Source organism: Taudactylus pleione, unplaced genomic scaffold (genome assembly GCF_031769625.1).
Source record: "Taudactylus pleione unplaced genomic scaffold, aTauple2 ptg000393l, whole genome shotgun sequence".
In the NCBI taxonomy this organism is placed as follows: Eukaryota; Metazoa; Chordata; class Amphibia; order Anura; family Myobatrachidae; genus Taudactylus; species Taudactylus pleione.
Genome location: NW_028284794.1, coordinates 12,822,564 through 12,894,652, shown reverse-complemented (window position 1 = coordinate 12,894,652; position 72,089 = coordinate 12,822,564). Strand labels below are relative to the sequence as shown.

The window sequence follows — 72,089 nt, the reverse complement described above, 5'->3', positions numbered from 1 at the left end:
GGGTAAGGAAGGCAGCCTGTGTGCGTTCTCTGTGCTATGTGTGAGACAGGTAATTACTGTAGGGTAAAGGCAGCCTATGTGAGTGCTCTGTGCTCTGTGTGAGACATGTAATTACAGTAGGGTAAGGAAGGCAGCCTGTGTGCGTGCTCTGTGCTCTGTGTGAGACATGTAATTACAGTAGGGTAAGGAAGGCAGCCTGTGTGCGTGCTCTGTGCTCTGTGTGAGACATGTAATTACAGTAGGGTAAGGAAGGCAGCCTGTGTGCGTGCTCTGTGCTATGTGTGAGACAGGTAACTACTGTAGGGTAAGGAAGGCAGCCTGTGTACATGCTCTGTGCTATGTGTGAGACAGGTAATTACAGTAGGGTAAGGAAGGCAGACTGTGTGCGTGCTTTGTGCTATGTGTGAGACAGGTAATTACAGTAGGGTAAGGAAGGCAGCCTGTGTGCGTGCTCTGTGCTATGTGTGAGACAGGTAATTACAGTAGGGTAAGGAAGGCAGCCTGTGTGCGTGCTCTGTGCTATGTGTGAGACAGGTAACTACTGTAGGGTAAAGGCATCCTGTGTGCGTGCTCTGTGCTCTGTGTGAGTCATATAATTACAGTAGGGTAAGGAAGGCAGCCTGTGTGCGTGCTCTGTGCTATGTGTGAGACAGGTAACTACTGTAGGGTAAGGAAGGCAGCCTGTGTGCGTGCTCTGTGCTATGTGTGAGACAGTTAATTACAGTAGGGTTAGGAAGGCAGCCTGTGTGCGTGCTTTGTGCTATGTGTGAGACAGGTAATTACAGTAGGGTAAGGAAGGCAGCCTGTGTGCGTGCTCTGTGCTATGTGTGAGACAGGTAGTTACAGTAGGGTAAGGGAGGCAGCCTGTGTGCGTGCTTTGTGCTATGTGTGAGACAGGTAAATACAGTAGGGTAAGGAAGGCAGCCTGTGTGCGTGCTCTGTGCTATGTGTGAGACAGGTAATTACAGTAGGGTAAGGAAGGCAGCCTGTGTGCATGCTCTGTGCTATGTGTGAGACACGTAACTACTGTAGGGTAAGGAAGGCAGCCTGTGTGCGTGCTCTGTGCTCTATGTGAGAGACAGGTAATTACAGTAGGGTAAGGAAGGCAGCCTGTGTGCGTGCTCTGTGCTATGTGTGAGACAGGTCATTACAGTAGGGTAAGGAAGGCAGCCTGTGTGCGTGCTCTGTGCTATGAGTGAGACACGTAACTACTGTAGGGTAAGGAAGGCAGCCTGTGTGCGTGCTCTGTGCTATGTGTGAGACAGGTAATTACAGTAGGGTAAGGAAGGCAGCCTGTGTGCGTGCTTTGTGCTATGTGTGAGACAGGTAATTACAGTAGGGTAAGGAAGGCAGCCTGTGTGCGTGCTCTGTGCTATGTGTGAGACAGGTAACTACTGTAGGTTAAGGAAGGCAGCCTGTGTGCGTGCTCTGTGCTATATGTGAGACAGGAAATGACAGTAGGGTAAGGAAGGCAGCCTGTGTGCGTGCTCTGTGCTATGTGTGAGACAGGTAATGACAGGAGGGTAAGGAAGGCAGCCTGTGTACGTGCTCTGTGCTATGTGTGAGACAGGTAATTACAGTAGGGTAAGGAAGGCAGTCTGTGTGCGTGCTCTGTGCTATGTGTGAGACAGGTACTTACAGTAGGGTAAGGAAGGCAGCCTGTGTGCATGTTCTGTGCTATGTGTGAGAGAGGTAATTACAGTAGGGAAAGGAAGGCAGCCTGTGTGCGTGCTCTGTGCTATGTGTGAGACAGGTAATTACAGTAGGGTAAGGAAGGCAGCCTGTGTGCATGCTCTGTGCTATGTGTGAGACAGGTAATTACAGTAGGGTAAGGAAGGCAGCCTGTGTGCGTGCTCTGTGCTATGTGTGAGACAGGTAACTACTGTAGGGTAAAGGCAGCCTGTGTGCGTGCTCTGTTCTCTGTGTGAGACATGTAATTACAGTAGGGTAAGGAAGGCAGCCTGTGTGCGTGCTCTGTGCTATGTGTGAGACAGGTAACTACTGTAGGGTAAGGAAGGCAGCCTGTGTGCGTGCTCTGTGCTATGTGTGGGACAGGTAATTACATTAGGGTAAGGAAGGCAGCCTGTGTGCATGCTCTGTGCTATGTGTGATTCAGGTAATGAGAGTAGGGTAAGGAAGGCAGCCGGAGTGCATGCTCTGTGCTATGTGTGAGACAGGTAATGACAGTAGGGTAAGGAAGGCAGCCTGTGTGCGTGCTCTGTGCTATGTGTGAGACAGGTAATGACAGGAGGGTAAGGAAGGCAGCCTGTGTGCGTGCTCTGTGCTATGTGTGAGACAGGTAATTACAGTAGGGTAAGGAAGTCAGCCTTTGTGCGTGCTCTGTGCTATGTGTGAGACAGGTAATTACAGTAGGGTAAGGAAGGCAGCCTGTGTGCGTGCTCTGTGCTATGTGTGAGACAGGTAATTACAGTAGGGTAAGGCAGCCTGTGTGCGTGCTCTGTGCTATGTGTGAGACAGGTAATTACAGTATGTTAGGAAGGCAGCCTGTGTGCATGCTCTGTGCTATGTGTGAGACAGGTAATTACATTAGGGTAAGGAAGGCAGCCTGTGTGCATATTCTGTGCTATGTGTGAGACAGGTAATTACAGTAGGGAAAGGAAGGCAGCCTGTGTGCGTGCTCTGTGCTATGTGTGAGACAGGTAACCACTGTAGGGTAAGGAAGGCAGCCTGCGTGCGTGCTCTGTGCTATGTGTGAGACAGGTAATTACAGTAGGGTAAGGAAGGCAGCCTGTGTGTGTGCTCTGTGCTATGTGTGAGACAGGTAATTACAGTAGGGTAAGGAAGGCAGCCTGTGTGCGTGCTCTGTGCTATGTGTGAGACAGGTAATTACAGTAGGGTAAAGGCAGCCTGTGTGCATGCTCTGTGCTATGTGTGAGACAGGTAATTACAGTATGTTAGGAAGGCAGCCTGTGTGCATGCTCTGTGCTATGTGTGAGACAGGTAATTACATTAGAGTAAGGAAGGCAGCCTGTGTGCATATTCTGTGCTATGTGTGAGACAGGTAATTACAGTAGGGAAAGGAAGGCAGCCTGTGTGCGTGCTCTGTGCTATGTGTGAGACAGGTATTTACATTAGGGTAAGGAAGGCAGCCTGTGTGCGTGCTCTGTGCTATGTGTGAGACAGGTAATTACATTAGGGTAAGGATGGCAGCCTGTGTGCATGCTCTGTGCTATGTGTGATTCAGGTAATGAGAGTAGTGTAAGGAAGGCAGCCGGGGTGCATGCTCTGTGCTATGTGTGAGTCAGGTAATGACAGTAGGGTAAGGAAGGCAACCTGTGTGCGTGCTCTGTGCTATGTGTGTGACAGGTAATGACAGGAGGGTAAGGAAGGCAGCCTGTGTGCGTGCTCTGTGCTATGTGTGAGACAGGTAATTACAGAAGGGTAAGGAAGGCAGTCTGTGTGCGTGCTCTGTGCTATGTGTGAGACAGATACTTACAGTAGGGTAAGGAAGGCAGCCTGTGTGCATGCTCTGTGCTATGTGTGAGACAGGTAATTACAGTAGGGTAAGGAAGGCAGCCTGTGTGCATGCTGTGCTATGTGTGAGACAGGTAATTACAGTAGGGTAAGGAAGGCAGCCTGTGTGGGTGCTCTGTGCTATGTGTGAGACAGGTAACTACTGTAGGGTAAAGGCAGCCTGTGTGCGTGCTCTGTGTTCTGTGTGAGACATGTAATTACAGTAGGGTAAGGAAGGCAGCCTGTGTGCGTGCTCTGTGCTCTGTGTGAGACATGTAATTACAGTAGGGTAAGGAAGGCAGCCTGTGTGCGTGCTCTGTGCTATGTGTGAGACAGGTAACTACTGTAGGGTAAGGAAGGCAGCCTGTGTGCGTGCTCTGTGCTATGTGTGAGACAGGTAATTACAGTAGGGTAAGGAAGGCAGCCTGTGTGCGTGCTTTGTGCTATGTGTGAGACAGGCAATTACAGTAGGGTAAGGAAGGCAGCCTGTGTGCAAGCTCTGTGCTATGTGTGAGACAGGTAACTACATTAGGGTAAGGAAGGCAGCCTGTGTGCGTGCTCTGTGCTATGAGTGAGACAGGTAATTACAGTAGGGTAAGGAAGGCAGCCTGTGTGCGTGCTCTGTGCTATGTGTGAGACAGGTAATTACAGTAGGGTAAGGAAGGCAGCCTGTGTGCGTGCTCTGTGCTATGTGTGAGACAGGTAATTACAGTAGGGTAAAGGCAGCCTGTGTGCGTGCTCTGTGCTATGTGTGAGACAGGTAATTACAGTATGTTAGGAAGGCAGCCTGTGTGCATGCTCTGTGCTATGTGTGAGACAAGTAACTACATTAGGGTAAGGAAGGCAGCCTGTGTGCGTGCTCTGTGCTATGTGTGAGACAGGTAATTACATTAGGGTAAGGAAGGCAGCCTGTGTGCGTGCTCTGTGCTATGTGTGAGACAGGTAATTACATTAGGGTAAGGAAGGCAGCCTGTGTGCGTGCTCTGTGCTATGTGTGAGACAGGTAATTACAGTAGGGAAAGGAAGGCAGCCTGTGTGCGTGCTCTGTGCTATGTGTGGGACAGATAATTACATTAGGGTAAGGAAGGCAGCCTGTGTGCGTGCTCTGTGCAATGTGTGAGACAGGTAATTACATTAGGGTAAGGATGGCAGCCTGTGTGCATGCTCTGTGCTATGTGTGATTCAGGTAATGAGAGGAGGGTAAGGAAGGCAGCCGGTGTGCATGCTCTGTGCTATGTGTGAGACAGGTAATGACAGTAGGGTAAGGAAGGCAGCCTGTGTGCGTGCTCTGTTGTATGTGTGAGACAGGTAATGACAGTAGGGTAAGGAAGGCAGCCTGTGTGCATGCTCTGTGCTATGTGTGAGACAGTTAATGACAGGAGGCTAAGGAAGGCAGCCTGTGTACGTGCTCTGTGCTATGTGTGAGACAGGTAATTACAGTAGGGTAAGGAAGGCAGCCTGTGTGCGTGCTCTGTGCTATGTGTGAGACAGGTAATGACAGGAGGGTAAGGAAGGCAGCCTGTGTGCGTGCTCTGTGCTATGTGTGAGACAGGTAATTACAGTAGGGTAAGGAAGGCAGCCTTTGTGCGTGCTCTGTGCTATGTGTGAGACAGGTAATTACAGTAGAGTAAGGAAGGCAGCCTGTGTGCGTGCTCTGTGCTATGTGTGAGACAGGTAATTACAGTAGGGTAAAGGCAGCCTGTGTGCGTGCTCTGTGCTATGTGTGAGACAGGTAATTACAGTATGTTAGGAAGGCAGCCTGTGTGCATGCTCTGTGCTATGTGTGAGACAGGTAATTACATTAGGGTAAGGAAGGCAGCCTGTGTGCATATTCTGTGCTATGTGTGAGACAGGTAATTACAGTAGGGAAAGGAAGGCAGCCTGTGTGCGTGCTCTGTGCTATGTGTGAGACAGGTAACCACTGTAGGGTAAGGAAGGCAGCCTGCGTGCGTGCTCTGTGCTATGTGTGAGACAGGTAATTACAGTAGGGTAAGGAAGGCAGCCTGTGTGCGTGCTCTGTGCTATGTGTGAGACAGGTAATTACAGTAGGGTAAGGAAGGCAGCCTGTGTGCGTGCTCTGTGCTATGTGTGAGACAGGTAATTACAGTAGGGTAAAGGCAGCCTGTGTGCATGCTCTGTGCTATGTGTGAGACAGGTAATTACAGTATGTTAGGAAGGCAGCCTGTGTGCATGCTCTGTGCTATGTGTGAGACAGGTAATTACATTAGAGTAAGGAAGGCAGCCTGTGTGCATATTCTGTGCTATGTGTGAGACAGGTAATTACAGTAGGGAAAGGAAGGCAGCCTGTGTGCGTGCTCTGTGCTATGTGTGAGACAGGTATTTACATTAGGGTAAGGAAGGCAGCCTGTGTGCGTGCTCTGTGCTATGTGTGAGACAGGTAATTACATTAGGGTCAGGATGGCAGCCTGTGTGCATGCTCTGTGCTATGTGTGATTCAGGTAATGAGAGTAGGGTAAGGAAGGCAGCCGGGGTGCATGCTCTGTGCTATGTGTGAGTCAGGTAATGACAGTAGGGTAAGGAAGGCAGCCTGTGTGCGTGCTCTGTTGTATGTGTGAGACAGGTAATGACAGTAGGGTAAGGAAGGCAACCTGTGTGCGTGCTCTGTGCTATGTGTGTGACAGGTAATGACAGGAGGGTAAGGAAGGCAGCCTGTGTACGTGCTCTGTGCTATGTGTGAGACAGGTAATGACAGTTGGGTAAGGAAGGCAGCCTGTGTGCGTGCTCTGTGCTATGTGTGAGACAGGTAATTACAGAAGGGTAAGGAAGGCAGTCTGTGTGCGTGCTCTGTGCTATGTGTGAGACAGGTACTTACAGTAGGGTAAGGAAGGCAGCCTGTGTGCATGCTCTGTGCTATGTGTGAGACAGGTAATTACAGTAGGGTAAGGAAGGCAGCCTGTGTGCATGCTCTGTGCTATGTGTGAGACAGGTAATTACAGTAGGGTAAGGAAGACAGCCTGTGTGCGTGCTCTGTGCTATGTGTGAGACAGGTAACTACTGTAGGGTAAAGGCAGCCTGTGTGCGTGCTCTGTGCTCTGTGTGAGACATGTAATTACAGTAGGGTAAGGAAGGCAGCCTGTGTGCGTGCTTTGTGCTATGTGTGAGACAGGCAATTACAGTAGGGTAAGGAAGGCAGCCTGTGTGCAAGCTCTGTGCTATGTGTGAGACAGGTAACTACATTAGGGTAAGGAAGGCAGCCTGTGTGCGTGCTCTGTGCTATGAGTGAGACAGGTAATTACAGTAGGGTAAGGAAGGCAGCCTGTGTGCGTGCTCTGTGCTATGTGTGAGACAGGTAATTACAGTAGGGTAAGGAAGGCAGCCTGTGTGCGTGCTCTGTGCTATGTGTGAGACAGGTAATTACAGTAGGGTAAAGGCAGCCTGTGTGCGTGCTCTGTGCTATGTGTGAGACAGGTAATTACAGTATGTTAGGAAGGCAGCCTGTGTGCATGCTCTGTGCTATGTGTGAGGCAAGTAACAACATTAGGGTAAGGAAGGCAGCCTGTGTGCGTGCTCTGTGCTATGTGTGAGACAGGTAATTACATTAGGGTAAGGAAGGCAGCCTGTGTGCGTGCTCTGTGCTATGTGTGAGACAGGTAATTACATTAGGGTAAGGAAGGCAGCCTGTGTGCGTGCTCTGTGCTATGTGTGAGACAGGTAATTACAGTAGGGAAAGGAAGGCAGCCTGTGTGCATGCTCTGTGCTATGTGTGAGACAGATAATTACATTAGGGTAAGGAAGGCAGCCTGTGTGCGTGCTCTGTGCAATGTGTGAGACAGGTAATTACATTAGGGTAAGGATGGCAGCCTGTGTGCATGCTCTGTGCTATGTGTGATTCAGGTAATGAGAGGAGGGTAAGGAAGGCAGCCGGTGTGCATGCTCTGTGCTATGTATGAGACAGGTAATGACAGTAGGGTAAGGAAGGCAGCCTGTGTGCGTGCTCTGTTGTATGTGTGAGACAGGTAATGACAGTAGGGTAAGGAAGGCAGCCTGTGTGCGTGCTCTGTGCTATGTGTGAGACAGGTAATGACAGGAGGGTAAGGAAGGCAGCCTGTGTACGTGCTCTGTGCTATGTGTGAGACAGGTAATGACAGTAGGGTAAGGAAGGCAGCCTGTGTGCGTGCTCTGTGCTATGTGTGAGACAGGTAATTACAGTAGGGTAAGGAAGGCAGTCTGTGTGCGTGCTCTGTGCTATGTGTGAGACAGGTACTTACAGTAGGGTAAGGAAGGCAGCCTGTGTGCATGCTCTGTGCTATGTGTGAGACAGGTAATTACAGTAGGGTAAGGAAGGCAGCCTGTGTGCATGCTCTGTGCTATGTGTGAGACAGGTAATTACAGTAGGGTAAGGAAGGCAGCCTGTGTGCGTGCTCTGTGCTATGTGTGAGACAGGTAACTACTGTAGGGTAAAGGCAGCCTTTGTGCGTGCTCTGTGCTCTGTGTGAGACATGTAATTACAGTAGGGTAAGGAAGGCAGCCTGTGTGCGTGCTCTGTGCTATGTGTGAGACAGGTAACTACTGTAGGGTAAAGGCAGCATGTGTGCGTGCTCTGTGCTCTGTGTGAGACATGTAATTACAGTAGGGTAAGCAAGGCAGCCTGTGTGCGTGCTCTGTGCTCTGTGTGAGACAGGTAATTACAGTAGGGTAAGGAAGGCAGCCTGTGTGCGTGCTCTGTGCTATGTGTGAGACAGGTAACTACTGTAGGGTAAGGAAGGCAGCCTGTGTGCGTGCTCTGTGCTATGTGTGAGACAGGTAATTACAGTAGGGTAAGGAAGGCAGCCTGTGTGTGTGCTTTGTGCTATGTGTGAGACAGGCAATTACAGTAGGGTAAGGAAGGCAGCCTGTGTGCATGCTCTGTGCTATGAGTGAGACAGGTAACTACATTAGGGTAAGGAAGGCAGCCTGTGTGCGTGCTCTGTGCTATGTGTGAGACAGGTAATTACAGTAGGGTAAGGAAGGCAGCCTGTGTGCGTGCTCTGTGCTATGTGTGAGACAGGTAATTACAGTAGGGTAAGGAAGGCAGCCTGTGTGCGTGCTCTGTGCTATGTGTGAGACAGGTAATTACAGTAGGGTAAAGGCAGCCTGTGTGCGTGCTCTGTGCTATGTGTGAGACAGGTAATTACAGTATGTTAGGAAGGCAGCCTGTGTGCATGCTCTGTGCTATGTGTGAGACAAGTAACTACATTAGGGTAAGGAAGGCAGCCTGTGTGCGTGCTCTGTGCTATGTGTGAGACAGGTAATTACATTAGGGTAAGGAAGTCAGCCTGTGTGCGTGCTCTGTGCTATGTGTGAGACAGGTAATTACAGTAGGGTAAGGAAGGCAGCCTGTGTGCGTGCTCTGTGCTATGTGTGAGACAGGTAATTACAGTAGGGAAAGGAAGGCAGCCTGTGTGCGTGCTCTCTGCTATGTGTGAGACAGGTAATTACATTAGGGTAAGGAAGGCAGCCTGTGTGCGTGCTCTGTGCTATGTGTGAGACAGGTAATTACATTAGTGTAAGGATGGCAGCCTGTGTGCATGCTCTGTGCTATGTGTGATTCAGGTATTGAGAGGAGGGCAAGGAAGGCAGCCGGTGTGCATGCTCTGTGCTATGTGTGAGACAGGTAATGACAGTAGGGTAAGGAAGGCAGCCTGTGTGCGTGCTCTGTTGTATGTGTGAGACAGGTAATGACAGTAGGGTAAGGAAGGCAGCCTGTGTGCGTGCTCTGTGCTATGTGTGAGACAGGTAATGACAGGAGGGTAAGGAAGGCAGCCTGTGTACGTGCTCTGTGATATGTGTGAGACAGGTAATGACAGTAGGGTAAGGAAGGCAGCCTGTGTGCAAGCTCTGTGCTATGTGTGAGACAGGTAATTACAGTAGGGTAAGGAAGGCAGTCTGTGTGCGTGCTCTGTGCTATGTGTGAGACAGGTACTTACAGTAGGGTAAGGAAGGCAGCCTGTGTGCATGCTCTGTGCTATGTGTGAGACAGGTAATTACAGTAGGGTAAGGAAGGCAGCCTGTGTGCATGCTCTGTGCTATGTGTGAGACAGGTAATTACAGTAGGGTAAGGAAGGCAGCCTGTGTGCGTTCTCTGTGCTATGTGTGAGACAGGTAACTACTGTAGGGTAAAGGCAGCCTATGTGCGTGCTCTGTGCTCTGTGTGAGACATGTAATTACAGTAGGGTAAGGAAGGCAGCCTGTGTGCGTGCTCTGTGCTCTGTGTGAGACATGTAATTACAGTAGGGTAAGGAAGGCAGCCTGTGTGCGTGCTCTGTGTGAGACATGTAATTACAGTAGGGTAAGGAAGGCAGCCTGTGTGCGTGCTCTGTGCTATGTGTGAGACAGGTAACTACTGTAGGGTAAGGAAGGCAGCCTGTGTGCATGCTCTGTGCTATGTGTGAGACAGGTAATTACAGTAGGGTAAGGAAGGCAGCCTGTGTGCGTGCTTTGTGCTATGTGTGAGACAGGTAATTACAGTAGGGTAAGGAAGGCAGCCTGTGTGCGTGCTCTGTGCTATGTGTGAGACAGGTAATTACAGTAGGGTAAGGAAGGCAGCCTGTGTGCGTGCTCTGTGCTATGTGTGAGACAGGTAACTACTGTAGGGTAAAGGCAGCCTGTGTGCGTCCTCTGTGCTCTGTGTGAGTCATATAATTACAGTAGGGTAAGGAAGGCAGCCTGTGTGCGTGCTCTGTGCTATGTGTGAGACAGGTAACTACTGTAGGGTAAGGAAGGCAGCCTGTGTGCGTGCTCTGTGCTATGTGTGAGACAGTTAATTACAGTAGGGTTAGGAAGGCAGCCTGTGTGCGTGCTTTGTGCTATGTGTGAGACAGGTAATTACAGTAGGGTAAGGAAGGCAGCCTGTGTGCGTGCTCTGTGCTATGTGTGAGACAGGTAGTTACAGTAGGGTAAGGAAGGCAGCCTGTGTGCATGCACTGTGCTATGTGTGAGACAGGTAATTACAGTAGGGTAAGGAAGGCAGCCTGTGTGCGTGCTCTGTGCTATGTGTGAGACAGGTAATTACAGTAGGGTAAGGAAGGCAGCCTGTGTGCGTGCTTTGTGCTATGTGTGAGACAGGTAATTACAGTAGGGTAAGGAAGGCAGCCTGTGTGCGTGCTCTGTGCTATGTGTGAGACAGGTAACTACTGTAGGTTAAGGAAGGCAGCCTGTGTGCGTGCTCTGTGCTATATGTGAGACAGGAAATGACAGTAGGGAAAGGAAGGCAGCCTGTGTGCGTGCTCTGTGCTATGTGTGAGACAGGTAATGACAGGAGGGTAAGGAAGGCAGCCTGTGTACGTGCTCTGTGCTATGTGTGAGACAGGTAATTACAGTAGGGTAAGGAAGGCAGTCTGTGTGCGTGCTCTGTGCTATGTGTGAGACAGGTACTTACAGTAGGGTAAGGAAGGCAGCCTGTGTGCATGCTCTGTGCTATGTGTGAGACAGGTATTTACAGTAGGGTAAGGAAGGCAGCCTGTGTGCGTGCTCTGTGCTATGTGTTAGACAGGTAATTACAGTAGGGTAAGGAAGGCAGCCTGTGTGCATGCTTTGTGCTATGTGTGAGAGAGGTAATTACAGTAGGGTAAGGAAGGCAGCCTGTGTGCGTGCTCTGTGCTTTGTGTGAGACAGGTAACTACTGTAGGGTAAAGGCAGCCTGTGTACGTGCTCTGTGCTCTGTGTGAGACATGTAATTACAGTAGGGTAAGGAAGGCAGCCTGTGTGCATGCTCTGTGCTATGTGTGAGACAGGTAGTTACAGTAGGGTAAGGAAGGCAGCCTGTGTGCATGCACTGTGCTATGTGTGAGACAGGTAATTACAGTAGGGTAAGGAAGGCAGCCTGTGTGCGTGCTCTGTGCTATGTGTGAGACAGGTAATTACAGTAGGGTAAGGAAGGCAGCCTGTGTGCGTGCTTTGTGCTATGTGTGAGACAGGTAATTACAGTAGGGTAAGGAATGCAGCCTGTGTGCGTGCTCTGTGCTATGTGTGAGACAGGTAACTACTGTAGGTTAAGGAAGGCAGCCTGTGTGCGTGCTCTGTGCTATATGTGAGACAGGAAATGACAGTAGGGTAAGGAAGGCAGCCTGTGTGCGTGCTCTGTGCTATGTGTGAGACAGGTAATGACAGGAGGGTAAGGAAGGCAGCCTGTGTACGTGCTCTGTGCTATGTGTGAGACAGGTAATTACAGTAGGGTAAGGAAGGCAGTCTGTGTGCGTGCTCTGTGCTATGTGTGAGACAGGTACTTACAGTAGGGTAAGGAAGGCAGCCTGTGTGCATGCTCTGTGCTATGTGTGAGACAGGTATTTACAGTAGGGTAAGGAAGGCAGCCTGTGTGCGTGCTCTGTGCTATGTGTTAGACAGGTAATTACAGTAGGGTAAGGAAGGCAGCCTGTGTGCATGCTTTGTGCTATGTGTGAGAGAGGTAATTACAGTAGGGTAAGGAAGGCAGCCTGTGTGCGTGCTCTGTGCTATGTGTGAGACAGGTAACTACTGTAGGGTAAAGGCAGCCTGTGTACGTGCTCTGTGCTCTGTGTGAGACATGTACTTACAGTAGGGTAAGGAAGGCAGCCTGTGTGCGTGCTCTGTGCTATGTGTGAGACAGGTAACTACTGTAGGGTAAGGAAGGCAGCCTGTGTGCGTGCTCTGTGCTATGTGTGAGACAGGTAATTACAGTAGGGTAAGGAAGGCAGCCTGTGTGCATGCTCTGTGCTATGTGTGAGACAGGTATTTACTCTACGGTAAGGAAGGCAGCCTGTGTGCGTGCTCTGTGCTATGTGTGAGACAGGTAATTACAGTAGGGTAAGGAAGGCAGCCTGTGTGCATGCTCTGTGCTATGTGTGAGACAGGTAATTACTGTAGGGTAAGGAAGGCAGCCTGTGTGCATGTTCTGTGCTATGTGTGAGAGAGGTAATTACAGTAGGGTAAGGAAGGCAGCCTGTGTGCATGCTCTGTGCTATGTGTGAGAGAGGTAACTACTGTAGGGTAAGGAAGACAACCTGTGTGTGTGCTCTGTGCTATGTGTGAGACAGGTAACTACTGTAGGGTAAGCAAGGCAGCCTGTGTGCGTGCTCAGTGCTATGTGTGAGACAGGTAATTACAGTAGGGTAAGGAAGGCAGCCTGTGTGCGTGGTCTGTGCTATGTGTGAGACAGGTAATTACAGTAGGGTAAGGAAGGCAGCCTGTGTGCGTGGTCTGTGCTATGTGTGAGAGAGGTAATTACAGTAGGGAAAGGAAGGCAGCCTGTGTGCATGCTCTGTGCTATGTGTGAGACAGGTAATTACAGTAGGGTAAGGAAGGCAGCCTCTGTGCATGGTCTGTGCTATGTGTGAGACAGGTAATTACAGTAGGGTAAGGAAGGCAGCCTGTGTGCGTGCTCTGTGCTATGTGTGAGACAGGTAATTACAGTAGGGAAAGGAAGGCAGCCTGTGTGCCTGCTTTGTGCTATGTGTGAGACAGGTAATTACAGTAGGGTAAGGAAGGTAGCCTGTGTGCATGCACTGTGCTATGTGTGAGACAGGTAATTACAGTAGGGTAAGGAAGGCAGCCTGTGTGCATGCTCTGTGCTATGTGTGAGACAGGTAATTACAGTATGGTAAGGAAGGTAGGGAACAACAGCATAAGCAGACACCATTTCCGCAAGTACCGCTACTCTTCATTGTTTTCTGACACCTGTTCCTGCATGGACATTACCACCTGGTCCACAGGAACACAAACAGTAGTGACTGCCTACCACTGCTCGCCATTAGAGATTTATTACCTAAAACGGAGGAAAGTGTCTGGATTTGGACATCTCTACTTGGCCACGCCAACACAGTGAGCTGGGGATATCAAAAGGTGGAAATATATCTGCTCACTTGGACTGAGGTAACACTATATTTGTATTCAAGCATCAGGATTAGTGTGATTATAACTGGGACGCCAGTTAATCACTAATAGTTACGGAGTGCATTTCTTCAGGCTTGTTCTGTGAGAACTTTAAAATTGCAACTAATTGGTTACTTGTTTTCAACTATATGTTTTAAAGATTCACTTGTAGCAATAAGCACCTAATGAGCTGTGACTATTTCCACAGAGAATCTCTATGTAATGCTCTACATTCAATCCCAATTTTATATGGCAATTTCATTATATTAGGATTAACATTGTCTTCCTATGAAGCATGCTGCTATACTGATTGTGATTTTATTTATATATTTTTATATTGTCTAGATGTTTATGTGATTAAAACTATTTCTGTGTAATTATATACAAGCCTCTTGTGTTTAAATAGAAAGCAAACACTGAGATACTTTAAATATTGAATGTGATTATTTCATACCACTATGCGCAGTAAATATTTATAGTTTTTCTGTATCCCTTCAGGATCCTTACTAGACCCTTTACTTGTAGCTGGTGTTATCTAATTATACTAATTTATACATTATTAGCGCAGGGAAATGTAGTGTTTTTAATTACATTATTAGATACTATGGGAGATGTATTATCGTGCCGCAATATCGCTTCCTGCTTCGCCCCTTTACAGAGGTGAAGCCGGAAGCACTAATGGTGAGATGTATAAACATCTCATCTGCTGGAAGGAGGAAGTGAAAACTCTCCCCTCCGCCGATTCCTGTTATAGCCCACAGTGCATCAGCCTAGTGTTAATGCGCTGTGTCTCACTCCCGGCCAGCTCCACTGGGCATGTGCAGGATCTTGGAGCTGGCAGACGCCCCAGCAAGGGACAGTGCTTTCCCTGCTGTGGTGGTAGGGTAATGCCAGCTGCAGCTGTTGATATCTGCAAACTGACTGCTCATACAGTGCCCAGCTTATTGGCGCTACTATCGTGTAGCTGGTGCAGTTGCAACTCACGTGCAGATTGCCGATTATCGCTCAGCTGCATAAACATCGGAATAGCGCACATCTCTGAACCAGGCCTGGGGATCTATCTAGCACTATCTTTCGGAATGACAGATGCTGATTGTTCACTATGGGCAACTTCTCCACTTTATCTCTCTCCCAGGCTTGTTACGTATCCCCCTCTCTTTCTTTTTTTATTTCCATTGAAGTAGCGATCAGGATATGAATACATAAAATCTCAGAATCTTTATCTGTCATATACAGGGGCGCCGAGAGGGGGGGGGAGCAGGTACAAATTACCCGGGCCCAGGCTTGCTGGAGGGGCCCGGCGGGGGCCCTGGTCCGGATCCACCGCCCCCTCCCTCCTACTTCACAGCAGCCCAGCACATGCTGCTGTGTGCTGGGCTGCAGTGGAAGACTGCTCGCAGCAGCTGGAGCAGTCTCCTGTGCCTATGGGGGGAGCGATCATGCTGATCGTAACCCCCATTGACTGTGCGCCAGGCTGAGGGGTTCACAGTGCCCCCTCACAGTGAAGCGGCGCTGCTAAAATGTTTTTTTTATTCTGTGTGTTTTTCCTAAGGGGACGTGGCCACGCTTCCCCTGATTAGGCCACGCCCCCTGTCACCCGGGCCCGTCGCAGCTCTTGGCTGCCCTGGTCATATATAAATACAGTATGTATGCATATGTTACAGTACAGTATGTCCTTTTATTGATGAATTCTATGATGAGTCTGTCTCTCTCTTTATTTAGGGGTCATCTGTGAAAATGGCGGCTATTACGATGGAATAAAATGTGTTTGCAAAGCAAACTTCTACGGGATCAAGTGTGAATTTATTACATATGAATTTATAATACGTAGGTTTGGATTTTATATACATCTATCTATCTTTATATATACAGTATAGGTTTAATCCACGGCACTCAACCATCTGGGGTGCCCTTGGTATGTGACCACACCATCTACATAAAAAATATCATACAAACTCGGCACTCACATGCTTTTCAAATTATTGCAATATTTTGGAATCAACATTCCCTGTGATCAAAGGAGTTGCAGTTTGAAAAGCAAGTGAGTGCCGAGTTTGTATGATATATTTTATATATATATATATATATATATATATATATATATATATATACACACACAAAAACGCTATATGGACAAAAGTATTTAGCCACGCCTGTTAATTATAGAATTCAGGTGTTTTATTCAGACTCGTTACCACAGGAGTTTAAAACCAAGCACCTAGTCATGCAGTCACCATTTGCAGACATTTGTGATACAAAATAGGTCATTCTGAAAATCTCAGTGACTTCAAGCATGGCACTGTGATAGGATGCCACCCTTGCAATAAGGCGGTTCAAGAAATTTCATCCCTGCTGGATGTTCCAAGGTCAACTGTAAGTGATATTATTAGAAAGTGTAACTGTTTAGGAACACCAGCAACAGAGTGTCTGGGTTTGCTGGATGCCGGGAGAACGTTACCTGCCTGACTGCATTGTGCCAACTGTGAAGTTTGGTGGAGGAGGGATAATGGTATGGGGCTGTTTTTCAGATTTTGGGCTACGCCCCTTATCTTCAGTGAAGGGCAATCTTAATGCTTCAGCATACCAAGACATTTTGGACAATGCTATGCTTCCAACTTTGTGGCAACAGTTTGGGAGGCCCTTTTCAATTCCAACATCACTGTTCCCCAGTGCACAAAGCAAGAATTATAAAGATAAGGATTGATGAGTTCGTTGTGGAGGAACTTGATTGGCCTGCACAGAGCCCTATCCTCAACTCCATCGAGCACCTTTGGGTTGAACTGAAATGGAGATTGTGAACCAGGCCTCCTCATCCAACATCAGTGCCTGACTTCATAAATGCTGTACAGAATAAATGGGCACAAGATCCAACAGAAACCATCCAAAATCTTGTGGAAAGCCTTCCAAGAAGAGTGGAAGCTGTTATAGGGGAACCAGCTCCACTAGTCCCGGGGGAACTTAGGTTTAGGTACCCCATGGGAGGGTTAGGATTACAGTAGGGTAAGGGGGGGGTTTAGGGTTAGTCACCACTAGGGGGGGTTAGGGCTAGGATTAGAGGGTTCTAATCTGGACCCCCCCGAGAGGGTTAGGTTTAGTGTGCAGGAAGGAGGGGTTATGTTTAGGCACTAATGGGGGGAGGTTAGGGTTAGGCACTAGGGGAGAGGTTAGGGATAAGCTCCACTATGGGAGGGTTATGAATAGGGGGGGAGAGCAGAGGTTTAGGGTACTTACCTGATGCTGTTGGGATTTCGACCCACTGGGCTGCCGCTGTCGGTATTTGACCTGGCGGCTAAACAGCCACCGGCACTCCATACCAATTCTGTACTAAAGGGGAAAATGCATTAAAACCCCTGAAAATGCAGTTTTTGGGGGGTTTACCCCATTTTCCATATGTATCAAGGATCTCGGTGGGTAGCACCATCTTCAGATGGGCTTCTTTTCAGGATGCCGCCTCTAAAAGGGAGATCCCTTCCAGCACCCCTTGTGTTCTGTGTCCTTCTGCACATGCGCAGAAGGACACCAGAGGGACATCTTGGTGTTAAACCCAAAAGTCCCTCTCTCTGGGGGCATCGTAAAGGAGAGTTCTTATCAGGAGAGCTGTCCTTTGCGATATTCTAGGTACATACCATTGAAAACAACAGCATTATATACCCAATGAGAGCCAGAATGTACCGCCTAGCAGATGTGATGCTTAGTACATGCCACCCACATAATGTAAAATAAACTTTAATTGAAGAAAAGACACAAGAAACCACCTTTCACATACTTATTAAATAATTAAATATAATATTAAACCTAAACTTCTTTTGTTTGAAACCGCTTGCGTTTGGCTTATGGCAAAGGTTGTCCTGGTTAATACTGTCATTTAGTGACCGATATTCTTCTTAAACGGGTAATTGGTGTTTATGGGGAACTTTAAGGGATTCTTTTTTCTAATCCAGGCTATGAAGGATAGAATAAAAATTGCATTTCTGCCTATATTATATGGTGACGGCAAGGCTGTGTGAATCCAATAATCTGCCCATCTAGTGTGTACTGGAAAGCTCTTCTTGTAAATGAAACAAGGGAAGTCACATGCACGAGAGATACATTGTTTAAAGGTTATTGGATACTTAACGTTACTTTCCCAGAGGAAGCATTACAGGATGTCTGGTTCTCTAATATGCAATCAAATATAAAGCAAATGAAAGGAATACACAAGTTTTTATCTACACTTATAGATCACATATATATCATTGTTGTTACTGTACATTACACACTGTATCAATGGTGCATTTAGCAGAAATGTTTTATGTGCTGTACTTGTTACCGGCGTGCCTTAATTTGTCTGTCGCATTACAGATTTTGTTATCGTCAAGGTGGAAGTCACCGTCAAAATCGATGAAAATTTCAATGCAAATCTCGGTAATGAAAACTCAAAGGATTTCGAAAATTTTGTACAGAGATTCAGGACGTTGGTATGTCTGTCATACATTAAATCATAAACACAGCATTACAAAGTTCTAGAATACCATTGAGTTGCTGTAATAGAAAATTATAGATTATTTATCAGCAATTACCTAAAAAATTATGGCCCTCATTCAGAGCCACTCGTTAACAGCAGTACGCTCGTTGCGTTCCGATGTTGAATAACCGCGCATGCGTCGGTGTAACACTGCGCATGTGCGTACTGCAGATTGCGAGTTTTTTTGGACTCGTTCCTAAAATAGCGTACAGGAAGTGACATGTCAAATGTGATTGACAGAACAGGGCGTTTTAGGGTGTTGACGAGGGTGGAGATGGAAAAACGCAGGCGTGGCGAGGCATTTTTGGGGCGTACATACATTAGCAGATGCGAGCGTAAAATGTGTACGGACCGACTCCTACGTCACTTGATGATCCTCTTTCCCTTGCAAATGCTCGCACAGCTTAGGGTCTGGATTACTCGACCACATTGGCGATGGCCTTCTCCTCCGTCCCTGGACTCCACGATGTTATTGCGATTAATCGCGGGTGGGCAGAAAAGCAATTAGTGTTGGATTGAGAACCGGCTTGGTATGTGTTTTGAAATCAGTTTTTTGGGATAGCACAAAACGTACGCAGGTGGAACTCAGAGCTGCTAATGTCAGGATGACACAGTCAATTTGCGTACATTTGGGGGGGGGTTATTTGGGCAGCAATTTGGTGGTTAGGGCCTATTGTAACAATAATTTCATCATGTTTTCAGTTTCGCACCATTTTATTTGTGCCTCTTGAATTTGCCGAATTATATGAATTTTTAAACGTTCCTTAAAGAGCCCTTTTTTTTTTTTTTTTTGGCCGAGTTTTTGCCTTTTGGCCCAGGATTAAATGTAACCCATTTGTACAATAATTTCACAATCCAATGTCATTGTTTAATTTCCAATTTATTGCTCAAACAAAAAAACTTATTTTAAAAATTTTGGGGACATCTTTTTTGCCCAAAGATATGTTCCCAAATCAAACAAATTGGCCCAACATAACTGTTGACTTAAACATACATCAAAAAAATAAAAACATTTCACAAGAAAGGAGAGGGAAGTTTTGACCCGAAAGGAATATGAGCCAAGCACAGAAGGATTGTGGGAAAAGTCACCATTGCTGTCACCGTTTTTTCACCCGTTTGGATGGGGGAGGGAGGGCGCCAGACCGGGTCCGGGATGTCATCGGGCTGGCCTGTCCAGAGGCAGATGTTGTGGCCTCTGGACTAGGCACAGGGCTAGGCACATTTGGAGGATTGGCTGATGTTGTGCCAGAGGTGGAGGATCCTGATGTTCCGGCAGGAAGGGAGGTCGGCTCCACCATGTGCTGGCGAACGAGCTGCTCCAGGGCATTGGCGATGCGGATGTTGGCCCTGGTATTTTCCGCCAGGGCCTGACCAATGGTCTCGTTGGCCGCAGCATTTTGCTACAGGGCCTCAGCCACCCGTAGCAGACTGGCGTCCATCCTCTGCAGAATCTCCGTATGGGAATCCGATTTGAAATTGAGTTCTGTGAGGAGGGCCACTGCCTGCGAGGGGGATTGTCCTGGACTGGCTTCTGCAGGGTCCTCAGCCGGATGTACTGGTTCCTCCCCTGCAGAGCCAGCAGAAATTCGGCGGCCAAGGCTCCCCTCTGGAGCAGACTCATCCGCCTGTGTCTCTGTTAGGAAAAAAGAGAAAAGCCTCACATTACAATCTACATATTGGCACAATAACATTTCAGAGTTGATGACATCCAAAGATTTACCTGGGACAACATGAGGAGCCGCAAAGTCTGGCATGTCCGTATCCATGTTGGACACGCCAAACACCTCCACAGGCTGCACACACCCCTGTGCCAGCTCTTCTAAATCCGTCAACTCCAATGACACAGGGGTGGGACCCCCACCTGTCCCCCTTGCATGCCTAGCCCTGTCCGCGAGTTTTTGTTTTAAGCGATATTTGAAGTCGCCCCATCGGTGGGAAAAAATGGAAGCCATTATCCTTTGGTTTAAAATGGGGTTTGTTTTTAGGGGGGGCAAGGGTTTACTTACCGCCGTTTGACATCCCGGGCTAGACGGACATAATCACCCACCCTATTGACAGCAACGGCTACCTCTTCCCACATTCTCCACTTCTGGCTTAGACTCATATTCCTGTCTGCCTGTGGCAGGATGTCCACACACTTCTGGATCAAAACCTACATCTCCTTTCTTGTGAAATGTGGCTGCCTTTTTTTTTTGGCCGCTTTGGCCGGAATACTGGGCCCAGCAGCCTCTTCCATGTCATTCTCCTCACCTATTTGTGTAAATTTACAGAATTCACAAAATCACAACTTGCCTAATCTTATGTTTCAAATTAATCATTGATACAAAATGCATGAAAGACTTACCGCCTGACTCTTGGGCATTTTTTCCCTGGTCTGTCGCCATGTCTGAGGTCCGAACAAGAAATACACCAGAATTTGAATGTATTTTCGTGACGTATTTATACATGCGTCCTTATTTTGCGGCCGCATCATTGATTGTGAGGCCCTATGATCCCTCCTTAATTTGTGCTGGAAACGAAACACTATTTATGGCTTGGTGTGTCTCAAGTCGAGGTGGCGTTTTTGGATTGTTGGAGGTTATCTTGGCTGGAGTTTATTGATTGCGTAGAAAGGAGTTGGCGGTTGGAGATTCGTTTGTTGGTTAAATTTGCGTTTTTTTTTTCCGTTATCTTTGTTGGTTTATATTTTTGGGACCTCGTTTCTTGATTTGGTAAGTTTTGTGAAGTCTAACTTTTGTTCAATTGTTGTTTCATTGTGTTTCTTATTTTTTTTAAATTTTGGATCCATAATTTCTTCTATTTTAGATTTTGTTTATTTTCGACCCAAAAGACCTTTTGATTTTGACTCTTATATATTTGCTCTTGGTAAGTCCATTTTTTATCTTGTATTTGCAAACTAATTAGCGCATTTTTAGTAGTTACTCTTGTGACTTGTATTAGCGAACTAATTAGCGCATTTTTAGTAGTTACTCTTGTGACTTGTATTAGCGAACTAATTAGCGCATTTTTAGTAGTTACTCTTGTGACTTGTATTAGCGAACTAATTAGCGCATTTTTAACAGCTTAATAATCATTCTAACTTTTTGGTGGTTTCTCTTTCGCTTTTTGTGCCAACATTTCGACCCATTTTGATGTACTGTGTTAAATGTCGCTTTGCTGTTTTGCTAAATGGGTGTTTGGCATATTTTAACTTTGGTCTAGCACAAAATTTGTAAACAAAAATGCACAGAGTGAAATGTGTCAAGTAATTTTGGTGTTTATTTTCAGTTTGGACGTATCATGACAATACCCCGGCATGTAAGCAGCAATTGATGGTATCATCAAGCTAAGTTGTTTTAATATAGTTTTGGGGTGGGTCAAAAGCCTTACTTTAAAATCTTTGAATTTCAGGTTGATCTGGGGCGGATTGTTCTGGCCATGCTCCTGGAAGCCGACCAACCTCAATCTCGTCCCAGGCGTAGGCATCGTAGGCATGCAAGGCCCCAGATATTTCGAACACGTGTCACCCTTTTTGGAATGCCCGATGATGAGGTTTTAAGACACTACCGTCTACCTCCCAAAATCATCATAGACACTCTCTCATTAATAGAAAGTGATCTTGAGCGGCAAATTGACAGTCCAACAGCAATACCACCACTTACGCAATTTATGGCGGTGTTACATTTCTGTGCCTCAGGATCGTTTCAAACAACGGTGGGAATAGTGGCGGGCATCTCCCAATCCTCCTTTTCCCGGATCCTGAGGGCAGTGATGGAGGCACTTTTCAAGCACCTCCATCATTTTATTCAAATGCCTTTGGATATGGGTGCCCTTAGTGTGGCCAAGGCCAATTTTTACTAAATAGCTGCCTTCCCACACATCATAGGGGTTGTGGATGGTACTCACATACCACTTCAGCCTCCAGCCCGGCTGGAGGCCATATTTAGAAACAGGAAACACTATCACTCCCTGAATGTAATGGTGGTATGTGATGCCTCCCTCCAGATCCTGTCCCTGAATGCTAAATTACCCGGAAGTGCACATGACTCCTTCGTCATCCGGCAATCAGGGATATGGCACAAATTAACCAACCTACAAGCTGGTGATGCGTGGCTTCTGGGTAAGTGGAGACCTTTAGTACATAACAATGTTAAGCTTGATACACAGTGTTCCTGATGTTGTCAATTCTTTTCCATAGGAGACAGTGGATATCCTTGCATGTCCTGGCTGCTCACTCCTTATTTGGCTCCCACACCAGGCCCACAAAGTGCATTTAATTCCGCACTTAAAGCCACCAGGCAAGTGGTGGAGCGCTGTATCGGCCTTTTAAAAGGCCGATTCAGATGCCTCCACCGCTCTGGTGGCGAGCTCATGTATTTGCCGGATATGGTGTCGAAAATTGTGGTCCTGTGTGGGATATTTCACAACATCGCCATAAGGAGTGGTGTCCCAATGCAGCCAGAGGATGCCTTACCTGAGGATGGCCCCCCCGAGGTTGGTCGGAGGTCAGTATGTGGGGGGGCCATACGCGATGATGTGGTGGCCAGATTTTTTAGGTAAGTTTGAACAAAACAGTGTTTTAACCTAATGTGTTTGTGTTTGTTTGCGAACATCTAATTTTGTTTTCTTTTTTTCAACATCTTCGGTTTGTTCACATAATCTTTGGCACTACAACGCTCACTACTTCATGCTACCCTTACCAAACCTGGATCTGCTCATTTTGGGAATATATTCTGGAACCCATATCGCAACGCCATGTTTGTGGAATCATTTTGGCATGGTCCTTCCTCAACCAGTTCTTGATTTGTTTTTTTTGGGGTTTTTTTTATTGGGTATGTGTTGTATTTGAGATTCTCACTGTGTGTTTTTTTTGTGAGTGACCACTTTGATTTCTCAGTTATGTTGTGAATAAATGTTTGGAGAGTTAAATGTTCTTCCTTTTTTTGGACGTTACCAGCAAGTTTAACCAGGTTAACACACCTTACATTTGACTAAGGGGTAATCCAGTACTGACGCCAGTTGAGCAAAAATGAAATATGTTTTCAGGTTCCAAACCCACACCAAAAGGAAGCCTGTCCAATCATTTGGCTTTGTAAGATTCGCCTAAGCAGCTTGCCCACCAACTAGGAACCTGTAAAATGTAGAAATATCTAATTGCCACTACACACAAAAAGGGAAATGACATTGTTACTGTTATGTGTTTCTTGAGGGTGTTTTACATACAAATACAAAACCCAATCTAATTTTTAAAAAATGCAAAACCTTGCAGGAACAGTCTACTTATGTCAGGGTTAATTATCTTTGGTTTTGAAAAAACGAATGAGGCAGAACGTATATTAGAAATAAACAATTTATTTTGAAAAAGATAAAAACAAAAAAAAACTACTGCCGAAGGATGCCAGACAGCCGGTCAAGGGCCACAAGCACCCCAATTACATTTTGGCGCATGTGTGCCACACAATCTTCGACCTCTTGCCGACGCCTCTGTTCCTCTGTGGGTGAGAAAAGTGTGTGGATTAATCAAACAATAGGGAATCCACATTAAAAAAACCAAAACACAACGAAATCACTCCAAAACCAAAATTTTTAAAAAAAGGGGTGCTGCAAAAATTACAAGGCCTATGTAGAAATACCCACAGGTGTGATATGTGTATGTTGAAATCAGCAGGAAGAGGTAAAGGCAAACTGCTAAATCACCAAAAAAAACCCCAAAAATCACGAATAAAGGAACGACACATGATTACATACAAACAGTTTGTGGTTAAAAAAAACGCAAAAGAAAAACATACCGGTAGCCAAAACGGCAGATCCCGAAGTCCCTCCATCTTCATTCTCGGAGGAGCCTTCATTCCCCAAAGAACGGGGCGGGGTTATCACGGACTCCAGGGGAGGGGGTAATTGGAAGAGGGGTGGTTGGAGGAGAGGGGGAAGGGGGACGGAGGGGAAGGAGGCCCGAGAGTTACGGGAGAGGGTCTTGGAAGGCTTGGGAGGAGGGGGGAATAGGGGAATTATTTGGGGTGGAGTGTTGGCTGGGGGTGGGTGAGAGTGGGCGGGACCGCCGTCTGGCCGGACGGTGACGGCGTAGTCTTGCCTGTCCCCCTAAAAGATGTCAAACAAATTGTGGTTAGTTTCTGGCCAAATCCTGCCCAAATAACATTTTAAAATCACCCACCACCAACAAAAAACATGCAAATATGAGTAGAATGAATATATCAGAAATAGAGGGAAAACATGGTCATGCAGATATGAGGAGAATGAATAAATAGGACAGACATAAAAACATGCACACGCAGATATGATGAGAATGAAAAAATAGGACAGACATGAAAACATGCACACGCAGTTTGCCCCACAAAGACAAACATGAAAACCACAATACATAACACTTACTTTCCACTATCTGCATGCGAAAGCATGCCAGCAAGCGGGGCGTTCGCCGTTGCAGGTCAGACCACCTGCGCTCTAGCTGGCCGATGTTGCGGCGTGAGCCGAAGGAGCGCAGGCGGGCCCGTGCCTCTGCATACGCGGAACGCTTCTGCCGGTTGGTGATGGGTGGAGGCTGGCTGGTGAGACGCCGATCCATCACCTCCGTTAGCACCAGCAGCTCGCGCCTGGTGAATGCGGAGGCTCTCATGATGGCAATGGTGTTTTTCTTAAAATTAATTTTTGATAAAGTGTGCCAAAAATTTCTGATTGGCTAATGTAGCTTGGAAATTAACAGGAGCAATTTGATTGGTTAGTGTATGAGTCATGTGTTCGACAGGGCCAGAAATCTCTGGAGAGTTATGATAGGCTTGATGCAGTGACATGCGTAAGCAAATTTAAATAAAGAAATGAACCCCGGAAAATATGCGGGGATCCACAGCAATAGAACAATTGTCTCATTGTGGCTAACATGTTTTTTGAGCAATAAAAGCGAATGTTTAAGCCGTACGTATTCTGCGGGTAAACACAAACACGGACAAGAGTAAAGTTTCTTGCATTGTGTTGAAAAAAAAAAAACATTAAGCTAATTGATACATTGATTGGCATGATACGATTGATGGAGGTAGGCAGAATAAAGGAGCAGGTAATCGACATCTGACATGGCTACTTCCGGTTTATACTTGTGCGTGCATTCCCTTCAAGCCATTTTGGGGATGTACGCTCGCTATTTCGCACGCTCGTTAGTTAGAGGAGGGGTCGTCTGAGTTTGGGGAGGATTTTTAGATGCGATCAAAAATACGAGCGAGCCCTTGAATTTAAATATTTTTGTACGTACGCCTAACGTACGTGCGCCCGCTTGCGAGTGGGTCTGAATCAGGCCCTATATTTGCAATAACAGTCGTTTTCAAAACATTGGCCCCGCTTGCCGACTTTGTATAGATATCATGCATGGGATTATAGAGGGGCAGGGCCAGATAGCAGGGAGTGGGCCCATATATTGCAGCTTTGTGGCTAAACCCCATGCTGTGCAATTTTGGCATCAGGATTGTATTGACCACCAGCTATGAAACATTCTTCCTTTTAAAGGGATACTTGGGTAGATTCTTTAACCAGTGCAGACACACTCATTGTGTTTTACCCAGGGCTATTTTTCAGGCAGAACAGTCCGGAAAGCTGTTCCTGAAGCTCTTTGGAAAAATTACATCATCTAGAACGGCATTCAGGAACCTTCCTGTCATGGACCAACAATCCAGTGACAGTCATTTTAGAGACAGCCACAGCGGCCGAGGCATTTCAAATATGGTGCCAGCCAATCACAGCTCACTGCCTGGCAGTCAGTCAGGAGCTGCCCCTCTTGATTTTCCACGAGCTGTGATTGGCTCACGGCCGGTGTCATATTTGAAATGCCGCAATCGTCTCTTTGGAAGAGTATAAAACCCCTTCAGTAGCTATACCTGGAAGTGACATGAGTGAGGGCAGAAGTGGAGGTTTCTACCCACACTTTCCAGTAAAATAAGAAAGTTGGCCTCTTGCTGGCTCGCTTTGCTTGCCACGCTGTGGGCATGGTGGCTCGCTTCGCTCGCCACAGGAATATATACCTCCTCTATGCCCACTTGGATGGTAGGGAAGGACGTTGGACACTGGCTGATGATGTCATCATACAGAAATAGAAGAGGATCTATCTCATTCCCTGTCTTCTTCATCATGACAGCAGAGGTTTCTCCAAATTTTAGTCTGCAGCCGGAGGCCCTTGACTATGCCTGGAGCAGCAGCAGGAGCACTACAAGCAGTTCAGAGCCTCCACAGGGGCCGGATTAAGGCTTGGGGGGGCCCCAGGGCAACTTGGTTGTGGGGGCCCCATCAAGCCAGACAGGGCCTACCCATCAAGCCACACAGGGCCTACCTGCTCTCCCCACCCCCCCAAATAACACAGAGCCTACTTCCCCCTCCCTTTCCCCAAGCCACACGGAGCCCCTATTACCTCTATCCCCGCCCCTGATTAATAATACTCACCACGCTCGCGATTCCGGCAGAGCTGCTCCCTAGTCCCCTCTTCAGCCTCACGGACATGATCTTTCAAGTGACACCGGGCCCAATGAGGGGACTCAGGAGCCGCTCTGTGCTGTATGCAGCAGCACTAACTGTGCTCCTGCATACAGTACAACCACACAGCCGCAGCAGCAGTGCTCCCATCCGAGAACAGGTGCCACTGGACACCTGTTCTGGGCAGGGTCACACCGAACCAGTGTGGAGGCCCCTCTGTGTGTGGGGACCCCGGGGCCACTGCCCCTGTCACCCCCCTCTTTAGCCCGGTACTGGGTATGACATTGGAGCACTTTAATTGATTTGTGTGGGTGGAGGATACCATGACAGTACTTTCATTAATTTGTGTGGGTGGAGGATACCATGACAGTACTTTCATTAATTTGTGTGGGTGGGGGATACCATGACAGTGCCTAATTAGTGGCACAGCAGCAGCACTTCCAATCTGGCTGCCAGCCAGGCTACACCCACAAAACGCTCACACCTTCATGCCCTGAGGCTTGTTACATAATTGCTGGGCTATTGTATATAGTTTAATCTCGTAGGGGCAGATGTACTAAGCTCTGGAAAGTAATAAATTGGAGAGGGATAAATGACCAAAAAATCAGCTCCTAACTGTCAATTTCAAACACAGCCTGTAAGATGACAGTTAGGAGCTGAGTGGCTGGTAGTTTATCACTTTCCAGTTTATCACTTTCCAGAGCTTAGTACATCATTACTGGTGGATTTACAGATATGATTTGTTACATACATGTGGTTATCAATTTGATATACCAGTAGGCATATGCTCTAATAATTGAATATATTCATGTGGTTTTAAGAATTTATTAAATATTCTCTGTGATACTTACAGTATGAGATGTTAAAATTCTTTCATTTTTTTTCTGACGTACCTGTGTTTTCTCGTGGTCTATTTGGTTTGGTTTTTTATGGGAGTTGCAGGCTCCTACCACGTCTTCTGTAAAGCTTAGATACTCAGCGCCTCAGGGTATCTTTAATGTGACTTTCCCTATATATTTTGTAAATATTCTAGTTTTCTGTGGGTGTGTGTGAATTTACAGCAGTTTTCTTTCCTATATTTGTGTATTTGTAGTTGTCTATACGATATACTGTATATGATATATATGATATACAGTACTGACATGTCTATATGATATACTGACATGTTATAATAACACTCACACCCCAAACTTTGACAATTTTTGTTGTGTGACTTGAGCAAGGCCAGTGATACTACTAGGCAAACCTAGGCATTTCCATTTCTCTTATCAAACAGCAGGAGATAAACTGTGCATAAATGTATCTCAGAGCAAAGAAACAAGAACCTTTGCTACAAAACTTTTCCTGAATGCTGTTGCATATTTGTAACATTTCAATTATGGCTTGTCCTGAATAGGCATATTTTCTCTGTGATTAAGGGCCTCATTCAGAGGCGGTCGGTAGTTGCAAGCGGTCGCTCTGAATCAGGGCGGCCGCTTGCATCCTGAATGACTGCCTCCTTGTCGATCGCTAAGCTGTGGGTTAACACCCACAGCTCTAGCGACCGACATGGGTGATGGTCGCGATGGTCAAGACCATCGCGACCATCGGGGCTTACGACCAGAGCCTAAGGTTGGGTCTGGGCACTCGTAAGCCCCAGGGAGCTTCCTGCTCTGATCGAGCAGGAAGCTACCCACTGATATCAGCAATGATGTCAGTGGGGCCGCTCCCAAATGGCAAGCATTCCGGCGGGAACGCCTCTGTTTGGGCAGGCACGCCCCCTGCCCACCTCCCAAATGGGGCGAGCTGCCACTCACCATCGACAGCTCGCCCCGTCTGCTGCGAGACCCCTAGCGAGGGAGCGTCCGTCGCTAGCCGGGTCTCGCGCATGCGTACGACAGAGCCGGCTCCGTCGTGCGCATGCCCAGTGGGGCAACATTGAGTCGGTTGCGAGCGCTTAGCGCTTGCGACCGACTATGAATGATCCCTTAAGAGTCATCTATGAATACATTTATCTTTCGATTTAGTATTAAATTATTACTTAGATGCAATAGGTATATATATATATATATATATATACTGACTCCTTGAAAAAAATATATTTATTATAATTGTATGTGTGGTATATTTTATTTGATAGAGATGAATAATTAAATATTGGTTTGCATATTGCTGGCCGGCAACTGTTATATTAATTGTAATAATAATATCATTTCATGCTATTTTTTATTAATAAATATATATTTAGTATCGCTGTTTTCAGCGCTCTCATCCCTTCTTTTTTCTGTTTTACCTACAAGGCCAGGAGGGTTTGAGTAGATCTCCCATTTAGAGAGCTGCAGATTCAGCATTTACTAATTGATTGTTTTTTTAATCCAAGTTTTTAATCAGATTGGCGCCAGGTATATTTTGCTTTTTGTTATCGTCTGTACATGCTAAGTTACCGTTCTATTTTTTTTTGTTATTGCAGATGTTAAAGTTTTATAAAGAAAAAGCAGACGTTAATTGCAAGGATATCAAAATTAAATCTCTTAGGTAAGAACCAAACAAATGTGTAGGTATGTAGCGGCGGCTCCTACCTGTCATTCCCGGGGGAAGGGGGCCTCAGTCTGTTCTGCCAGCGTGGTATGTGGGGCTTGTGCACATGCGCAGGATAGCTAACCCGCACATGCGCACAAACTGACTTGCCGCCCAGGCTTCCAGGGACTGCATCGGCTGCAGCTTCCAGAAGTCAGACAGGGCTGACGTTATAGCAAGGGAGTGGCTTCCCATTAGAAGTACTCTCTCTACTATTTGCAGTCTGGACCGGATGTCCCAGGGTAAGAAAACACCCCCCATCCCGGGACTGCATGTCCGGCTGTGATTAGCAGGCAGCAGGCAGTGGGACAAGCCAAGGTTGCATCATTTTTCGTATATGAGTTTCGGTCAATAATACCTGCACATGAATGGATGCAGATGTTCCTGTCCTGAACACACACAGGGGCACATGTTGCACTTTGTGGTCCTGAGTAAATGATCCGGTTTGTGATTCATCTCTACTAACTTGTACCTTCCATCCCTAGGAGTGGCAGTATTGTTGTACAGCATGAAGTACTATTGGAGGCTGATTTTCAATATGCTGCAGAACAACAGCAAGATACAATGATTTCCATTAGAACGGCCTTACAGAATGCAACTTGCACGTCAGATGTCAGCAGTAAGTACAGTATGTCAGCTTCCTAAAATAATTGAGTAGACTGCCCTGTATGTATAAAAGCAGCTCCAAATATAGAATTGGTAGTAAATAAATAAAAGATCTATGAGCGCTATAGAAATGTGTATTGAAGAGAGAGTGATGTTTATAGCCCTTTTTAGGAATTTATTGAGAGTGAATGGAGAGCGATGGTAAGACAGTTTGCCAAAAGGGGAAACAAATAACAAAGTTCCAGGAGGCTGGGTTACCGATGAGGCTAGTCTTGCCCTATTCGTCCCTACCTCTAGGACCTCTGGTCCTCTTGCAGCTTGGAGGTTTAACCTTCAGTCGGGCTGCGTGCCGAATGATCGCGGCACACGAAAGTGACGTCAGACGCTCGGGCCGGGGTTCACAACAGCAAACGGCTTTGGTATAGTGCTTCTCCTTTTCTCTCCTTTGTATAGCCAACGCGTTTCATGCCACTGCCGGCACTTTTTCAAGGATGGATGGCTGTCTCTCATTAAAGGCCTTATATAGGGATAACTTTATTGGGATAATTCTAAAAACTGGAATTTCTGGCCGGATGTGACATTCAAAAAAGCGGCATGCACATGTCATTCAATGAATGATTGTAATTTCTTTAAAAAATAGTTAAAATATGTTAAAAATTCTCTCTCTTTAGTCAAAAAGTTAGTGAATACATATATAGGTAAGTGAGTCATTGAAACACTGTAAAAGAAATAAAAATAAATAAAAAATATAAAATATAACAAAAAATTAATAATGAAATGAAATAAACATAGAAATATGTAGTCTAATAATATGGAAATTAGGTATAGTAAGATGTGGCATAAAAGGCATGAATGAATTCATAAAAAGGCTTTTAACTCTATATCAATATTCAGTCCATGGGGTTCTAGGGTTTGTAATTGGTATATCCACTTGGTTTCATGTTGTTTTAGTTTTCTAACCAGGTCATCTCCTCTCCAATGTGGTTTTATTCGTTGGATGCCAATGAATTTTAAACCTTTTGGATCATTGTTATGGTGTTTCAAAAAATGTGCAGATAAGCTGTGGGTGTGTCACGGCTGCCGACACTTGAGACTCCTGGAGGGAGGCAGGCCTACTAGGCACGATAAACTGGGGTGGTATTAGGAATGACCTTTCCATGAAACTCAGTAGCACAGGATAAAAGTAAAATACAATTTATTCACATATGAATTATAAACAGCAAGGTCTCAAAGTCTCAAACATCACAGAGGTTCACATATGCAATAATATGTATAGGAGAAAATCCCCAAATATATATAAGCAGTCTTTAGCATATAGGAACTAATGTGGTAGGGAACCTCGAGTCCAGAATGAGGCCAACACCTCAGGATGACATTAAGGACCTTTGCCAGGGTAGAATCCTGTAGTAATGGAAATCCGGGGCACAGCAGGCCCTGCAGAATAATATAGTTCTGAGACAGGACCGAGCCCTGCGGTGCAGTGAGAGATGAAGCAAACTTGAGCCTTGTGGAGTAGTGAAGTCAGAGCAGGGTTAAGCCCTGTAAGACGATGAGATTCCAGGACAGAGTTGAGCCCTGTGGCGTGGCTAGAGTCGAGACCCAGGATACGGAGAATATTGTAGGGGGGTTTTGCCCTGTGATGTGGAGAATATTGTAGTGGGGTTGAGCCCCATGACGCGGAGAAGATTGTAGCAGGGTTGGGCCTGTAGTGTGGCTAGGGTTCGGAGCGGGTTTGAGCCCTGTGATGCAGAGATGACACTGTAACGGTGCAGTTGACAACTGTAACAAGGATGAGTTCAATATCCACAGGAATGGAAAGACAACAGGCAAAGTAAATAGTGCAGCAAAATGGTGAAAGTGCAGTGATGGAGCAATTAGCAATACTTAGGCAATAGGAATGCTGGGCCCTGTAGTGCAGCGGGTGACTGACATCAGAAGTTCATCTGGAATACAACAAAGTCCACAGCAATCCACAGGCACAGCGGGGATCTGGCAGGAGTCCAAGAAAAGACCTGAGAGCAACGTTGCACAGACCCTGAGACACAGTTAGTAACAGGCTTTATACTAGAGGTTTGTGATCCATAGGAAGTTTCAGAACATGTGACCCAAATGGAATCAGGTTTGAAATAATGAGCAATCTAGGAATCACACAACCTGACGACACCTGGGAAATAGATGATCACTTTAACTCTCTTTCCCCTGAATGAGAACAATGCCAGCAAGCAGGATATCTTCTCCAATGACCACAATGGAACTTTGGCAAAAGAAGTCTATCTTTATGTACTGAAATAGTCACAGTCCTGACAGTCCCCCCCCCCCCATTTTTGGGTGGTCTCCGAACACCCAGCAGGTTTTAAAGGGAATTTAGCATGAAAATGACGTATCAACTTAGGAGCATGGACATCAGAGTCTTTAATCAAGATCTCTCCTCCGGGCCATATTCCTTCCAGTCTACAAGATATTGCAATTGATTTTGATGCTTACGTGGAAACAGAATCTTATCGATCTCAAACTCCACACCTCAAGCAGTTGTTATAGGAGGTACTTTAGGCAAGCTGTCATGAAATCGATAAATAATCAATGGTCTAAGCAAGGAGACATGAAAAGAGTTAGGTACACGCATAGTTGGAGGTAACTGTAACTTACATGCCACTGGGTTGATAATTTTTATAATGCAAAAAGGACCAATATACCGGGGAGCAAACTTCATGGTAGGTACTTTAAGTCGAAGATTTCGAGTATACAACCAGACGCGATCCCCAACAGAATACTTAGGAACAGCCGAACGTTTTCTATCAGCAAAGGTTTTATAATTGTGAGAGGCTTTCCTAAGACATTTATGTACCTGGGTCCAAATTCCAGAAAAATATTGGTGGGTAGCTTTAGCTGCTGGGACGTCCACAGTAGGAATTGACTGAAGCTCAGGAACTTGAGGATGTTGACCAGTATTGGCAAAAAATAGGACTTACACATGTAGCAGACGAATAATGAAAGTTATGAGCAATCTCAGCCCAAGGCAAAAAATCCATCCAATCATCTTGGGAGGAAGAAATATACATTCTTAAGAAGGTCTCCAAGTCCTGGTTCACTCTTTCAGTTTGTCCATTTGACTGAGGATGATATGCAGAAGAAAACTGTAATTTAATTTGCAATGATAACATAAAGCCCTCCAAAACCGAGCAACAAACTGGACACCCTGATCAGACACTATCTCAGAAGGAAGTCCATGAAGACGAAAGATCTCTTTGATAAATATTTGTGCTAATTTGGGGGCTGATGGAATTCGAGCCAAAGGACAAAAATGATCCATCTTGGTAAAACAATCCACCACTACCCAAATAACTGTACACCCCCTAGACACTAAATAAAATCCATGGAAAGATGGGTCCATGGTTGGGTGGGAATGGTTAGTGGATGGAGAGGACCAACTGGAGACAGCCAGGAGGACTTATGTTGTACACACTTAGAACAAGAATGTATAAACACTTGGACATCTTTTCTCATGGAAGACCACCAATAGAAATGTTGCAAAAAAGAGTACATTTTACGAACCCCTGGATGTCCAGAGAAATGAGAATTATAAGCCCAGGAAAGAAGTTTACCTCTTAACTCAGGTTTATTCAAAGAACCTGGATGATACCTGAGGACAAAATCAAAACGAGAAAAAAAGAGTACCCAACGAGCTTGTCGTGGGTTCAGGCAATGGGCAGTCAACAAATTTTTATGGTCTGTAAAAATAGTAACAGGATGTTTTGCACCTTCTAATAAATATCTCCACTATTCCAAAGCTAACTTCATAGCTAACAGTTCCTGGTCCCCGATGGATTAATTGCTCTCAGCACTAGAAAACTTTCATGAAAAGAATCCACAAGACACTGTTCTCCCATCTGCAGCCACTTGAGACAAAACAGCCCCAGCTCCATAAGTGGATGCATTCACTTCTAGGATAAATGGTTTCTCAACATCAGGTTGAACTACAATGGAGGCCGCAGAAAATGCATCTTTAAGAATCTGAAAGGCATTCAATGCCTCTGGGGACCATACTTTGGGATTAGCCCCTTTTTTTTGTCATAGCAGTAATTGGGGCTACAATCATTCAAAATGCTTTGATAAACTTGCTGTAATAATAGGCAAACCCCAATCTTGAATAGCCTTTAACTTTTCAGGGTCCATCTGAAGCTTAGAACCGGAGATGATATACCCCAAAAAGGGTATAACTGGAACTTCAGAAACACACTTGGAGATCTTACCATAAAGCTTATTAGCTAGAAGACAACTTAATACCTCTTTAACATGGGTATGATGATCAGAAAGATTCCTGGAAAAAATCGAAATATCATCAAGATAAACAATAAAACTGGTAATGTATATCTCAGAAAATTTCATTCACAAACTCCTGGAACACCGCAGGAGCATTACATAAACCAAAAGGCATGATGAGGTTCTTATAATGGCCATCTCGCGTATTAAACGTGGTTTTCCACTCATCACCCTCTTTAACTCTGATCAAGTTATAAGCTCCTTTTAGATCAAGTTTAGTAAATAGTTGAGAACCCTTAACTCTATCAAACAGTTCCATAATGAAACGTAAAGGATATTTATTTTTTACCGTAATCTCATTTAGACCTCTAAAGTCGATACATGGACGAAGACCACCATCATTTTTCTTTACAAAAGAGAAGCCCGCTCCAGCGGGAGATGGAGAAGGCCTGATAAACCCCTTTCGTAGGTTATCTCGCACATACTCCGACATGGCTTGTGTCTCAGGAACAGAGAGAGGGTATACTCGACCTTTAGGTGGCATTTTACCCGGGATAAGTTCAATAGAACAATCCCAGGGACAATGCGGTGGGAGTTCGTCTGCCGCCTGCTCAGAAAAGACATCAGCAAATTCATGATAAGGCTGTGGGAGAGAGGGTGGAACATCTACTTTCACTTCAGCCAATCGTACCACAGGAATCAAACAATTTAATTTGCATTTGGGACTCCAAGAAAGAATTTGAGAACAAGTCCAATCAATATAAGGGTTATGAAGAGTTAACTATGGTAAACCAAGAACGATATCATACATAGAAATAGGTAATACCAAAAACTCTAAACTTTCTTCATGCAAAGCTCCTACCCTCAACTTCTCAGACTTTGTTTGATGTGTAACATATCCATTAGAAATTCTAGTCCCATTTACTGCAGAAAGGGAAAAAGAACGGGCTAATTTGACAACAGGAATTTTCAACTTTTGAACCAAAGACAATGAAATAAAATTGCCAGCTGCTCCAGAATCTAGCAATGCAGAAAACTTTTGACATGAAGAACCAAAGTCAGGAATGCTCACAGAAATTAAACAATCTTTTTTTGGGGGAAATTTAGAGAGTACCCCTAGTTTGACTTGCCCTCCATCAACTAGGGACGACCGTTTCTTGGCCTTATTGGACATTTAGCCAAAAAATGTTCTGAGGATGCACAATACGAACCACATACTGACCAACTGGAGCTGCTCCCTGCTTTACTCATAAAATGTCCACAGATGCAGCCACTGATCTTCCAGGTTCATCAAATATCCTTTAAAAAGTAGAAACAAAAGCTTGGTAATTAGACATTAAAGCATCATTTCTCTCCCATAAAGGAGAGGACCACTCAAGAGCAGTACCAGACAATAATGACATAATATAAGCCACTTTGACACAAGGGGTGGTAAAACTCTGAGGTAACAATTCAAAATGAATCTCACATTGGTTGAGAAATCCTCCACTTGTTTTTAGATTACCATCATAAGAGGTGGGAGTTGGTAGGCGTAAATGAGAAGCTGACACCCCAGATGTACTTATAACAGGAATTTTAAGACGTGTGGAAAGATCCTGTAGACACTGTAAAACTTGAACTTGAGTATTTTCCTGTACTTCCAAATGGGCGGTCAAACCCTGAAGCACCTGTACCCCAGTAGCCTGGTCCAGATCCGGATTCATTTTTTGGTTAGAGCAAGCTGTCACGGCTGCCGACACTTGAGACTTCTGGAGGGAGGCAGGCCTATTAGGCACAATAAACTGGGGTGGTATTAGGAATGACCTTTCCATGAAACTCAGTAGCATAGGATAAAAGTAAAATAGAATTTATTCACATATGAATTATAAACAACAAAGTCTCAAACAATGTCTCAAACAGCACAGAGGTTCACATATGCAATAATATGTATAGGAGAAAATCCCCAAATATATATAAGCAGTCTTTAGCATATAGGAACTAACGTGGTAGGGAACCCCGAGTCCAGAATGAGGCTAACACCTCAGGATAACATTAAGGACCTTTGCCAGGGTAGAACCCTGTAGTAATGGAAATCCGAAGCAGAGCAGGCCCTGCAGAATAATATAGTTCTGGGACAGGACCGAGCCCTGTGGTGCAGTGAGAGATGAAGCAAACTTGAGCCTTGTGGAGTAGTGAAGTCGAAGCAGGGTTAAGCCCTGTAAGACAATGAGATTCCAGGACAGGACAGGGTTGAGCCCTGTGCCGTGGCTAGAGTTTGAAGCGGGGTTGAGCCCCGTGATACAGAGAAGATTGTAGTGGGGTTGAGCCCTGTGATGCGGAGAAGATTGTAGCAGGGTTGAGCCCTGTAGTGTGGCTAGGGTTCGGAGCGGGGTTGAACCCCGTGACACGGAGGAGATTGTAGCAGGGTTGAGCCCTGTAGTGTGGCTAGGGTTTGGAGCGGGGTTGAGCCCCGTGATGCAGAGATGACACTGTAACGGTGCAGTTGACAACTGTAACAAGGATGAGTTCAATAGCCACAGGAACGGAATGACAACAGACAAAGTAAATAGTGCTGCAAAATGGTGAAACTGCAGTGATGGAGCAATCAGCAATACTTAGGCAATATGAATGCTGGGTCCTGTAGTGCAGCGGTTGACTGACATCAGAAGTTCATCTGGAATACAACAAAGTCCACAGCAAACCACAGGCACAGTGGGGAGCTGGCAGGAGTCTAAGAAAAGACCTGAAAGCAACATTGCACAGACACTGAGACACAGTTAGTAACAGGCTTTACACTAGAGGTCTGTGATCCATAGGAAGTTTCAGAACATGTGACCCAAATGGAATCAGGTTTGAAATAATGAGCAATCTAGGAATCCCACATCCTGACGACACCTGGGAAACAGATGATCACTTTAACACTCTATCCCCTGAATGAGAAGCATGCCAGCAAGCAGGATAGCTCCTCCAACGACCACAATGGAACTTTGGCAAAAGTAGTCTATCTTTATGTACTGAAATAGTTGCAGTCCTGACAGGGTGGTTAAACCTTTTTTGACGTTGTAAAGGTGTTCTGAGATCCTTATTCTTAACCTTCTTTTGGATTGGCCCACATACTGAATGCCAGAAGGGCATTCAATCAAACAAATGGCCCCTTCTGTCTTACATGAAAGATTTTCCTTTATTTTGAATTCTTTCTTTGTTTTTGTTGATGTAAAATTTAATGTTGGTTTCGTTGATGTTTTCTGATTTTTACAACCCATACATTTGAGCCAATGGAAAACACCTTTGTTTACAGTTTCTTCTTTTGTTTCTACTGGTATGTAGCTTTTAGTAAGTTCCGTTTTTAAATTTTTTGCTCTTTTAAATATAATTTTGGTTTTTCTGGCAAAATCTTCTTAGCATCTTCATCTAACTTTAATATGTGCCAGTTCTTTTGAAGGATCTTCCAGACTGAATATTGATATAGATATAAAAGCCTTTTTATAATTAAAAATCCTGACACCGTCATTCCACTCAACACACCTGCCGACTCACCCCATCGACGAAAGCCACCCTCCAGTCACCAACCAAAGATTACCTATCGAGATTGCACGGTTCTCCATGCAATTTCTATATGCGTCCGGGGAGGTAACTACCGGGACACATGCGCAGAGTGAAATCATTCTAAGTCTGTCCACCTCTGAGTCCCTGTATGAGCAAAACTCCTGTGGATACATCCAAGGGTGGATTGAAAAACATGCGTAATGGTTAGATTTTTGTTGGATAGAATCTGAAATCAATTGTTATAATTTTTTTTTAAATAATGATTTAAAAAAGCTGGTTTTCTAAAATATAAAGTTGCTGTTGTCCTTACCGACAGTGAAATCCCGACAAGGGACTTAAGATAGGGGTCAAAATACTGACGCCTATCTTAATCCCGACATCGGAACGCCGAAGGATGCCAGCCCAAACAAGGTAAGTCCAGGGTGCCCTTATCGTTAGCTGCGAGGGGGGATCAGGTTTTGGGGGGGAGGTCAGGGTTACGAAACCCTAGGGGGAAGGATTAGGGGTAGGCACCACTGGGGGGGGGTTAGGGTTAGGCACTAATTGGGGAGGGTTAGGTTTAGGCATGAGGGGGGGGTTAGGTTTAGGCACAATGAGGAGGGTTAGGCTACAAGAATGGAGGGTTAGGGGGAGAAGGGGGGAGGGTAAGTATACTTACCCGACCCCTGTGAGGATACCAACCATCAGGATGCCGCTGTTGGTATTGTGAGAAGAGGAATCCCGACCACCGGTATTACACACCCATTCCATCTTGCACTTTTGCTGAAATATAACACTGCAAGATTCCTCCATTAGTAAGGTTGCTGCTGTTTGGTTCACAAGTTGATGTGTGAGTCCCGAAACTGGACAATAAATCTTTCAAATCCCAAACTTTGCTGCATTGTTTTGCTGATCTGTAATGCATGACCCAGATAAACAAGATACTTGCATTCTGGTAGATACCCTAAATTCTATTCTACCAAATGGTGTCATGGAGGGCCTGTATGTATAACCTTCCACTATATCACTGCTCTGTTTTCTGTTTACAGATCAATTGTGTTTCATATCGAACTCATCCAGCGTTACTCCAATAGACATTAATTTACAAGGTAATAATTATATCTCCATGACCGAGAGGTGTGTTTCGAAAACATAATGGAATAAACGACCTTATCTGAGCAAAAACAAATCTTACAGAGTTTAATTAATAAATCACACAACTAAAATGCTGAACACTGAGCATAGAACAAATAATCCGATTTGGAATGCCGATGAGATTTACCCGCGTACAGCATGTCTGTCCGCTCTTGGATGCGACCAGCAGGATGCCTATTGTGTAAATACAGTGTAGGTATCTGGCAGGGGCATCACAAGGGGGGTGCGGGCCGCACCAGGGTGTCACCCTCCGAGGGGGGACACCAAAGTGCAGACTCCCCCTCAGTGACAGGAGCCGAGTGCTGCACTGTGGTATTAAGTGCAGCACTCAGCTCCTGACACTGTGAGGAAGCCGGCACACTGCACACAACACAGCCCGCACCTCCTTCCCCCCCCGTAATAAACACTGGACCACGGGGGTTCGGGCAGCGAGGCCATGCCCCCACCCGATTGACCACGCCCCTTGTCCACGCCCCCTTTCCGGAGGCGTTGGGCTCCGCAGGGCACACAGCATCCCTCCCCGCACCGGGTGACACAGCGGGGTGGGACGCACCTGGTATCCACACCTGGGGGTTTATTTACTAAAATTAAATTTTGGTACGTTTTTGGTCGATTTTGTGTTTCAGAGTCTAAATCACGCATTTACTAAATGATGTCAAAAATCTTCTCTAAGTATATGCGTAATTTAGACCCTGAAACAGAAAATTGACGCAACATTGACCAAACATCGGCCCAAATCGACTTTTGGTAAATATACCCCTAAATCGCACATTTACTAACAGATGATTTTTTAAATTGTTTAAAACAAATATGTCAAAAATCACCTGTTAGTATGATTTCAACCCTGAAATACAAAATCGACCTTTAGTAAATATATTCCCTCGTGTAACTTAAGAATACATACAAGTTTGTACAACCTAGTAAAAAAAAAAATGGTAGTTTGGTGCTGGATATATTGTGGATATACAAATATGATTAAATATTATAGATTAAATATTATAACCTGTTTTGGAAAAAAATATCCCGATATTTAATAAATATAGCAGGCTTTTAAAAAAAAATAATTGTTAGTAAAAAAACAAAGTTGCTATTTTTAAAAATAAAAATAAACATAAAAGCAAGAAAATAAAGAAAGAGAAATTTGTTTGCTCGCTCTGGTATTGCTGTAACGCATTTTGCTGATGACCTGCGATTCTTGAGGTAGTGTCAATGCAATGTCACTATAACATTGCCTGTGGAAGTGTGGGTCATCCACAAAGCGCATTGCAGCGATACTAGTGTAACATAATTTTTGTTTTGTTTTTATTGTTATGCTTAATTTTATTTTTCTTTTAAATATCTGTTTTTACTGATTTTTTTTTTGTTTAAAAAGTCGGCTATGCTTATTAGATAATGTGATACTTTTTAGTGTCGATCATTGTGGCATTACACTCTCTGAAACAAACAAAAAAAATTAATGTGTATAATTTGGGGCTTTGTACCCGTCTTTTTAATTAATTAAATTTTGATTAACTTTTTGTATATACATTCTGTGATTTTTAGCTCATTAATGAGTAATTGTAATTGTACCATCATTCCACACCTGTAATAATCAGGCGATCATATTTAATCATATTTGCTTATCGGCCTTACTTCCAGGCTTCATTAGTAAGCACTAGAGTACCAATTTTTTCTGTATTCTTATGTTGGGAAGAAAAAAAAACATCTCTTGATTTGGCGATATTTATAATACGTGCACATGTACTGGTGAGAAAAGGTGACCAGCGGGTTAAACCTGACAGTGCTGATCTCGCCGCATGGGTCTGCTTGAATGTCTCTTTAGATATTATCTTTATTCATATGTTTTGTTTCCCTAGAATTGTGCTATGATTCCATGGACTTGCCTCAAAATATCACTCAACATTATTATGCTGTAAATGAAACAAACGAACTCATGTGCTTGTCAAACTGCAGTTCAAAAAACAAATATAACATGTACTGCAATAATGGACAATGCTCTGTCACAAATATGGGACCCAATTGCTAGTAAGTGCCTTCCTTCTTGCCTCTTCACAACTTCCATATCATGCTATCTCAGGAACCAGTCTCACATAAGCAGCATCTTCTGTGACCATCACTTCATATATTTCCACCTTCGCATGTGTTCATATACCTAGGTTTATTGGGGTTGGGTATGCGAACCCTTCCCCTAACCCTACATCTAACCCACCTTTCCTGCAGCCTAACCTTAGTTGTCCCCCCCTTCAACCTAACCCTAACTGTCCCATCCCACATCCTAACCCTCCCCCCTAGTGCCTACCTCTAACCCTAATCCTAATGCTCAGCATTGGAATTGCAGCCATCGGGGTTGTGGAGCCAGGTTTTTGACTGCTGACGGGAACCCGGTGCCTGGATTCTGTCGGCCGGCATTGTCTACACCAGGATGGTGACTACATCCCGGTTTATCATGTTCTTAACTAAAGTATGCCAAATCACCTTTTCATAGCCTTATATGTGGCCTTAATTCAGTCTCACAAAATATATTGAGTGCATGCAACAAGGCTAAACCACTGCAAGAGGAGCGAGGTTCTAACATGGAGATCATTAAAAGGCCAGAACTAGTTGTACTCATGGGTCTTTCTGTCCAGTCTTAAACATCTGCTCTCCTTGACCTCCAGCATATTTTTATCTCATCCCCAGATGGGATACAGTCAAAATGCCGACGACTGGGAAGCTGTCTGACTAAATCCCGGTGTCTAAATACTGATGCCAGACTAATGACAGGCGTCAAAATCCCAATGCCAGAATCTAGATAAACGGCTTCCCGAGCGAAGGCCATCCAGGCAGTGTTAGCGCTTACCCGCAGTGGGGGAGGGTTATGGTTAGGAACCACCCCAGGAGGGTTAGGTTTAGGGTGCTTGGAGCCCCCCTCCTTAAGTTTAGGCTCCACCCTGGGATGGACAGGTTTAGGGGGCAGGGGGGTTAGGTTTAGGCACCCCCAGTTGGAGGTTAGGTTTAGGCACCACCGGGGGGAGGTTAGGGTTAGGCACCACTAAGGAAGGGTTGGGGTTGGGGTACTTACCAGCACCAGTCGGGATTCTCAGTGCTTGTGCTAGCGGCATCGGGATTTGGTCAGACTGCTTCCCGGCCATCGGCATTTCATACCCAACCCCCTTCTGCATCTTACAGTATCTTCACATTTTTCATATTGTCCTCATTTCATCATGCTCAACACTTCCCCAGCATCCTTCTCATCCCCCAGATGATGGTTTCCTATGATTCAAGATAATTTCTCCACAACATTCAATCTTTTCTGTACTCCGTATTCTATGTCTTGCCTTCACACCATCCCAGATCTTATCATCTAGACTTTTATCTTTATTATTACTATCTTTTATTTGTTAGATGACACAAGGTGTACGCAGTGCCGTACAAGAGGTATACTTAAAATCAAAGCACGTGTACCATACAATGCACAGCAGTGATTACAAAGCATAGATACAAACATTGCAGACAAGGGGGTATATTTACCAAAGTGCAAGTTTATTGAAGTGGAGTTGTTGCCCATAGCAACCAATCAGATTCTAGCTATTATCTTCTAGAAGGTGATGGATACATGATAGGTAGAATCTGGTTGGTTCCCACACTTTAATAAAAATACCCCCTGGAGTGACAAGTACAAGGGAAAAGGGGTAGGGCACGGAATAACAGCTCTCAATGGTCCTGTACCCATCGTAGGGGTGAGTAAACAGTGTTAGAGTTTCTGTGGCGGGGAAGGAGCTGAGAGACAAGGTTCACTGGTGGTAAAGCTTGAGCAAGGGAAGAACAAGAGGGAATAGGATTTACATTCTACAAGGTGGGGCGGGGTAAACAGTTGGAGAGACAATAAGGAAGGAGACAAGTTGCAATGATAGGAGGAAAGGAGAGAGGTGTTAAGAGGGTTGGTAGGCTTTAGTGAAAAGGATTTTCTTAAGGGAAAGTGAACGAGACTGGACAGGGTGAGAAAGTGCGCTCTAGAGCAGGGGGTCGCTGTGGGAGAAATCTTGGAGGCAGGAATGGAAAGAAGAGACAGAAAGATCGGGAGATGCACTGAGATGAGGTTGGAGATGTAGGTCTTCTTCATCCTTAACATGGACTTCAAAAATCTCATTGGACCATGGAGAATTTAAAAGCGGGTGGCAGTGGTCCCATGAAATGGCGTGGGGATAGACCTTATGCTCTAACAATACTCTGTTACGCTTCTTAAGTCGTTGACTCCTTCGCCTCACACGTTCCGTCTTCTTGTCTCCACAGTTGCACGGTTACAGACCAGTACTGGTACACAGGAAGTCGGTGCCAGACGGCTATAAGCAAACCCGGAGTCTATGCTGGAGTGACCGTTGGGCTGCTCGTTCTTCTCATCATTATTGTGGCTTTGGTTTGCTTCTCGCGCAGACGCCACACGCACTCAGACAAACTCTAGTAAGTGTCCCAGTTTCACAATAACAGACTCTCTCAGCAGTTGAAGGCTAAGGAGGGGGGGAGATGTATCAAACTTTCTGTAGGGGATGAGTGGAGAAGTTACCCATAGCAACCAGTCAGCTGCTAGCTGTCATTTACCATGTACAGCCTATAAAATGAAAACTAGAAGTTGATTGGTTGATATGAGCCGCGTGTCCTCTTTATAAGGTTTGATACGTCACCTCCCTAGGTGAGCTAAGGTTTCTTAGCTACGTATATTATTCAACACTAAATGATTGGAGCAGTCTGCAGCCAAATATGTAGCTTATTTATTTTATTTCATGACGATCTAACTTGACCCGATCAATGTGTTTGTCAGGAACATTACACATAACTTCAATAACGAGACAAGGTGCATGTATTCTTAATGTTATTATGCATATTATGCAAAGCTATCCAGAGAATATTAAATCGTACATATCCGTCCCTGCCCCAATGGCTTTTAAATTCAGAATTTCCTAAAATACACTTGCACACGCTTTGCGCCTATTATTGTCAGAAGCCAATAACTCTACCACTATAATACTGGACTGTGGGAGGAAACTGGAAGATAAAATACAAACTCCACACAGATAGGATCCTGGTTTGAATAGAAGCTAAGGAGCTAATTCAGACCCGCTCCCTAAGATGCATACTCTCGCTGCTGCCGATGGTATGTATGCTGCGCATAGACAGCCCAGCAGAGTGAGTGACAGGGGAAGCGTTTGTAGGTGGTAACAGGGGCTGGCCAGTAAAAACGGGGGAGTGGAGGTGCAAACACAGGCGTGCCTGAGCATCTCAACGGTGAGTTAGAGATGTGTATAATTATAAGACAGCATCATAGTACATGTCTCCTGGCTTGTCTTTACACTGAAGTGCTCGCAGTGCTTGCGGCAGGGTATGGTCAACCTCAAGCTCTGTGATCGCATCCGATGTACCGATGGTTGCATACACTTCCTGGACATGACAGGCACACGTGGTCCTCTTAAGACAGGCTGGTGGGTGTCAGCATACACTATGTGATCACTCTCTACGAAATACTGGGCGTGCTAATGCATTGCTGTGCCTACGCAATTTGCATACACATCGTGTGAGCGATCGCATCTAGTGAGCGGCTCTGAATCAGCTCCTAAGGCCCCAGCACTGTCATACAACAATGCTATCCACTGTGCTAATGTGATCCCCATTACAAACACATCCTGACCCCATTGGTAGACATATTGATAAGTGCCAGGCACAAGAAGGATAAACCACCATTACTAGGCACATTGTGCAGATAGGCAGTAACACCGTTAGGCATATGCAGTTCCTTTAAGAACATGTTGGTAAAGTCTGTATGATACCAAGGGTGAGATGTATCAAAGCTTGGAGAGAGATAAAGTACCGACCAATCAGCTTCTGTCATTTTTCAGAAACAGCCTGTAAAGTGCCAGGAGCTGATTGGTTGGTACTTTATCTATCTCCACTCTCTCTCTCTCCAAGCCTTGATAAATCTCCCCTTGAATGCTTGTGCATCATTAATACTTGTACTGTACAGTACTAATACTAACAATAGGAATTAACTTTTTATCCGCTGACAATACTGTTATCTATCAGCCTCTTCTAAAAGAACACACAATCTCTGATATTGGTTAAACCCCCCACAACTTAATTAAGTAAACATTTCAACATATTAATATAAATACAAAAATAAAAAAAAACTCTTAGCAAACTTTAAGGCTAATGTACAAATTGTGGTACAGAGATTTGAAATCAAGTTGATTGATGAGAGGACCTGCACAACCTTTGTGTAATCAGGCAAGTAGTTGCTAATTCCTAATCGTAACCCGGTATCCAGGTGGTCACCAGTCAGAGATGACCAATATTTTCATTTCATAATTTTCATATTCAGGGATGCTGTCTGAGGAGGATACATAGAGCCATTAAGCAATGCCAAGTGCATGGCACATTTTCTCCAGTAGCGACTTCTTGGCCAGTTATGGCAGGTGGTTTGTCAACTTGACGCCCTAACCAGAGGTGGCTAAGGATGGAGACTAGTTACAATGTTGCGTGTTGCTTATGAAGCATTTCCCCTGCCCCCCACCTGGAATCGGTATGAAATACAGATGGTTGAATAGCCATCGGTTCTCATACCGATGCTGGAAGCCCAGAGGTTCAAGATCCCAACAGGAGGTGGTAAGTAGGTTAACCCATCCACACTGCCCCCCCTACCCCTTAGCCCTCCCTTGGTAGTGTCTAACCCTAAAAATCCCATGTTGGTGCCTAACCCTAAGAACCCCCCTCCCCACACCATAAACCTAACCTGGAGGAGCCTAATCCTAACCCACCCTGGGGGTGCGTAACCCTAACCCCCCTTCCCCGTAGCCTAAACCTAACACTCCCTGGGGGCTGCCTTACCCTAAGTCCTCCCGGGGGTGGCTAAACCTAACCCCCCCACGGCTAACGCTACCCATTCCCCTCTTACATTCATTCAGGATGCCAACTGTCCGGATTTTGGCATGGGGCTAAAGATTGGCATCAGGATTTCGAAGCCTATCATTAGTCGCAGGTCGGGATTCCACTGTCGGGATTCCGGACATCGGTAATGTCACCGCATCCCCCCCACCCCCCTCTAATTTTCTCTCTATGGGCAAGTATTTTGGAACATCTCCTCTTTAGCATATGTGTCCTAAAATATTGTCAAAGTGCAAAGTTGGGACATGTTGGTCAGCTCTGTTGACTCGTCCGATTGACACAACAGAAAAATGCAGGCTTCTTGGCCTCTCTTTAGTTCGATTTCTCCAGACGAGACTTTGGAGCATCACATGACAATGTTTCCGGATAGCTGGATAGCCAGAAGCACTATGAATGGACACAATTCGAAATTTTGCAAATCATTAAACAATTTTTGGTTTGCTTTTGAAATGTGCGACTGTAGTGAACTATTTGTGCTCAGACGAGATTTCGATTAGTTCACTGTAATCCTTCATAATTTATTCTCAGCAGGTAAATGTCTGTCATATTCCCTATGTAAACCTTTTTTTTTTAAATAGCTCTCAAATGCCCTTTCTTTGAGGCGCAAACACTTCGAGGGCACAGTATCAAATAATATAGAAATAAATGTTATAATAATGATAATCATGACAATTCTAGCGATACGTTTTCTGCAAACGGAATGTCACATAAATCTGCTTTCTGCACATGTGCATGTTTTTAATGTCCATTCGTCTTTGAGCAGTTGCCCGTCTACAAATTTATGTAAGTGTCACTTCAAAATCCTCCAATGGTGTACATACAAATTGACACCCACTGTCAGCATCCTTAGACACTGAAATACGGATTGACACATCATCGGTTGCCAGTGGCATAACTAGGGTGTTTGGAGCCCAGAGCAAGTTAAAAAACTGATCCCCCCCAACACCAGATACACCACCGTTTCTCATCACTCTGGGAATTCCTTTCCACTCCATATGCACCTTAATGAGCCCAGTAGTAGTGCCCCTTATGCAATGCCTACTGTATTAGTGCCCCTTATGCAATGTCCCCAGTAGCAGTGCCTCTTATGCAATTCCCCCTGTAGTAATGCCCCTTATGTAGTGCCCCCAGTAGTAGTGTCCCTTATGCAATGCCCCGTTATAGTGCACATTATACAGTGCCCCCAGTAGTAGTGCCATTTATGCAATGCCCCTTGTTGTAGTGCCCCTTATGTAGTGCCCCCAGTTGTGCCACTTATACGGTGCCCCCAGTAGTGCCCCTTATAAAGTGCCCCCAGTAGTGCCCCTTATGCAGTGCCACCTAGTAGTGGTCCCTACTATACAGTGCCCCCAGTAGTGGTCCCTCCTATACAGTGGTCCTTAAAAGGTGACCCCCGTAGTGCCCTTATACTGTGCTTCCAGCTGTGGTGTCCCTTATACAGTGCCCCCAGCCAGTAGTGCCCCTTATACAGTGCCCCCGGCCAGTAATGCCCTTTATATTGTGCCCCATATACAGTGCCCTTAGCCAGTAGTGCCCCTTACATATATAACACACAGACATACACACACTTAACAAAACACTTACCTGAATCCCCGCTCCTGCCGCCACCTACTCCTCCTTCCTCCATGATGTCTCTCCCTTCACCCACTGCGGGAGTCGGAAGGTGGAGTTCATGAGTGAGCTCCAGCTTGGCTCCGGCCATGGGTGCAGCAGCCAATGAGAGTCTGTTTACTAATTGGCTGCTAAAACAAACAGACTACTGCTGCTGGTTAGTATGAGTGTACAACCCAGTGCTGGTGGTGGTGTGTTTATTTTACTGTGTAGTGCAGACTGCACTACACCTCCTTTCTGAGACTGTGGGACTCCAATGCAACCATCTCTAGGCCAGATTCAGAGATGTATGTTAATCCGATGATTAATGTACATCTCTGATGTTGAGGGGTCTGTGCAGGACCCATTCTGCGCATGTACACAATCTCCCTCGCAAACCCCCCCCAGTCGTAGCATGATTGACATGCTGCAGCATTTGAGGGGCGGAGCGTGTCGTGGCTGGTCACCGTTCCCAGAAACGGAGAACGGTGTTCCTCCTGTTTTCTGTGAGGGATGATGCCAAGGTCTGCATTGGTGGACACTTCAGTGACCAGCACCAGCTCAAGCTGCGGCAAGCTTCAGCTCCCATAACCTGACCAAAGGAGCAACCATTGAGGCCATCGGCTGAGATGGTTTCTATGATGATCCCAGATCTCAAATTCAGCAAAGAGGTGTCTGACAACTCCTTCTGCATTTGCATCTGAGATGGACGGAATTGCTTGTGTGCAGCTCTGCAAATCCTTCCTTCTCTGGATCAGGCCCTCTATGCGCACGCTATATGTATGCATGCGCCGTGCGACATAGAAAAAAATTGCTTCACTGGGTCTGACACCAGCAGTGTCTGCAACTCAGAATCTGGCCCTGTATGTTCACCCTGTACTCCTGTCTATGACTCGCATATGTGCGTGTTTCTGTGCCTGTGGTAGGGAAACTAGACTGTAAGCTCACCTGGGGCAGTAACTAGTATGAATAAACATTCTCTGTTAAGCACCGCATGATATGTGTAATTATGGTGTCTATGTACTAAGCCTTGGGGAAAGATCAATTGGACAGAGATAAAGGGCCTGATTCAGAGCCGGACGCTCTGACAGAGCGCTCGATCTAAATCAGGGCCAGCCTTCTGTTTTTTTAGAACGGCCTCCTGGCCGCTCGCATAGCTGTGGGTGACCACCCACAGCTATAGCGAGCGGCCAGGAAGATGGTTGTGATTGTCAAGACCATCGCGACCATCGAGCTTGCGATGAGACCCTTGTGGTAGGATCTCGTTGCCGCAAGCCCTTGTGATATCAGTGGGGCCGGCCCCAGACGGTAGGCGCTCCCATGGGAACGCCTCTGTTTGGGCAGCCAGTCCCTCGGCCCGCCCACCAAAGGGAGCGTGCTGTCACTCAACATCGACAGCACGCCCCCTTTGGTACAAGACCCGGAGCGATGGTTTGCCCGTCGCTATCCGGATCTTGCGCATGCGCACGACGGAGCTGGCTCCATTGTGCGCATGCGCACTGGGCCACCATCGACCCGCTTGCGAGTGCTCAGCGCTCGCGAGCGGGTCTGAATCAGGCCCAAAGTTCCAACCAATCAGCTCCTAACTGTCATTTTTCAAACACAGCCTGTGACATAGCAGTTACTGGTAGGAGCTGATTGGCTAGTGCTTTATCTATGTTCACTTTATCTTCATCCAAGGCTTAGTAAATGGAACCCTATACCGCACCTGATAACAGTGATAGGAACACCTACGGTACAGCACCTCTGCAACTCCTGGTGTATAAGCATGTGGTCATCTAGATCAGTGGTTCTCAAACTCGGTCCTCGGGACCCCACACAGTTCATGTGTACTCATTACTCAATAAGACATGTTAAAAGATCCACATGTGGAGCCGACTCTTTCACTTGTGATTCTGTGAGGAGAACTGGAAAACATGCACTGGTTGAGGTCCTGAGGACAGAGTTTGTGAACCTGTGCAGTAGTTTAATGCACAGGTTTTTATACTCTGTCCACAGGACCCCAAACAGTGTACATTTTCCAGGTTTCCTCACAAAATCACAGTAAAATAATTAGCTCCACCTGCAGATCTTTTAAAATGTGTCAGTGAGTAATGACTACACCTGTGCACCTGCTGGGTGACCTGGAAAACGTGACCTGTGTGGGGTCCTGAGCACCGAGCTTGAGAACCACTGATCTAGATTACCTAACATGAAATGACATTCATCTGTGACCACAAACCATGTGCTCTGCCGACAGTGTGTGCAAATTAATTTATCTGTAATTCTTCCACCTCTCGCCCCCCCACAGTTTGATGGAGCCTGAACTAAAATGGTATGAGGCCAGATCCGAGCGAAGCATCTATGAAAGAAACATCTGGAATCCGGATTTACCAAGTAGCCAACATGGTGCGAAATCTGGTGAACGTCTTTAAGAAGCTAAACATACAGACATTACTTACTATGCCTAATATAACAGCAACTCCCTCAGTCTTTCCCCACACCTCAACTAGTTGTGTATTAGCCGTACATGTCTACTTTCCCGGAATGTCTGGGGGACTCACAGGGTTCTCCCTGACTCCCTCCACAACCTTAGTGACATGGGTGCTGGGCTTGGTGACGTAATTTGCATTATTATGTAGTAAGAGGCTGGGTCTAGATGACACAAATGGAGTTGTCACACCATCTACACTTACCACTTGGACCTCTCCTCCAAGATAACCCAGAGGGGAGGTCATACGAGGCATCCAATATGGTATTAACCATTGCATAGAGTGATTTGGGGGGTAAAGTCTACTAAGGGAGAACATTTCATGAGACCACTGTTATAATTACATTGTGAATTCCTTTATATCTTTATTTTAATAGTTTTTTTTTGTGTGTTTAGATATGATCTTAGGGGTATATTTACTAAAGTGCGGGTTTTTAGAGGTGGAGACGTTGCCCATAGCAACCAATCAGATTTGACTTATCATTTATCTAGCACCTTCTAGAAGATAATATCTAGAATCTGATTGGTTGCTATGGGCAAATAGAAGAAGAAAAAAGAAAAAGTGGAGTTCTCAGGCGCACTCTGGGGATTATTACTGAGAAAACAACATTTAAACTTATTGATTTTTAAAAGTTAACCTTTATTAGTCTCAATATTAAAATGATTATGTACCCAACAATATGGATTGATGAAATATATAAAAACAGACAGAAGTGTATAAAGATCAGAAATAAAGTATATTTAATTTAAAAAAATGCTCACTGTCCTTGTGTCTTTCAATTTATTTCCTATAGTGCTATCATAGACAGTTTTGCTTAATATGGATTTTTTTAAATCTAATTTCTATATTGTCAGATGTTCTTTTCCCTTTTCAAAACAGTGCAGTGGTTTCCCAATGTATCTTTTTATTGTTACATTTTCTGTATGGTTATAAATATGTATATTGAGAATTACAGTTGTGATTATTCTAACAATCTTATCTCATAAGGTGCCCATCCACTAGCAGACATGAAAACAACTGCACGATCTGACATTGTAATCGTACAGTCGTTTGTCAGTCTGTGATGAGCCTGCACTGAACGAGCAGTTGTTCAGTGCAGGCTCTTCAATCATCTGCAAACATGCTCAACCTTCTGCATGACTATAAATGTATAGGGGGTCTATTCATCATCACTTAATTTTTACAAAGGCAGGTGAAAATGAAAATTTTCACTTGCAATTAAAAAAAATAAATTTTCAGGCCATTCATCAAGAAGGTAATACAGGAGATATTTCCTACTCACCTTCCAATGGTGGAATGTCCCGCTGTCCCCATACACTAGTATGGGGACAGAATTCATCAAGCTCCGAAAATACAATATTTTCGGAGTTTGAGTGTGAGAACATTTGCCATATTCAGATGGTGAATGCTCCCGATATCTGCTCCTTGGCTATGGGAAGGAGTCTCGGGTCACGAAGAGGGATCCTTTTGGATTCCCCCCGCCCCTGTCCGGCTCTTTCCGCCAGATGCCGGGGCTCTTGTGAGCATGCGTGACCTGTAGGTCACACATGCACACTAGCGTCACTGCTCCGAAAGGATCAGTGAAGCCACTTGCGGGACAGATGATTTTTGGATCAGCTGTCACCACGCCAGAGCAATACTGAATTCCTCCGGAATGCCACGGAATCCAGGATTGCAATCGCAGTGACCACGCAGAGTGATTGACAGGAAGTGCTGTTTGTGGATGGTGATGGGTAGTCGGCAAAACACATGTATGCAAATGCATTTGAACGCCATTGTGGGGGCATGCATAAATTATCCGCATTCGGTATGAATAGCCAGCTGCCGCATGACCGGCAGTTCGATTCCCGGCTGAGGCAGCCTGACAAAACAGCAGAGCCTGGCAGCGGAACCCCTACAGCACTGGAAATCCTGATCATCCCTAAGGTAAGTACTTACTAACCTCACCAACCTCCCTAACCCTCCTTAGGGGTACCTAACCCTAACCTTCCCCCAAGTGTCTAGCCCTAACCTTCCCCCTCTAAGTGCCTTAACCTAACCCTCCCGGGGGGGGTGCCTAACCCTAATTCCCCCCCGGGTGCCCTAAACCTAACCCTCCCCCCCGCGCGGCTGTCTGCTCGCGGCGCCCGGCATCCCTTCAATCGGGATGCCGGATGCCTGTGTCCTGGCACCGGGAAAATGACAGGCGTCTAGATTTTAGACGCCGGTCATTTATCCCTAGGCGGGATAGAGGATTCGGGAAGCCGGCAATCGGAATTGCGGCCGCCGGCTTCCTAAACGTATCCCAAATTATCCACTGCGATGCCCTACACAGCCTGAGGTCTCATAGCGTGCGATGAAGTTAGCAATTCCTGAGTAAGACCTTGTGCAAGTGTACTTGAGGCTGCGATGGTACTCCATGTTACCGATAGTTTTGCAGTCTTGCTAAACATTACTGATGTGTATAAGGTAAAGTGTAATGCTGAGACCGGATTGCAATTGCAATGGATTAGCATATTATCGCAGTTGAACTGCGTGCCTAAGCGCTATTGCATTCGCAGTCCCATCTATTAACTCAGCCGCACAACAAAGATTAAAGGAGTCAGTGGACTTAAATATTAAGATACAGCCATACGAATATAATACAAAATATACCTGGTGCCAATCTAGTAAAAACCTTAAATTAAGAAAAAGAGGGATTTATTAATAGATGCTGATTCTGCAGCTCTCTACTACACCTACCTGCTACACAGGTGAAGCTGCTGAATTATTTACAAACGGAGAACGTGTGCATTATTAGACAGCTTGGTATCAAATCAAACAGGAATTCAACTGTGTATCTTTCTTTCTCTGAAAGAAAAGCTACATTTACTGTTACACAAGTATCTTCATAATTGATTATCCAAACAAGTATTGCAGTTCTTTTTTCCTTTCTATTTTGTGGTCTGTCTTTAGAGGGTATATAATATCTTACTGAACACCCTTTAAATGCAATAGGTCATATTTACATTCTTATGGGAAATTATTTTTATATTTTTGTGTGTGTAATTATTTAAATTTTATAGACCAATAATTAATTATTGGATTGTGTTGTAGCTTGCCAGCAATTGCTGTATGTTGATCAATAATATAATTTTATGCTAATTATCTAATAAATATATTTATAATACTGCTGTTTTCAGCGCTCTCTCTACTATTTTTTCTGTTTCAGCCATACAAATAGTCTGACTCTGTGGCAAATGGATTAGAAAGAAAATGCACCCACTGTGCTCATTGTATGTGTATATAAAAGGGTACAAATACATACACCTCACAATACACTTGTGTTATAGAAGCAATACCATCTATTTGCAGATATATGGTAACCTAGAGACCCACGGGATAATAAAATAGATATGTATATAAATTACTGTAAGTAACCACAAATAAGTGTAAGGTAATTAATAATCCCTACAAGCACTTTTTTAAGGGATCAATTCTGTGGTTACATCAAAAATAAGCCCAGAGGCATAGACAGTACCTCATATATATTGAGGTAGAAAATATACAGACTTGTGGAGGATTAATGCATAAATTGAAGTATACAGCTTTCAATCATATAATAAAAATGGATTTATATACCACTATAAATTGCACATGAGAAATAGAGGTACCAAATAAACAGAAAGATATTAAAACAAATACATATAATATGCAGAATTATTACAGTAAATTGCCCATCCACTAGACTATTAAGTTGAACGATTGAACAGTAACGATCGTTCAATCGTTCATAAATCGTTTGCAAATCGTTTGCATAAATGTCTAATACGACCAGTGATGCACGTGCCCGCTGGTCGTTGAGATATTATCATCGTGCAAACATGCTGGTCAAGCTGATGATAACGTCAGGTTGAGCATGTTTGCAGATGATTGATGAGCCTGCACCGAACGACTGCTCGTTCAGTGCAGGCTCATCACAGACTGACAAACGACTGCACGATTACAATGTCGGAATCGTGCAGTCGTTTTCATGTCTGCTAGTGGATGGGCACCTTATGAGATAAGATTGTTAGAATAATCACAACTGTACTTCTCACTATACATATTTATAATCATGCAGAAAGTGTAACAAATAAAAAGATACATTGAGAAACCACTGCAGCAATAGTAACACATTCCAGATACATTTGTTACAATAGTGATTGAAACATCTTCACAGGCTGTTTTGAAAAGGGAAAAGAACATCTGAGAATAAAGCAATTAGATAGAGAAATCCATATTAAGCTAAACTGTCTATGACAGCTCTATAGGAAATAAATAGAAAGACACAAGGAGGTTGAGCATTTAAAAAAATATATATATACTTTTTTTCTGATCTTTATACACTTCTATTTGTTTTTATATATTTCACCAATCTTATTGTTGGATACCTAATCCTTTTACTACTGAAACTAATAAAGGTTAGCTTTTAAAAGAATAAGGAGGACATTAATTAACTGTTTTGAGAGACATACAAAAGAAGCCCTTCTGTACGTAAAAAAGACTCTCTATTTTTTCTATATTAAAGAAATTATTGGGGAAGGGGGTATTTAACTGAGATATGTGAATTATAATGGCTTATTAACATTTTTTATGAGCGGAGCAATTTAGATATGCGGTTGCTATGGGCAACAACTCCACTTCTAAAAACCTGCAGTTTAGTAAATAGACCCCTTAGTTGTGGAAGGAAATCTAGATACAATGCTACAAAAAATTGCCAAGGGGATTGTTTATCATTAATTCTTATTTTACTGTACGTTCTGTTCTAGAGTCCCAGAGACCCAGATACAACAACAATAATTTTAACCCATCCTTGGAAAGAGTGAATACAGAAACAAAAGTGAGTAACAGAACGATGCCTGATAACGGCTGAATAAACTGAACCATTGCAAAGCTCTGCTTGTATTCACTACACCCTTTCAAGTCCTGGAGTGCCTCCTGTGAAGTCGATGAGTGTATATATATATATATATATATATATATACAGTCAGGTCCATAAATATTGGGACATTGACAGAATTTTCAGATTTTGGCCTCTATTCACCACCACAATGGTTTTGAAATGAAACAAACAAGATGTGCTTTAACTGCAGACTTTCAGATTTAATTTGAGGGTAATTACATCCAAATCGGGTGAACGGTGTAGGAATTACAACAGTTTCAATATGTGCCTCCCACTTTTTAAGGGGCCAAAAGTAATGGGACTATCAACTCAAAAGCTATTTCATGGACAGGTGTGGGCTATTCCCTCGTTATTTCATTATCAATTAAGCAGGTAAAATGTCTGGAGTTGATTCTAGGTGTGACATTTGCATTTGGAATCAGTTGCTGTCAACTCTCAATATGAGATCCAAAGAGCTGTCACTATCAGTGAAGCAAGCCATCATTAGGCTGAAAAATCAAAACAAACCCATCAGAGAGATAGCAAAAACATTAGGTGTGGCCAAATCAACTGTTTGGAACATTCTTAAAAAGAAAGAATGCACCGGAGAGCTCAGCAACACCAAAAGACCCGGAAGACCACGGAAAACAACTGTGGTGGATGACAAAAGAATTATTTCCCTGGTGAAGAAAAACCCCTTCATAACAGTTGGCCAAATCAAGAACACTCTCCAGGAGGTAGATGTATATGTGTCAAAGTCAACAATCAAGAGAAAACTTCACAAGAGTGAATATAGAGGGTTCACCACAAGATGTAAACCATTGGTGAGCCACAAAAACAGGAAGACCAGATTAGAGTTTGCCAAACAACATCTAAAAAAGCCATTACAGTTCTGGAACAACATCCTATTGACAGATGAGACAAAGATCAACTTGTACCAGAGTGATGGGAAGAGAAGAGAAGGAAAGGTACTGCTCATGATCCAAAACATACCACCTCATCAGTGAAGCATGGTGGTGGTAGTCTCATGGCGTGGACATATATGGCTGCCAATGGAACTGGTTCCCTTGTATTTATTGATGATGTGACTGCTGACAAAAGCAGCAGAATGAATTCTGAAGTGTTTCGGGCAATATTATATGCTCATATTCAGTCAAATGCTTCAGAACTCATTGGACAGCGCTTCACAGTGCAGATGGACAATGACCCGAAGCATACTGCAAAAGCAACCAAAGAGTTTTTTAAGGCTAAAAAGTGGAATGCTATGCAATGGCCAAGTCAATCCCCTGACCTGAATCCGATTGAGCATGCATTTCACTTGATGAAGACAAAACTGAAGGGAAAATGCCCCAAGAACAAGCAGGAACTGAAGACATTTGCAGTAGAGGCTGGCAGAGCATCACCAGGGATGAAACCCAGCATCTGGTGATGTCTATACGTTCCAGACTTCTGGCTGTAATTGCCTGCAAATTATTTGCAACAATGTATTAAAAAGTGAAAATTAGATTTAGGATTGTTTAGTTTGTCCCATTACTTTTGACCTCTTAAAAAGTGGGAGGCACATATAGAAACCGTTGTAATTCCTACACCATTCACCTGATTTGGATGTAATTACCCTCAAATTAAATCTGAAAGTCTGCAGTTAAATCACATCTTGTTTGTTTCATTTCAAAGCCATTGTGGTGGTGAATAGAGTACAAAATATGATAATTCTGTCAATGTCCCAATATTTATGCACCTGACTGTATATATGAGAGTCAAAAATTATCAGCAGTCTGGCTGTAGAAAATTATTTTAATCAACTTTCAGAAAAAACAAATACATTGGGCCAAATGTAATAGGGTGAGAGTTTATGAAATGTGAGAGTTTAGCAGTAAACTCTCACATTGGTTGAGTTTTATCTTCAAAATGGGAAAACATCTGAATGAGATTTTGAATCGTGAGACTTTTCTAAGTCTAAAAAAACATGCAAGTTTGCTCTGTTACTTTGTTTTTGGACTTTATTACATTGGCAAAGTTTAAAAAGTGTCAGAAACTCTCACTTTTCTAAACTCTCACCCTATTACATTTGGCCCATTATCTCTCTGCTTTTCAATACACTTTGGCCCTCATTCAGAGCCGTTCGCTATTTGCGGTCGTTCATTCAAAAACAAGGGGTGGCTATTCAAATGATCCGTTCGCACATTGCAGTCTGTTCACACCTCTAAGTCTGAACGAGCGAGCAAAGCATACGCTCGTTTATTTGTTAAAAACGCCCCCTGGCCGCTCGCATCCTACGTCATGTCCGCTATTTATTAGATTAATCGAGTACATCGTACAGCGTATGAACTGCTCGCTATTCTTGTGGTTGGTTTTTTCAACTGCTATTTTGCGAGCAGTTCTGAGTTAAAAAAAAACAAGTGACGTGGTCAATGACGCTGCTATATTAATTATGCACTCCCTTAAAACGCCCGTTTTGACCTTTAAGCACGCCTGCGTTCTGATCTCCACTCCCCGTTTTCAAGCACCTTCCCCTGTTACCACCCACATACGCCTCATTCTGTCACTCAAAATAGCAGGCACTCGCTATATTGCGTACAAACGATTTTCGGCCGCACTGACTGGTTCGCACATGCGTACTAAAAACCGTACGCATGCGCAGATGTGCGAACATCGCTCGGAACGAGCGTACTGCCGCTAGCGAGTGGCTCTGAATGAGGGCCTTTGTCCATCTGTCAACAAGCTTCCGTATTCCCTCATTAAAAAATGTTTTAGGCTGAGCTGCGAGCCACGAATGAACCACTGTCTTCACCTCTTCGTCAGATGTGATATTGCCTTATGTAGAAATATAGAAGAGATTTATATATAAAGATCTTTTTTTTACAAGCATGAGTTGTCGAAGCAAAACAAAAAAACCCACATGTTTACTTTAATGAGAAGCTTCAATGATCAAAATGAAAAAATTTTATTTTGAATTTTAAAAACTGGTGACGCATGAAGGGTATGTTGATAAAAACATATTGCAAATAAAAATAGCTATATATTCAAATAAACTGCTCACACTTCAGCTAGTAGACCTGTAGGGGTCCTGGATGTGAAGGTATCAGTGGTTTCTCCAAGCATGACAGCCTAGAGAAGTTAGGAAGTGTACAGGCTGGACTAAATAGCTGATGCAATAGTTGATTATATGGGATGTGGTTAAAATATAGATGGAGGGGATTCCGGCAGTCAGAATGTCGACGCCGGAATCCCGACACCTGTCAGAATGATGGGAACGGCATCCTGTCCTCTGGAATCACAAAGGTAAGTAGCGGGGTTGAGGGGATGGTTAGTGGTTAAGGTTAGGCACTAGGGGGAGGGTTAGGCACTAGGGGGAGGGTTAGGCACTAGTGGGAGGGTTAAGCACTAACGGGGGTTAGATTTAGGGTGCGGAGAGGGGAAGGTTAGGTTTAGGCACTAGGGGAGGAGGTTAAGGTCAGGCACCAGGGAGGGAGGGAGGGTTTGGGTTAGGTTATGGTGAGGGTGAGCATACCGACTGACAAAGCGCCGTATTCAATTAGAAGCAAAATGCCAAGATCCACGAAAAAGTATCGCCAAATGCGTCTTTTTGCATGTCGGAAACTTATCTCCATATTCAATTACACCTGCTTTTCGCGTACATGGAAAGCCAATACAATGTAATAGGAGAAAAAGATTCACCTCTGAATAGCAGGAGAAAAGAAGTGCAAATTTTTTATTTTGGGGTGCAAAGGTGAGGAACCCACTCAGAAACCTTTGGACAGCCCCCCCAAAGGATAACGGTAACAAAAAATTCCAGAAAAAAAATAAGAACACCCCAAAAAAGTGCTTTTATTTTGGGGGCGAAAAAGCACAAAGCGGGGGGACAGCTTAAAAAAATTGCAAAATAAGGTTCTGGGGGTGCTCTAAGAAGGAGGAATTTCACTTTTATTAAGACTTCACTTTAGAGACACTAAAATATGCTAGGACCCATTTTCAGGTATCCAAATTTGCCAGGACTACTTATTTTCTCCAAAAATTCTTAACTACCCTAAACAGAATAATTAGGACAAATTGGACACTAGTACATTGATCCCCAATGTTTCTGCATCTTTTTGGGGGGTTCAGACTGATTTCCCCAATTCTGACACCACTTTCCGCCTGTTCTGACTTTGCTTGTCGCCGTTTTCTTTGTGCCTTTTGGAATTGAATATGGAGAATAGCGGGGACATGCACGATAAGTTTCCGTGGCCCAAAGATGCAATGTAGGTGAAAAGTCCAGCAGGCGGAACTTTATTGCGGGTGTGAAACTAATTTCATACCGCAAAGTTGGAATGCTGGCGTCGGGATTCTGACCAGTGGGATACCGAACTCTGGCATCCCGTACCCATCTTGGGTATCTTACTAGCTGAATCAGCAGCATGCACTGCAAGTACTGTAGATCAGTGGTTCCCAAACTGTGCGCCGCGGCACCCTGGGGTGCCTCGGGACACTTCCAGGGGTGCCTCAGGTTGGTGGTCCAGCACCAAATCAAATTCTTTATGGTAAATGTAATGTAAATATGTGCACAAAAAGAAGCACAAACCTGTCCACCACTATATAACCAAACCCAAGGATGACAGGTAAGCACAATTTACTTCACTGTACTACTTCACTAAATTTTTTTCTACATTTCTCAATAACATATTTTTGGCTTTGGGGTGCCGTGAAAACAATACTGATGCACCAGGGCACCGTGATTCAAAAAAGTTTGGGAACCACTGCTGTAGATCCTGAATTGCATGGTTCCCATGTGATGTACTGGACCATGGATGTTCTACAAGTTGGGCGGAAAGTAGCCTGTTTACAAACAATAATTTGCAATTTTTCTCTTGTGCAATTTTTTTAAACTTTGACTTTACATTTTGGTTACTCCATTTAGTTTACTACTATAGAAGACCATTGTCTTTATTTTGACCCACAGATGAGCATGAGCAGGCCAAAGTACATGAACTAAATCGTCTGGAGATGCCACCACTCAGCACTTTGCATCTATTGGGAAAATGAAAGTTGTGAGGCAGAGAAGACAATGATGGGTCTATATGCCGTTTCCATTCCCTTCCAACTTTAGTTCTCATCAATTAAATTATGTATGTAAATGTTAACAAAATATATTAAGAGCTTTTCCAGACCTGAGCAGTGTTTCTAGGAAAACGTTACCTGAGCTAATACATCTGTATTGTATTAAATAATTGTCTATTGGTGATATAAATTTCCCAAGTATGGTATCTGGTAACCACTACAGAACATATCGTAATTCCAGGACGATCGGGGAAAGATGAGTGTATCAAGGTGTTGGGTAGAATCCAAGAGGGGATGAAAGGTAGTAGATTAAACAATGCAATGAAAGTTTGTTTTCTACATTTTTCGAAGGAAACCACAGTACCTCCATTCCCATCAAGTTTATAAATGTATTATTTATAGTTTTTACTACAACGTAATGTGGACTAATTTATATTTAAAGGCATATTGTCACTTTCATGTCAGAAACTTTTGATTTAAAATAAAACAAATAAAATAATATCTGTGTTAAAATTGTTCCTATTTGTCCATGCAATGGTATGATTTACAAAGATGTGCATGCATTTATTCCACTTCTAACAAACACGATTTGAATGTTAGAAACATCTTTAAGGCACCAAAAAGAAGAAAGAAAGAAGGGCTCGTTGTTGGGGAGCTCTTTGACAAAGATTTACATAAATCCATAAAATATAACTTTTATTGTGTATAATTAAAAATTGGGGGTTGCCCACACTACACTCAAATGTTAGACAGACATCAATATAATAAAAATAAATGAAACTCAATGGGGGCGATTCAAAGCAAATTGAATAGCGTCGGGAGTGAGCTCACGGAGCTATTCAATTCAGTGCGCTGTGTGGTCGGAGAATGCCGGTAATCACGCTTTAACAAGGGTGTTAAGGTGCGTTAACCAGCATTCTCTGACCAAAGTGCCGGGAGCAAGAAAAAATCCTTAGTCCGTCCAAACAGTGCACTGAATTGAATAGCGCCTTCACACCTTTGTTAAGGTGCGATAACCGTCATTCTTCGACCACACAGCGCACTGAACTGAATAGCTTGCATTGAATTGAATCACTCCCGAAGCTATTCGGCCAGTGGTTCAAATCCCGACAGTGGCAGCCCGGCAAGGGTGAAAATCCTGATCGTGAATTAAGGTAAGTATCGCTACCCTTTCTAACCATAACCCTCCCTTAGGGGTGCCTAACCCTAATTTCCCTCCCAAGTGCCTAATTCTAGCCCCCCTCTAAGTGCCTAAACTTAACTCCCCTTCCCTGCAGCCTAACCCTAAGTCTCCCAGGGGGGTGCCTAACCCTAACCTCCCCCCAGGGGTGCCTAACCCTAACCCCCCTTTCCCTAGCCTAACCCTCCCGGGAATTTGCCTAACCCTAATTCCCCCCCTGGAGCCCTTAACCTAACCCTCCCCCCACAGCTGTCCACGCCCGGTGCCCGGCTTACCTTCGATCAGGATACCGGGTGCCAGATTCCCGGCGTAGGTAAAATGACAAGCGTCGTGATTTTGATGCCTGTCATTAGACCCTTGCTGGGATTAGACAGTCAGGAAGCCGATGGTCAGCATTCAGACCATCGGCATCCTGACTGCATACCCACGACGCCTATTTCCCAGTTAGCTACTATAAATGGATTGTTATATCCTCATTATTTCCTTATACTGTTCTTTGATTTATTCTAAAGCAACTCACTCTTTACTTTACAAATCTTTCCCTCCTTAGTCCTTTCATCACATGAAATAACATAAAACACCCTCATAGTTCTCTGTATATTTACTATATCAAAATAGGATTACACAGTACATACATAAACCTGTTACAAGTAACCACACAGCTATATATTCAATTACACATATAAAGTTCAGTTTACATATACAGTATATGTATATCCAAACTGTTCAATAGAAGCAATGCAATATAATAGTAAAATATACTTATGCCCTTGGAGCTTACAGGCCTGTTCAGCGAACAGCCTAAAGAAGTGTGTGTGTGATATTGGGTGTATATTAACTCACAGGAAGTGGGTACAAAAGATACTCCTGATCAAGTGTGTGTGTGACAAGGGGTGGGATGCAGCAAAGGCAGAAATGCGGTCAAACCCTGAAAATGTGGGTGTAACCGCATTTCTCATATGAACCAACCCCTGGAATGTGATCCACCTTGGGGCTTGGTTGTGGTGGTTAATGCCATCTCCTGATTGGTGTTACCCTATAGGAGCCTATGGGCTTCTATCAGGAGAGTGCTGTAAGAGGCATCCAATCGGATCCCTCCCAGGACCCCCCACGGTGCATGCACAGAAGGACAACAGAGGGGTTTCTGGGTCATAGACCCGGAAGTCCCTCCACCACAAAGGGGCGCTTTTACTGAGAGAAAGAAAGAGAGGTCCTTTGTGGTGTTCATCATGCATAATGGCATTGCTAACATCGGCATGCATGCAAAGGGTGTCAGGATTCATTGCATCCCGAAAGTGATGCATCATTCATCCCGCCTCAGGTCTTTTCATGTGTTAAATGAAAACAAGCACCAAATGAAATGAAAACTGGTTTCTACTCACAAAATGTTAAGAATAGATATTTGTAAATTACCTGTATCTGTGAGAACCATATACAAAATTCTTTTGATGCAAAGAGCAAAAAAAGAGAAAGACAAATATGTCTTTGTGGGGGCACTCTTATTCAAAAATTAATTAAGAATCGTGATGTATACAGTATTGGAGTGAAAATAAAACATAACATTTATTGATCTGCTTATAAAAAGGAGAATTCCCATCTGGGGGTGAAAATGTATATCAATAAATTGATATCAGTAATTAAAAGGTCAACACATATTCATAAATCAATATATATCTCTCAAATTATTGTAAATATACAAAGTATTCTGCTGTATATTAGGGTGACCTCATAGTAGATCTTAAAGTGATTTCAGATGTACATAAGTGGCAAAATATATAAATAACAAGCCCTGAAGGAGACAGAAACACAATTCATATCGAAAACATTATAAATCCTTCAGGGATTAATACCCACTCCAGAAAAATTGTTTGTATGAAATCATATAGCCTCCAATCATACGCACATATAAATAATAACAGTATTAGCTCTTAGGAAAGAAAACTCTTGATATAAGAGGTTAAAAGGTAGGTAAGTGTAATCAAAGGACTTATAAGAGATAGTACATGAGGTACTCCCCAATATAGATGGGTTATTGGTTCCACACAACCTGTAATAGGAAAGGAAATCTCCAAATGTATAAGGAGGAATAGTTGAAAATTGTATGTGGAATACAAAACCTGAAATGTGCATATAAATCTCAATAACCCATCTATATTTATCTGTGTTGACCTTTTTATTACTGATATCAATTTATTGATATACATTTTCACCCCCAGATGGGAATTCTCCTTTTTATAAGCAGATCAATAAATGTTACGTTTCATTTTCACTCCAATACTGTATACATCACGATTCTTAATTAATTTTTGAATAAGAGTGCCCCCACAAAGACATATTTGTCTTTCTCTTTTTTGGCTCTTTGCATCAAAAGAATTTTGTATATGTGTTCAGCACAAATCTTTGGGAGGCACCACCAACTTAGAACTAATTGAAATTAATTTTGTTCGCATTATCCAAATGTTGGTATTCTAATTGTGTTATAGTGACTCTTATAAGAGTCGCCGGAATTTAATTACTGGTGCGGACTCATCCTCTTGTTTCTGTGAGAACCATACAAAATCTCCCCCTGATGGCGGTTACCTGTTCTTAACCAATAAACTGACCTATGTATATTATGTATTTGTCACCATTTTAGTGTGTGTATGTACATCGGATCAAGGAAGATGATTATTTAGAGAATTATGACAATATACTTTTTACAGGTCAGAGTAAGAAGTAATGAAAGTGTGGAGAACTAATAGTTCTCCCCTGTGTCACCATATATGGATGGAATTTATGCAAGGATAATCATATATGAGGCAAACCTTTCCTAATAAACCTCTACATTGGAAACTAAGGGCCTATAGTTGCTTCTTTGATGTCATCTTCCTCGCCAAATGAGGTAGGGGGCACTGCTGGGGTGTAGTCATCTTTGTCCCGGTCCTTCTGATCTATGCTCCATCTGATCATCTTAGGATCTATTCAGTCATCTGCCAGAACAATGACTGTCTACAGCTGGGCCTCATCAGCATCTAAGCAGGAAATAAGGAGAGATCAGTACTTTTGAATGTCTTTTCTCCCCAATCTGAGGCCATCTGATCCACTTTTAGCCTTTAGATATCTACCCGCCTTTTTTTTCCTTTCCAGTGATCTAGGTATGCATCAACTGGTGAGGAGAATAGGATTAGTCTTGCACTTTGATCATGCACCCTGCTCTGTAGGAGAGAGAAAAAATTAAAGATACAGTATACATAACACAATTCTGTTAATTCATGTAATTTTCATTTTTTCTTTCAAAATGTATTTTCAAATTGTTATATACAGAGAATTAACAAAATCACAAAAAAGGTTTCCTTTATTTTTCAATAACATGTGTGAACTCTACTGAGTGGAAACAGCACATGTGGTTTTTACCTGATCAATATGGACACAAAATACCTTGCACCTCCCTTGAGATTCTTTTTTAGTTGTCACTGGTCTTTGTAATTTTAGCATGATATCACCCATGACTTCAAGAACTTGATATAGTGATATAGACCTTCCCAGTTTGCATCCCAAGGACCTGTTTTATGGAATGTTTTGACCATAACAAAGTTACCCACAGAAAACATGGGTGTCTCTCCCTATAGATAGGGTTTGTGCAGTCGTAATGCTGTATATGGTAGTAATTCCTTCAGGTTATCTTGTACTAGTCTTAGGAACACATAGACTGGCAATGGCACATTTAATGGGGTTTGACAGTTGGGGCTCATTAGGGAAGCAAAGTGGTATTTTGTGACCCATCAATAGTTCAAATGGAGTGATCCCTGTAGTAGATGTTTTGGTTGCCCAAACACCCATGACCATTGCTGGCAGAGCAGTGACCCATGGATAACCCTTTTTACAACAATGCTTTGGCTAATCGAGCCATAATGGTTTGGTTCATACGTTCCACTATCCCAGCTGATTGGGGATGATAAGGCACATAGAAACTTTGTTTTATGTCCAATTGCTCACAAACTGCTTTCATGACCTTGTAGGTAAAGTGCATTCCCTGGTCCAATTCAATTAACCTGGGGATACCCCAGTGTGACAAAATGTGTTCCCATAGGACGTGTGCTGTTGTGGTAGCAGAGGAATTCACCATTGGGATGACTTCTACCCATTTTGAAAAAACATCCACAACCACCAATACATACCGACTATTGCAGCTGTTGGCTGGTAGTGGTCCTATGAAATCAATTTGTAAAGAAGCCCATGGCCATTCTGACATTAGGAGGCACATGCTATAATACCGATTTGAGGGCTGGTTTACTTATTTGAGCACACACAAAAGATTGTTTTGTCACATTTTCTACAGTTTTTGACATTTCTGGCCAGTATAACGTATCTTTTAAAAGTGATAGGAGTTTATCCCAACAAATCCCTGGCGCTCAATTGAAAAAGCCACTACATGGTGAAAAACACGCATCTTGCTGTTGCTGGGAGCCTCCTGTTCGCACGAGGAGACTCCAGCCAGGACATAGTTGCCGCCTGCATTCCATCTCTGTTCAGGTATTTTCAGGGACACACGGCCTGCGCCACCTCACTAATGTTCCCACTGCGCTGTGTTCACATATCAGTGGGGTGATTGTTATCCGCAGACCAGCTTATTCCCAGTTTTTCTTCTCTAGGGGGTTATGAGTTCTGGAGGTTGCCTATCTATGATTCACTGAGATTTCACTCACATGCTAGGCAAGGCATCAATGGATACCCTATCCCTACCTCTCTACTCTCAGTGCACTATTCTGCAACTCTCATTCTTTCTCTGACTCACTAGTGAGCCTGCACTAATACATCAGGCTCACAGTGGGTCAACGGGTGGAAGACAGCAGATGCCATTTACTTTTTTCATACCGTCATAGTTATGTGGAGAGTCTGCTCATATCCCTTTCACTACTATACATACATGGGATACAGTAGCCACCTATCCTCTTACTGCTAGTGAGCGGTATCTATTTATATACCTTCCTCTGTCTCTCATAACTGACATAAATATTGTATTTTCAGTATTGAGCAAACCTCAATCAATTTCTGCAATCCCTGTTATTGTGCACCAATTGTTATGTTAGGGGTATGATGGATTTAATGAGAACAGGTAGTGATTGATATATATGTGTTTTGTGATCAACAAGGATTGTTATTTATCACTAAATCATTCCTTTGCCACACTATCCAATCACCACACACTGAGGGCTTTCAGCCTGTAATTCATGTTCAACATTGGTGACTGAAATTTCTGCTTTCTGTGTCGAGCATGAATTTAATTTGTTTTGGATTTTTTTTAGCATCAATATATTTTTATTAGAGTATTGTTCCAATTATTATTATTATCATTTATTTATATGGCACCACAAGTGTTCTGCAGTGACTTACAAAGTACATGAACAAATAAGTAACCAGTGACTTACAATTACAATACAATACAAAGCAGGACATGGACATGGATAATAAACATTGCTATATTAGCGACCTTTACGCCCACATAAGCAGCCAAGTGTTAGTTGCCCTAGTGGGGAGTAAGAGATAAATTAAATTAGAGTAGGGAGAAGCACAAGAGTGTAGAGGGCCCTGCTCGAAAGAGTTTACATTCTTTAAGGGAGGGGCAGATGAACAGGATTGACACAGATGGGGTATGCGGGGAGGAAGGAAGATGTAGCAGCAAGTTAGGATGAGAGCTGGAAGGCTTTAATGAAGGAGTGGGTCTTAAGAGCTCATTTGAAAGATTGTAGAGAGGTGCAGAGTCTGATGGGGAGAGGGAGGGAGTTCCAAAGGTGGGGAGCAACATGGGCAAAATCTTGGAGGCGGGAGTGGGAGGAAGTAATCAATTGGCATGAAAGGTGGCATGTATTAGCTGAATGAAGAGGGCGGACAGAAGAGTGAATGGAGAGGAGATCAGAGATGTAAATTGGAGAGGATTGGGTGAGAGCTTTGTAAGTGAGTGTGAGAACCTTGAATTGGGTTCTGAAAGGGAAGGGGAACCAGTGGAGGGCTTGTAAGAGAGGGGAGGCAGATGTAGAGCATTTGGAGAGGAAGATGAGCCGAGAAGCAGCATTGAGCACAGACTGGAGAGGAGAGAGATGGGAACATGAAAGGGGAGAGATACAGAAAAAAGAAACACAGGGAAAAGGTGGGGAAGGAATCAGATTTCACACTATACATATTCAACAACAACAACAAAAGAAGATACATGCCATGTTCAGAATAGTAAATAAAATAAAAAAATCACAATAGAATACAAGTTTTGACCATAAGAAACCCCCGCAAAAATGTCATGGTGATTCAAGGAGTATCGTTGCACCCACCCCTTCTGTAACAATTTGTGCCATTTAAACCACTTTACCAAAGGGGAGGAAGCAGCAGAAAAGTATGGGATGCCCAGAGTCTCCATTTGAAAAGCATACTGAATTTTCTAAAGACAGGGAAGATGGACAATTTTGAGAAATGGCGGCAATCAAGACATAACCTAAAAGGTATCGATCAGTGTTAGACAAGTCTGGGTGGTATATATGAAAAAGAGCATTGAGGCCGACTCATGAAAATGAACATTAAGAACTTTAAAGGCCAAGGAGAAGACCTCTCGCCAGAGCTTTTGTATTATGGAGCATCTCCAGAAGTCATGAAATATGTCACCTGGCTCTGAACAGTTCCGCCAGCAATATTTTGACTGAGATGGCCAAATTCTCAGTCAAAGCTCTCAGCTTATACATGTGCTGTTATCATGCAGTACATTCATTGTAATTGTATGACCCAGAGTGGGTGCTATAATTATTTTGGGGTGAGAATTTGGGCGTGGGGCCCCCAGAGTGGCTCTGGCTGGGCCTTTTTCAGGGCATCACCACTTAATTCACATAGATATTTTTTCATCACCTTTCCATTTGTTTGTTTATTATTTATGTAATTTTAATTCTTACTTATTATATTAACACTTATTGATTATCTTGACACATCTATACTTTACACTTCACTATCACCTTTCTTCCATTTTTCATGTGATGCCCTGGGGATGGTCCTTGGCTGGGTTCTCTTGGGCTGCTCTGCACCTCGGATGTGAACCCCTTAATGTTAGGGATGCCGGTATAGAGGAGTCTTGACGCTGGCCCGGCGCTTAATCATATATTTGCAAATGTATGCAACCAATACCTCTGAATTTCTATTATCATGTAGGATTCATGTATTTTTGCTAATATTGCTGCAGTGTGCTGGAGGGAATCTTCTTCTTTTTTCTATGACCAAATTCTGTAAAGTTTGGTTGGTGTAAAGTGCAACCTATTAAGCAACTTAAATTGCATCTCCAAGTGATTACAGCATTTAGAAAAACTGTGTAGTTAAGTAAATAAATTCCCATTGCAGGTTTGTGAATGTGACTTGCAGATCTGACTCTAATTGTAATTGCACTGTGGCCTTATCTTTAACCTCATCATCCCTAGAGAGAGAGAGTGCTACAATCATATAGCACCTCTAGAGTTACCAGTTGACAGTTTGGATAACATTGCAGATGGGGGAAGACACAGAGCCAGATATTCCAAGTATACTAGAAAGCCAATGGCTAATGCGCATATAGGTACATAATTCCCCTTAAGGGAGATTATATTGCATCTATAGCTGAGAAAAAGGAAGCATAGAGTTGTGACATGCAACTTTGCCAATTAAATGGGAAAGAGCAAGCAATCAGCCAGTGGTCGAAGTGGGAATTTGTAGTGGGGGTATTGAAAAATTAAGGTCATAAATATGCGCGCGCCATGCTGGAAAAAGGAGTGTGTCCTTAAGACACACACTCTTTTTTATGAGTGTAGTGTTCCACACCGTCTTTCCCCTTATGCACATTATGCCACACAATAGTAGTGCCCCTTATACATTATGCCACTCAGTAATGCCCCTTACACATTATGCCACACAGTAATGCTCCATACACATTATACCACACACAATAATGCCCCTTATACATTATGCATTATACATTATGCCACACACAGTAATGCCCCTTACACATTATGCCACACACACAGTGGCGTAACTAGGGTAGGGCCACCAGGGCATGTTCCATGGGTGCCGTGGGACTGGCAGCACTAGGGGGCGCCGCCGTTCACGGTACCAGCCCGGCCTAGTTACCCAGTGTAGTGCCGACCGCAGTGAGTGTGGTCAGCACTACACATTTACACAGGACCGGCACTAGGCTTCCCTGTGCCCAGCGCCGGTCCTGTGCTCCACAGCCAAGCCCCTTCCCTCCCCCTGAATGCTTACCCAATAGTGCCAGGTGGAGGGAGGGAGGCGGGCTCAGGCTGTGTACTTACACACACATCGCTGTCAGCGCGGCGGCAATGTGTGTGTTAATCAGCAGCCAATGAGAGTCAGACAGACTCTCATTGGCTGCTGGTGTTGGTGCACACACATCACCGCCGTGTGGCAGCGATGTGTGTGTTAATCAGCAGCCAGTGAGATTCAGACAGACTATCATTGACTGCTGCAGCGCCCACTGCAAGAGCCGGGCTGGAGCTCACTCATGAGCTCCACCTTCTGGCTCCTGCAGTGGGTAATGGGAGAGATGTCATGATGTCTCTCCAATAATGCAGAGTGCGTCAGCCCGGGAGGGCTGATGCGCAGATGACAACGGGAGCCGGAGCAGGGATTCAAGTAAGTTTTTTTTTTATTTTAATTTTTTGTATTTGTCGGCAAGACCGGGGGCACTACTGTTGGGGGGGGGCATTACTACTGGAGGCACTACTGGGGGGAGAAACTACTATGGGGGGATCTACTATTGGAAGCACTGCATCAGGAGGTGGACCTCTACTGGGGGGGGACAAGCACTGGGGGGGACTACTACTGGGGGCACTGCATCGGGAGGGGAGACCTCTACTGGGGACTACTACTGGAGGGGGCTTACTACAAGGGCCACTGTACTGTGGGGATCACTAATGGGGGCACTAAATAGGGAGGACCATTACAGGGAGCACTGTATAAGGGGCAATGGATAGGGGGATCACTACTGGGGGCCTGCATAAGGGGGACCACTACTGGGGGCACTGCATGGGGGAACTACTACTGGGGTCACTATATAAGTGGTTTACTACTGGGGGCACAAGGGCCACTGCACTGGGGGACCACTACTGGGGCACTAAATAGGGAGGACCACTACAGGGGCACTGTATAAGGGGGATCACTACTGGGGGCCTGCATAAGGGGGACCACTACTGGGGGAACTGCATGGGGGGACTACTACTGGGGGCACTCTATAAGGAGCTTACTACTGGAGGCACAAGCGCTACTGCACTGGGGGGACCACTACTTGGGGCACTAAATAGGGAGGACCACTACAGGGGGCACTCTATAAGGGGCACTGCATAATGGGGATCACTACTGGGGGCACTATATAAAGGGCACTGCATAGGGGGTACCACTACTGGTGACACTGCATGGGGGGACTACTACTGGGGGCACTATATAAGGGGCACTGCATAGGGAGGACCGCACATTAAGGTGCAGAGTGATGAGAAAGGGGTGTGTCATGTTGACAAGCCCTATAAGAATAAACAATAATAATGACAGTGCAAACACACGTAAAATGCTGCCTGAGGAGAATGGAGAGCTCTTCCCGTAACTCTCAAAACAATAACATACATAAATACCAACTTCACCTCATATGGCGCAATATACGTAAAAAGGGTCCTTACATCAAAGAAACAAGTTCATAAATCACTAAATGTTCTCAATATTTCATCAGGATATGGATTTTTCTCCAAATATGGTCCTCAATGATGAATATAGAAAAGAAGATAACAAAAAATGGTGCAACATAGCCAAAAGAAATTTTTGGAAAAAATGAATTTATTACATCACACTCACATTTGAAAAAACTTAAAATCGCATATAACCATAAATGGCAAAAGCTGGGGTATCAGTGGGCTTATTTCATCGATATATTACCCTCCCAGATGGAATAGGGATGGAGGTTCAGGGTCCTAGGATTCATCCTTCTCTTTTAGGCAAAACAAAGATGATAACAGCAAGTCCCCATATGCTGAAACAATCACCACGCTTTGTTTCAGCATATGGGGACTTGCTGTTATCATCTTATGAACTTGTTTCTTTGATGTAAGGACCCTTTTTACGTATATTGTGCCATATGAGGTGAAGTTGTTATTTACGTATGTTGACAAGCCCATTTTTAAGTGACTATGCTGTTTTGACCATGCCCACATAGGGGGGTGGGGCTTGCCCTGGGCTCCAAATACCATAGTTGCGCCTCTGTACACACAGTAATGCCCCTCACATTCTGCACTTGAATTTCCCCCATAGAATTCACATGAAAAAAAAACACACATTGTCACCGATAACAGAATACAAACAAACACATTCTCTACAGGAATAAACACACATGCACATACACATACACACAAAGGAATAAACACACACATACACACGCATAGGCCCCCACAGGAATAAACTCACACACACATGGGCCCCCACAGGAATAAACTCACACACACATAGGCCCCCACAGGAGTATTTTATTTTATTTATTTATTTATTAACAGTTTCTTATATAGCGCAGCATATTCCATTGTGCTTTACAATTGGAAACATAAATAGAAAAACATAAAACTGGGTAATAACGCACAGATATATAGGTAGGAAAGCCCTGTTCTTAAGCTTACAATCTATACACATAGACCCCCACAGGAATAAACTCACACACATAAATACCACCACTGGAATAAACACATAGACATAGGCCCCAAATGAAAAAAACACACACACAAACACCCATTGGAATAAACACACTCACATAATACCCACAGGAAAAAAACACACCTTAGATGGTATTACTCACTAATCAGTAATCAGTCAACAGAGCTGCGGAGACATGCTACAGGTAGGCAGGCTGCCTCCTAAGATGGTTTCTGTGGGTGGCAGATGTAGAGAGGGATCCAGAGGCAGTGTATAGTCACTGAAGGAGTGGAGATGAGAAGTGGAGCAGGGAGTGGAGTTCTGACCATCAACCCGGAACCTCAAGGGAGCATGAAGCAGCAGCAGTCAAATGAGGAGCAGGGGAGGTTAGGCACAGAGGGTGTGGAGATGTGGTTGGGAGCAGGGACCTGAGTTCCATCCAGTGGCAACCCACACCTCGTGGGAGCCAGGAGCAGCAGCTGTCAAATAAGGAGAAGGGGAGGGGAGATGAGGAGAGGAGCAGAGAACAGGGACCGCAGTTCCGACCATCGTAATCTGCAACCATGTGGGAGACAGGAGCAGCAATCAATTGAAGAGGAGGGGTGGGGAGGCACTGAGGGAGTGGAGATGATGAGAGGAGTGGGGAGCAGGGAGCGCAGTGCCCATCGGTAACGTGCAACCCTGCGGGAGACAAGAGCAGAAGTCAATTGAGGAGGAGGGGAGGCACAGAGGGAGTGTCTGTGTCTATGAGGAGGGGAGCACCGGAGATCCATCCAGTGGCAACAGCAGACAAAGGCCATCCAGCCTCCGGGCCCTGTGAGTAGCAGAGCTTCCGGTGGAAAGCAAAATTATACAGGCAAGTGGCAAGCAGGGCTCTGGAGTGTGTGGCTGTGTGTGCAGAAGCTCACTGTAGTGTACAGACACAGCAACTTCTGGGACAGTGCAAATCGAAGTACCGGTATGTCATTCTGCCGCATACCGGCACACTTCAGCCATTGC

General features: G+C 44.3%; 1 protein-coding gene across 1 annotated transcript; it reads left to right on the top strand.

The window, feature by feature from the left end:
- Window positions 1-12,330: 12,330 nt before the first annotated feature.
- Window positions 12,331-59,704, top strand: LOC148507487 (mucin-3A-like). The gene is made up of 11 exons (XM_088446056.1): window positions 12,331-13,320; window positions 15,043-15,147; window positions 17,662-17,777; window positions 28,722-28,786; window positions 29,314-29,447; window positions 38,248-38,307; window positions 40,210-40,378; window positions 42,626-42,793; window positions 49,146-49,243; window positions 54,096-54,166; window positions 59,148-59,704. The coding sequence occupies exons 4-11, from the start codon at window positions 28,722-28,724 to the stop codon at window positions 59,178-59,180; spliced, it is 798 nt and encodes a 265-aa protein (XP_088302182.1). The 5' UTR covers window positions 12,331-13,320; window positions 15,043-15,147; window positions 17,662-17,777; the 3' UTR covers window positions 59,181-59,704.
- Window positions 59,705-72,089: the final 12,385 nt, after the last annotated feature.

Bases quoted from the DNA above. Each gene is read 5' to 3' on its own strand.
- LOC148507487 (XM_088446056.1), top strand. From the start codon at position 28,722: ATGTTAAAGTTTTATAAAGAAAAAGCAGACGTTAATTGCAAGGATATC. The intron at 42,794-49,145 runs GTAAGTGTCCCA...GCCCCCCCACAG, and splicing joins ACGCACTCAGACAAACTCTA to TTTGATGGAGCCTGAACTAA. The intron at 49,244-54,095 runs GTGCGAAATCTG...GTTCTGTTCTAG, and splicing joins TTTACCAAGTAGCCAACATG to AGTCCCAGAGACCCAGATAC.